Raw genomic sequence first — 72,089 nt, forward strand, 5'->3', positions numbered from 1 at the left:
AAAATCTTAAAAAAAAATACATGTACTTAAGCTAAAATTACTAGATTAATGGCAAGAGCCAGGGTAGAAGTGGATTTTCCACTGTTCAAAGGGGCCAGAGTTCCTGGGGGAAAAATTTCCATAGCTAAAGCTAAATAATAAGGAATTGAAGTATATGTTGAATTTTCAAGCTTAAAAACTTGGATTTTGGAGGCGCCTGGGTGGCTCAGTGGGTTAAGGCTCTGCCTTCAGCTGAGGTCGTGATCCCATGGTCCTGAGATCAAGCTCTGGATTGGGTTCTCTGCTTAGCAGGGAGCCTGCTCCCCCTGCCCCCTGCCTGCCTCCCTGCCTGCTTGTGATATCTCTGTCAAATAAATAAATAAATAAATAAAATTTTAAAAAAAGATTTTATTTATTTATTTGACAGACGGAGATCACAGAGAAGCAGGCAGAGAGAAAGGAGGTTACAGAGAGTTACACAGGTTGGTTAAACTGCTAGTTTCCCTTTCCTACCCCAGTCACCAGTACTACCAGCAGCTCACTCTGCGTGGCAGACTGGAGATTTAATCTTAGGATATATTGAATCAGAGGAGTTCTCCATGTGAAAACACCAGGAGGAAAGAAACCCTGGAGCAGAGAGCAGAGGAATTCAGTAAAAATCAGGTCACTAAACTGTGGAATTCCCAACCCATTCCCCTTTTGTGATGGGGAAAGCTGGCCACCTGGTGATTGCCTCTTCCCCTACCCTTAATAGAAAATGAGAAATTTCTCTGAAGAGACTCTGTGTACCCTGGTTACTGTCACAGGGTCAGTTTCTCTATAGCTGACTTGTCCAGTCACTCCAAATGAAGCCTGCTAGTCAACAACCGCACTGTGTATAGACCCACACCCACAAGCTTCAAACCACCATTCTAGGGCTTTATTCTTTTTTTTTTTTTTTTAAGATTTTATTTATTTATTTGACAGACAGATCACAAGTAGGCAGAGAGGCAGGGAGAGAGAGAGGAGGAAGCAGGCTCCCTGCTGAGCAGAGAGCCCGATGTGGGGCTCAATCCCAGAACCCTGGGATCATTACCTGAGCCAAAGGCAGAGGCTTTAACCTACTGAGCCACTTAGGCGCTCCTCTAGGGCTTTACTCTTAAATACGAACTGGTGATCACGTTTCGTTAGATATTTGATGAAAGTCTCCAACATAAAAGACAGATGGATACCAAACAATGAAAAGAAATAATCAGGAGATAACATGGGGAACTGGAAGAAAATAACAGAAATATTACTTTCAGTCGATTCAAATTAGAGACAAAATTACATTCACAAAACGAGAATGCAATGCTTTTAAAAAGGAATAACCGGGGGTGCCTGGTTGACTTGGTTAAGTGTCCAACTCTCGTTGACTTGGTTAAGCATCCAGCTCTGGGTTTCAGCTTAGGTCATGATCTCATGGGTCATGGGGTTGAGCCCTGTGCTGGGCTCTGCACTCAGTGAGGGAGTCTGCTTGAAGTTTCTTTACTTCTGCCCCTCCCCCTGCTCTCATGCTCACTCACTTGTGCTCTCTCAGATAAATCCTGAAGAGAGACGGGAAGAGGGATGCAGGAGGATAACTAAAGTCTCTGAAAGAGCCCTAGTGGGGACTCAGCTCAAGATTCTGTCTCTCCTCCCTCTGCCCCTCCCTGCTCTTGGGTGCCCTCCCTCCCTCCCTCTCTCCAAAATAAATAAATCTTTAAAAATAAAATAACATAATAAAAGAGTTTAGAACGTGAAGTTGTTATCTGTCAGAAATGGGGAAACAAAAAGTGGAAAACCAGAGAAAAAAGTTAAAATGATTAGAGAAGAAATCAGGATGTGTAAAATACTTGTCGAATTTCAGAAAGTTGGGAGAGATAGGAAACAAAATAGGAACATTTTTCAGACCTAAAGGATGTAATTTTGTATATGGGAGGGGTGAATTAAGTGCCTAGTAAAATAAAAGAAAAAAGTCCCACACAGAGGTAGACCATTACGTAGTATACAGAGTTTCCAGAAATAAGCATCCTCCTACCAAAGTTCTATACAAAGGAAGAAGAAATGACAGCTGACTTCTCAGTAGCAAAACCGGAAGTTAAAAATAGTGGAACAGTATCTTTAAAATTCGAAGGGAGAATCCACTTGAGCTCTGTAATACTCTACCCAGCAAAATATCAATCAAATGTCAAGGTAAAGATAATTTCAGACACATGGGGACTCAGACTTACCTCTTAGGCATCATTTCTTAGGTTGCTCTTGGAAAATGATCTCCAGCAAATAGGATTAAATGAAGAAAGAGGAAGGTGTGGAGTCCAGTTAATGAAAGCTCTAACACAGGGAATCAGAAAGGGACATGCAAGGGTAACAGCATGGCAGGGACAGTCAGGCCAGACTGAGCAAGAGGACAGAGAGTCCTTGGAGGAAGTTCTGGGAGAAAATGGAATGGAAGATTAGCTGACAACTTTGTGCATTTGAAAAATACTGATAGACTTCTGTTAGATGTGATAGAGCATGTGGAAAAATTTAAGGCGGATTCATGGAAAACTAAGCTGGGAGGAGGGGGGATGAGATGATTGTTAATCCCAGGAGAAAGAGAGACTGTATCAAGAAAGGAAACATAATCCTTAGTATATTCCTTGCATTGTATGACGGGTATTTACAGAGTCCTAATAAACACTATCGACTTACTAGGAAATTGCCATTTAATTATATAAGAAGGATTGAAGTAGGGAAAGTGGGGTGGTTTGGAGAGCAGAGCCCTTATGTACTGTAGTAGAAAGCCAGTGGTTGTTTTCCAAAATTGAAAAATCAAGAATATTATTCCAAACTATGGAAATAAGTACAAGAATAACAGCTTAGTTGAAAGTGCTCTTGGGTGTAAGTTCAGGTTTGAGGGATTGTTTTTCATGATAAGCCTTTATCACTGTTTGATAAAATAAAGGTTATTCTCTCTGTACTGTTTTATAAAGGAGAAACTTTTTATCCAGCAGAGCATGTATATCAAGTATCTGCCTCTTTGCATGTTGGTTATTTTTCATTCTTTTTATTGCTTGGTCCTCTACAAATAAGGTTCACATTTTGAGGGGGAGAGTAAGGAGACTTGAATGGTCTGTCTGGAATGATTAATACTGTGAAGCTCATTATTCGTAGGTGGAATGTATTTGTAGATACATTCAGTCACCATGTGTTCTGAGTCAAGAAGTCAGAGCCCCGTAGGAATGATCTATTGTCTCTACTTCGTTTTAGGGTATTTTAAATTGAGGTCAACAGTCTAAATAATTGCCTGTCTCAGTAGTTATCATAGCATTTGTTTCTATGCTTATGACTTTCTATTGCTACAGGACTGACACTTTTAAAAATGAAAACCATAACATTTCCATGCTATGGCATCATGAAATCCATGATAGGGAAGGAAGGGAAGGAAAGGAAGGAAGGAAATCCATGATAGGGAAGGATGCCTTCCCATCTACTATGTGCATAGGACCTACCACTTGATGGTTACTACATGAGTACTTAATGAATAAACAAGATCTCTTAGAAATTTCTGTTCAATTGATAACCAAGACATTGCTCATATAATTAAGTTCCAATCATGTGCACCTGTTTTTAACCTTAGTCTGACAACCATTAACCTACTTAAACTCCAAAGGGAGCATCAGCTTCTGGCCCCATAGCCCCTGTGGGGTGTGCTTTGTAGGTATGCATATCTCCACTTGCTCCACTTACAGTAGGTTCTAGGCAGCCCTTGGGCAATAGAAAACTAGTAGGGTTACACATGCCTTACTGGTGCAAGGACCCTGTTCCATCCGTAAGGAAGTATGTGCTCTCTATTATTTGAAATAAGTGTTCATGGCTTCGTAGACTATACTGGCAAGCATACATAGGTATCCCAGGTTATGTAGTGACCAGATCTAAAGATTATTTGATCTACTGTTTACTTACTTTATTAGTTTGTTTTGTTTATTTGTCAGAATGTTATGGAACAGTTCAATCCTGGGCTATGAAATTTAATAAACCTAGGAAAAAATTATGAAAAAGCTGTTAATGGTAAGTCTCTTTTCTAAATTTATAAATATAGTGCACTAAATATAGTGCTTAATAGTAAATTTTTTAAAGATCTTTAAGTTGGTTGAAATTATTTAATTCTATGGAAGTTTGCAATGATAGGGTATTAGTGTATTTGAAATGAATAAATGGAATCATAGACTGTTATAAGTGATAAATTTAATGATCAGATCATGGTTATTGATGTGACTCAGTATTTTATGTCATTGCTGTCAATATGTTTTCCCACTGTGCAAAACAAATTCCTTGTGAATTAATAACATATGAAATGTGTATTTAAAATATTTGTTAGTTATCTTGTAGCAGAGGAATTGTTCTCTTTATAAAGAAGAATTTCTTGCCTTTGGGTCTATAACTTTTGATAGTGATATGAGCAAGTTTTTAGTCTCAATGGAAAAACATCTAAATTAAAGGTTGAACTTAGATCTCATTTCAAGATGAGTGTTTTCTGTAAAATGAATTCAAGCATTTGCTTTTATCTCTCTGTGTGAACCAGACTTGTTCACTAGTTTCAAGACTTTTTTTTTTCTTTTTTAAAAGCTGACCTGTATCTAGACATGCATTTCCCTACTAGAAGGTGAATGATCACCTTAAAAACTTGGGATGCCAAATCATCAAATTCTAACATGGTCAAAATAATTCTTCTTATGTAATAAGTGTCATCCCCAAAATGTTCAGACCCCAGTTTCACCCTATACCACACTAAGACCACCAAGTAAGTAGAAAATTTAGTTTATAACAGTTTTAGATTTGAAAACTTCAGATCAGGTTATGTGTCTTTTATGTATAGCTTGTTTCTCCCTTTTACCTTGGCCCACCTTTGGCTGCTCCCTCTTGAGATTTTGAGAATAAACCCATGAACTTACACACCCTCAGCATAAGCATGCCCCAGGAAAAGGCGGGTATGGTAGCTAGCCTTTGGATGACAGGTGTCCAGTTGTCATAGTCATGGAAAAGTAAAGTGCTTATTTACTTTCTTCTGCATCTCTGTGCTGTTTGCCAGACATTTGCAGCACTCAGAAATCCTCCCTCATCCCCCAAGCAGTGTCAGTGACTTCTGTAGGTAACCCCTCACCCCTTCAAAGAGCAGGAAGGAGACTTGTTTTAGAATTCTTGCACAGCTGACTCTCCCTTGATGACTGCTTAGTCACAAGGCCACAAAGTCATTGCCTTAGATGCCCATGTGAAGGAAATCACTATGACCCCCAGTGGTTGGTTGGTTGGTTGGTTTCTGGGACTTGTTACCTGTCTGAGGCAGAGTTTTATAAAGTGACTCAGTGACCTGCCAGCAGCTTAGTCTCTTGCTAACAAAGCTTCTCCCTAAAGGGACTATTCTGCACTTTTAAAGTATTTCCAGTTTTTTTGCAGGCCATCTGTTCTTTAACTGAAGCCATTAAGAAATCAAGAAGAATTTGTAAAGTCCTTGGTAAGAATTTGTAGCATAGCTTAGGATGCCAGATGTGCATTTGACACTTGGGTCATAAATCAGGACAACATGTGAAGCTAACAAAGAGCATGGAAAGAGCAGCATCACAGGAATTTGAGTAGTGAAGGCTGGTGGGGAACGGAGCAGGCAGGAGGCGTTGTAGGAGCTGTGCTAACTGACAGATGTTAGGCTTCAGGCAGAAAAGACAGCACCCAAGCCAAGATCTGAGACCCACACTGGCATGGGTGGGAAGCTGTTGGGGAATAGTAAAATACAAGGTGGAGTAGGGTCAGGTTATTAATGCATTTGAATTCAGCATCTGTTACCTATTGTCACCTTATCAAGGGTCCCTAAACTTGGTGGCCTAAGACAATAGTTTATTATTTCTCAAGGTCCTGTAAAGACAGTGCAGTTCTCTAGCCCCCAGGGGCTCAATCCTGCAGCTGCAGTCAGCCAGGGTTCTGGGCTCCTTCCTTCCCTCCCTCCTGGGAACATAGCAGGCTGTTGCAAGAGGGCAGACCTCTGTGGGAATTATGCTTGCTGGCATTCCATTGACCAAGGCAAGTCAGATGACCAAGCCACCCATCGATGTATTGCAACTACAAAGGTTGGGAATTCTGGGAGGTGTGGTTTATTGAAGGCCATTACTGTACAAATCTACCATGAACTCCATGAAGTATGGGCTTACACTTTGGGCAGTAGAGGCCATTACAAGTTTTTGAGCAGAATTGTAGCCTAATGAAATCATATCTTAAGGGAAAATTATCTGGTAGAAGTATATAGATTAGATTGGTAAGTTAGTTGGTCAACCACTAAAATAGAACAAATGTGCTTTGTTTCCTTAAAACAATAAGTGATAGAAACTCTCTTAAACTCTCTTATTCACAAAGCAAATATTGTTTGATTCTTTATTAAGTTCTGGATACATTATATAGTTTTTAAAGTTAGCTCTACTTTATGTAAAAGCAAGTATATTTTGCCATTTTGAAGTTAGGGTTTTTTTTTTTTTTTAAGATTTTATTTATTTAGGGGCACCTGGGTGGCTCAGTGGGTTAAAGCCTCTGCTTTCGGCTGGGGTCATGATCCCAGGGTCCTGGGATCGAGCCCCACATCAGGCTCTCTGCTCAGTGGGATGCCTGCTTCCCCCTCTCTTTCTGCCTGCCTCTCTGCCTGCTTGTGATCTCTGACTGTCAAATAAATAAATAAGATCTTAAAAAAAAAAAAAGACCTTATTTATTTATTTGACAGTCAGCCCGATGCGAGGCTCGATCCTAGGACCCAGGGATCATGACCCCAGCCAAAGCCAGAGGGTTTAACCCACTGAGCCACCCAGGCACCCTCTGCCATTCTGAAGTTAGTTTTAAACATAAGTCATCAGTTAATGAAAAATTTAAAAATAATGTGTGAATGCAAACCAAAAATTTTGTTTCGATATTGTGTAAACCTTCATGCCATTCTTCCACTGCTTTTCAGCTTTATCTGTATCTTAAAATATAAAATCTTCATACTAAAATATTGCATGTATTAGCTTGACAGTTTATTGGATACCAACCTTGTTTTTAGGTGGAGTCCTCTCTTTTTCCATTCTAGCTGAGACCAGAGAAAGCACTATAATTTAGAACTGAGAAGGTTATACCTTAGCTGGAGTTTAATGCACTCACTCTGAGTTGCCACTGACCTTGGGCATGTCCCAGCATATTTCCATTCCACTCTCCTTCATGAAACAGGGTGAAAGACCTCTGACCAACATCTTCATATTCTTGGGTAGATGACCTTAGGTAATGGTGTGGAAAGTCCACATAAATGCTACTTGTCATTCTTTTTTTGCAATTATACTTTAAGGTTATTCTCAAACTTATGAAATAACTGTATAATAGAGCATTACAGATGTTAAACTTGTACACATATAGTAAAAAATACAACTTTTGTAACTTTTTAACTCAAGAAATGCTAAAATGGATGAATTTACCATGAAAATACCACTTTTTTGGCTAGTAATATCTTCAGCTGGACTTGTACATAGTTTGTTCTGTAACTCCCCCTTTTAGACTTGAAATGCCTTTTTAATTCACCATTTTAAAACAATACCCATTATAAAATTGGGGCAAAGCCATTGGAATGGCCTCTGGTTTTCTTCACAGTAAAAGGAAAGGAATCTTAGAGATTCCTAAGTGCTCTTTTAGCTCCAAAATTCTGTATTCTTCAAAGTCAGTCTTTGAAGTAAATTCTCTTCAAAATCACTCTAAATAAGCTAGGTCTTTTTGAAAAGCCTGGTTGTTGTAAAGTGAAAGAGGGAATCTGTATTAATAATTTTCATTTGTTTGTTCAGTGCTCATGCTATTAAGACATTTTCTTGATGACTGTCCTTTGTTTCAGAAAGGATAGCTACCTTTATAAGTAAGGTAGAATTCAAACCCAGGTCTCTCTTGCCCTCAATTCCCCTCCCCAAAGAAAAGAAAGGAAAAGGAAAATGAAAAACAGATTTTTGTACTTTAAAATTTAGTCATCAGGGGGCTCCCGGGTGACTCAGTGGGTTAAAGCCTCTGCCTTCGGCTCGGGTCATGGTCCCAGGGTCCTGGGATGGAGCCCCGCATGGGGCTCTCTGCTTGGTGGGGAGCCTGCTTCCTCCTCTCTCTCTCTGCCTGCCTCTCTGCCTACTTGTGGTCTCTGTCTGTCAAAAAAAAAAAATATTAAAAAAAAATTTAGTCATCAGAATCAATTTGAAAGGAGAGATACTATTTTAAGATGATTAGAATCGGATTTTTATAGCAATGAAAGTTTCCCTTCTCTCTGACAAAAAGGTGGTGGGGGGAGGATAGAACCTTCAGTTACTTTTCAGGTTATTCTGTTGTGTTTCTAGAATGATAATGTATTTCAAATATCATAGATCATCCCTCCCCCCCCCCGACAACAAATGTATTATTGGTTGTGATTCAGAATACCTTTTTCTTTCCTTCTTTCTTTCTTTCTTTTTTTTTTTTTTTGGATATTTTATTTATTTGACACAGAACAAGCAAGAGAGAGGGAGAGAGACACAGAGACAGAGAGCAAGCACAGGTAGGGGGAATGGCAGGCAGGGGAAAAGCAGGCTCCCCAGTGAGCAAGGAGCCTGATATAGGGCTCAATCCCAGGACCCTGGGATCATGATGTGAGCCGAAGGCAGAGGCTTAATGACCGAGCCACCCGGGTAAAAGCCATTGAAAGACCAGGTTCCTGGGGCATCCCATACAAATGTTCTTCTAACTAATAATGTTGCAGACCTGTAGAGCTGTAGAATAACTAGCTGAGGAAAGATTTCTTGCTGGAGTGGATGTGTTTGCAGCCCTAATTTGATGTTGAAAACACATCCACTCTGGAACTGGCATCGTGATGAAGGCAGGATCTTTTCTGGACTTCCAGAGCCTGCTATTAAGGTTCCCCAGGTCTGGTCTAAGGTGAGGATCCTATAGGGTTTTTCACTGAGTGGGGGCCTCTGGAAGTGCAATGGAGGGACCTCTGTCCCTGGCACAGCTATTAAGCACCAGTCCTGCCTTCTGAAAGCCATCCTTGGCACAGCCCAAACCTTCCTGCAGCCTGAAGGAACTGAGATGTATTTGGAAGCAAACCTCCATGGCACTTCCTCTTTCCTTTGTCTAAGTGATGATTTTTTTGTGTTACCTTCCTTGTCTAGCTATGATCCTTGTGGGAATAGCCTACTATGATGGAGTGGCCAAGATTGGTGAGATTGCCACCGGGTCCCCTGTGTCGACAGAGCTGGATGAGCTGACCATCCATTATATACAAACACAAGTTAAGCTGGTTCCAGGGCCTTTCCTCCTGTGAGCCCTTGTAAGAACATAGGAAGTGGCCCAAATCCAGAATAGTAAGAAGAGCTACCCCAGTACTCCAGTGTGTTCACTTCTAGGATGATTGAGTTTGTTGTGGTCTGTTGAAAGTGGAGGCTTAGTTAGAGATGCCACAAGGCCAGTGGCTGGCTTCCCTGTTCCCTAGGAATTGGGCATCTGCCTCTAAACTTAGGGCCCTAGCCCTTCCCCTTGGATCCCTAGAGCATGAAGCCCAGGGAGCTTTGACCTACATACTTAAGGAGATGGGCATGGTAGGCCTCCTGACTGTGGCAGAAGTGTTTCCTGTGACTCACCTAGCACAAAGTCAGACTCCTTTACGTCCTGCTCTTGGCTCTCGCTGCTTCCACAGTTGCTCTCAGTTGTGATTTTGCCGGGTTTGCTGGTGTGAATTGATCTCCAGTGCACACTCAGAAGGCTGTCATACCCTTAGCACTTCCAGCCACCAAGGGAACCTTGGATTCTGTTTACAGAGTCTGTTCACTGTGCCCTCTGCTAAAGGTGGAAAAGTCGCTGTTTTTCCTTTTCTAATAGCCCCACACCTAACCATCATTTTTAAACATTTTAAAATCTTAAATAAAGAATGAATATGTTTTATTTTAAATGAGTATGTTTTATTTTACAAGAGGTAAGATTTCTGGCTTCAAAATGCTTGCCATAATTTGAAATGTTCAGAACCAGAGGAAAATAGTGGAAAAGTGTGTGTATGTAAAGAAAAGTGTTTCTTTAATTAAAAAGCAGAAAGGGAAGCTGGAGGTGGGGGTGGGGGTTATAGGGAACATATACATTTAGGATTCAGATAACTCACATCATTTCTATATAAAGTGCCTTAAGGGTTTTCAAGATTGCTTGGAGAGCTCTTACCTGGCCCATAGAAGTGGAGGAACAGATTGAAGGTGTGATAACAGGGTTGGGGGTGGGGGCTGGGCTGCAGGATGTGAAGTGGAACTGGGGCTCAGGAACATTCTCTGACAACTTCGGTTCTTGAGGAGTTTGTAAAGAGTCTTGAAACCTAAGTCTGAAGTGATGTCATGTGATGAGTACGTCCGCACTTCTCTATTTAATAGACTAGAATAGTTACATGCAGAAATTTTTCAAAGCCCTGACTCGTGTTCTTTTGGTGCCGTCACTTGTGCATGTTTTGGCAAGGTATGGACTCTAGAAACTCTGTCCTCAGAAGAGTCCGTTTAATAAACTACACACTGCTTTGTGTAGACAGAAGCAGGTAGTAAAACTTACTGGGATGATGGAGATGATTAGAGATTTCCAAAAATAGGATTAAATTGAAAAGAAGCATCCTATTTGTGTCAGGTGCCACGGGAAAATGTATGACCCCTACATTAAACCATATGGTGCTCTGATTCACCGTCATTTAGTGTGCCTTTTTAATGTTTTATGGTTCTTGCCACTGTTGAAGATTTCTGTTCCACACCTTTTTTCAGCTTTGAATTCATAATGTTGAATCAGCTATTTCCACAGCAACCATGTTGTTGCAAACACAGGCTGAAAATTTCAGTTTCAACGAGGAAACTATGTTGCAGTGACAAAATTTCTTTCATGTGGATATGCGTTCTGTTTGGAGGGAGTGGAAATAACTTCTGTGTTTTATTTTTGTTTCAAGTTGTCTTTTTGCTTATAGTCACCATGTAGTCTAGTTAGTAATTATCTGCTCACCTGCAGCAATTTTACAATAAAGTGCCGCCCTAGCAAGCTTTGCTTCTGGAGGCCCAGTGTTTTAATTTGTTTTCTCGTGCCTGGTTTTTTGTTTTGTTTAAACTGTAGGCTAAAATACTACCATATGTCTGTTTAAATTCCATGTATGAAAGAATAATCAGATTTCATAGATTCTGTTTCTCTCATTTTTCAAGAAGGTTTTATTGTCTAATTACTGACTTTTGATGATGATATTCATAATATAATGAAACATTGTAAATCCCATCTGATAAGACTGAAGGGGCATTTCATTGTGAAGATCACAAATCAATTCAAAATTTTCATTCCTGAAGAGTATTGTCTCTGAAAAACCTTTGTGGCTGCCCCCCCAACCCCCATCCCCAACAAATCCTAGTTTTAAATTTTTCAGTTAAAAATTTTGCTTAGGAAGGCATTGAAAGGGATGCTGAAGAATTCTTATCCTTTCTAAAACTGAGATTACAGGAGTAGTTTTCATTTTAATATTGAATTCAAATATTTTTTAATGTTGCTATAGGACAACCTTTCTGATTTTATGTACTTTTTTACATGAACTTTTTTAAAAAAAGATTTTATTTATTTATTTGACAGAGAGAAAGATCACAAGCAGGTAGAGCAGCAGGCAGAGAGAGGGGGAGAAGCTGGCTCCCCACTGAGCAGAGAGCCTAATGTGGGACTCGATCCCAGGACCCTGAGATCACCTGAGCCAAAGGCAGAGGCTTAACCCACTGAGCCACCCAGGTGCCCCTACATGGAATTTCTGTTATATTCTGATACTTTTGTACTTTGGGAGGGGTGTGAGGATTCTACTTGGAAAACCTGACCAAGTGTATTAGGAGTGTGAATTAGGAACTGAGCATTTTAGTCTCTCTTCTCACTTTGTCAGGGAGGGTGGGAAAGGAGCTAAAAGCTGGAGGAAAAAGGTAATTCACCTTTTGCTTATTTTATACTTGTCATTTGGATTGGCATCTATTAAGACAGAGCTATAGCCATGCCATTTCTGATTCCTGGCTATGGGTGTTTTTATTTAGATATCCCTCTTAATGCAACAGCTCACCAAATGCTTTGTGAATTACTTTAAGATGCTTTTGCCTAAAAGTAAAAGGACTCAATTATTAGAGGCTTAGGCATAAAAGATGTTCATTAACCCACATGAGAAGGCCAGGGGTAACAAATTCCTAGTTAGGTAATGATTACTAAGAGCTTATGTCCCTTCTCTCTTCCTTCTCATCCTCAAGTCTAACTCTTGGGGCCAAGATGGCTGCCATTGCTAGTCTTAAGCATCACATCCTGTCTCTTCCCATTGTATCCAAAAGCAGGAAGGGGAATTTCTTCTCAGTTGTGTCCTTTACAAAGGAGGAAACCTTTCTCTCGCAGCTACAGCATATACATCCTCTCATGTCTCATGACCCTGCAGCTAGAGAGCATTCTTCAGCATTGTTAGCCAAGGAATACATCTGAGGGGGAGAGGACATAGCGTTTAGGAGGACAGATATCCACCCAGTCGTTCCTAACCCTACTGTCTCGTGTTCCCCCAAACACCTCTCACTTGACAGTACTGGACCTAAAGGACGCCTTTTTCACTGTCCCCTTGTACCCTGATTCCTATTTTCTTTTTGCCTTCACCTGGGAGGATCCAGGCATGTCCAGGCATGCTTCTGGACAACTAACTTGGACTCTCCTACCCTAGGGGTTCAGGGACAGCCCTCACATTTTCAGCCAGGCCTTGACTACAGACTTAACAGCAGTGCGTTCTTAAGGCCAGTACTCTACTACAATATGTGGATGACCTCCTCCTCTGTAGCCCCTCCCTCTCGGTCTCCCAAGACAACACCTCCACCCTACTTAAGTTTCTGGGGGCCAAGGGATATCAAGTTACCCCCTCTAAGGCCCTCAGCATGACCTTAGGGCAGCCCATCACGGTCTACTCTCCCGCAGACTCACAGAGCTCCTTAGCCACCGATCCCTGGCCCATCTGACTCCTCGTCTCCAGCCTCAACATAACCTGGAAACTTCACATCCCATACCACCCACAGTCATCGGGTAAGGTAGAAAAGGCCAACGGGCTGCTCAAATCCCAACTCACCAAACTTACCCTAGAGACCCGTCTTTCCTGGCCCACACTTCTGCCTATGGCTCTCACCAGACTCCTGGCTACGCCCCGTGGGCCTTCGGGCTTAAGCCCATTCGAATTACTATTCGGCCGGCCCTTTCTTATAAATCATAGCCTTCTGGCCATTTCCCCGCCTCTTTTATCCGATCCACCTTACCTCTCTCTACACTGTAGGGATACCCCTCCCTATTGACTGGCCACTCCCCAACTTAAGGACCACAAATAATACGGTCCATATTGGCCCCAGGGGGGGAAACATACCTATTATTAATGTGTCCTCCCCCCTTACCACCGCAGCTGCCATATCACTAAATCCTCCCTCCTGTACTGTACTCCCTCGGGAATATTTCTCTCGTGCCCTCAGCGAAGCTATCGCTGCCTGATCACTAATGACTCCCTGGGATGTATATTCATTCTGCTATCTCCTTCTACCACCATCTACTCTGAATCCCAGCTGCTATCCATCCTATTCCCCCAACACCATGGAGGAAGGGCTGCCTTCTTCCCATTCATAACGGGCAGGAGTAGCCACAGGGGTGGCAACTGGAAGAGTGGGGATAGGAGGGACTTCCATAGATTTTCATGACAGACTCTCCCAAGCCCTGAATGATGACATGGAATGGGTTGCTGACTCCCTCACAGCCCTACAGACGCAAGTCACCAGCCTGGCAGCCTTAGCTCTACAGAACCGACGGGCCTTAGACCTTCTGACCGCCGAAAAAGGGGGGACCTGCCTATTCTTAAATGAAGAATGTTGTTACTTTGTTAACCAATCGTATAGTTACCTCCAGGATCAAAGAGCCCAGGGATCGGATCCAAGCACGGCAGCGAGACACGTCTTAGTGGGGCCTGGACCCCTACAACTGGGTAACCTGACTGCTCCCTCTGGCGGGACCTGTATGCATAATCCTCCTTCTAGTCTCAGTTGCTTCCTGTCTTTTCCGATACTTGCAGGGTCACCTACAAGAACTTGCCTGAGTGTCCATCAATCAACTCCTCCTTCAGCCCTACTCTCGCCTGCCCACTTCCGACTACCCCTATGACGACGCCCCCTGTCAGCAGGAAGTAGCCAGAACTGAGTCGACGCCCCTTACACCATTATATTAAGCAAAAGGTCGGAATGTTGGGCTGGCAGGAAGGGCTACTTAAGATGGCGAAAGTTCCCGCCACAAGACCTGAGCTCCGACAGGAGAACAAAGGCCCAAGCAGGAATCTGAGACCCTCCAGCCCCAGGCTCCCGTGGACCAATGGGACCCTGACAAGCAGGAATCTGAGACCCCTGCCCTGGGCTCCAGTGGACCAATGGGACCCCGACGAGCAGGCGAAATATCCAAATAAGGGAAACTTGCCAAAAGACCCCTGAGCTCTCCCCTCGAGACCCCTTAAAAGCCCCTTCCTCCCTGCCTTGGGCGCGACTTCCGCCACTCTAGGTTCCACTCTAGAGTCGTGGAACCTCCCCCGAGGGTGCCCACCTCCTCCTGGCGCAACTTTCCTGGCTCCCCTTCTCCTGAGCCCTGAAACTTCGCCAGAGAGCATTTTTAATAAATCTTGCCTTGCACCCACTTTGCCTGGTGTTGTGCTTATCTTGCCGGAAAAAACTTTACAAAAACAAAACAAAAAAAACTGGGGGACCAGAGGAAAAAAGTCACCTATAATTTTACCACTTTAACACAAGTACTTTGTCACCACTATATTCTTTTCCGGTCTTTTCTTCCCTTGAGGATGCTCATATACAGCATGTCTCACAGCAGACGTCGGGTGCTCACTGTGCCAGGCATAGGGTGCAGCACCCAGTGGGTGTCATTTCACCTCATCCGCCTAACGGCCCTGACTTGGGTGTAGGCACTTTCACTATCTCTGACTTCGTAGGTGAAACCTGGAAGGGAAGGGTGTGCCTTAGATCACACAGTTGATAATAGGTGGTTCAACCTTAGAATCTGAGTTCTCTCTTTGCACTATACCATACTTCACTGAGGCAAAGGGAAAAAGAGCCAACCAGCCTAGAAGGGGCCATTAAAGAGAAAGAGCATGGGACCCCCATGAACCCCATGATCTCCCTTTTCTAGAGGGAGATGAGCAGGAAGCAGAATGTCAGAGTGTCAGTGGCCAAAGAGAGGCTGGCAGCTGTGGTGATGAGAGCTCACTGGTCCCCTAGGAAAGGGTGGTGATTTCACTAGGGTGCTGACCATAAATGCCAGGTGCTGTGTTACAGGGTTAGGAAGGATGGAAATTACAGAGAAGTTTTATATGTATGTAAAATGTGTGTTAGATAATATAGCATATATGGCTCTTACAGGGACTGCTTTACTTTTGCACTTGTATTGCTGTGCTTCATATAGAAACTCAAATCTCATTAAGTGCGGGCCTGCTGTGTGTCATGTACTTCATTCATTGCCTCCTCTCATCCTCAGGATCCTCATGGATGAATTTTTCCCTTCATGATTTGCAGGATGAGCAATAACCCAGGGTTTCCTTGATGCAGCTAATAAGCCCTAAGGGTAACTTGGTTGTCACCTTCTTCCACTTGGTGGACAACCTATTGGGTCCTTGACTATGTGCCCTTAGGCAAGCGAGACAGAATAAGAGTTATAAGAGTTGGTGACCCCTAGAGAGTATGGTAGGTGGTGTCAGTGTCAGCATGGATCATAGAGCTTCCTCCCTCCCCAACTGAAGCACAGGAAAGATCCTATGACCTAGGACAAGGAGGCCAGGCTAAATTTTATTTTCCCTTGAGACCCTGGCAGATAGCAGGCTGTCCAGCACCTCAGTGTGCTGCTGTCAACTTGTTTGACTTTGGGCGATGTTTATGTCTGTGAGCCAGTTGGCATGCTAAAGGGGATGATGACAACACCTTCTGAACTGTTTTGACAATGCAGTGAGATAATGTGTCTTGTGGACTCTAAAGTTTTGAAGACCAGAAAGATGCCTCTCTGTTGCCGCTTATTATGCTCAAATATTTGAGAACTCAAAAATTTTAAGTACAGTTTTTTCATTGACATTATTCTCCTCTTTAGAGTAGGTGATGTAAGTGTGTAAGCACATACATTTTCCTTGATTATTCCTGATTAGTCATGAACCAGTTTTTCAGTTCTCTCCATTGTATCTTTGTTTTCAATTTCATGAATCTGCACTCTTACCTTTATTTTCTTCTTTCTGCTATCTTTGGGTTTACTCTGTTGTTATTTTCCTGAATTCTGAAATGGTACATTTAATTCATTAATTTTACAAACAGAGCTCATTTTGTTTTTTATTTTTATTTTTTTCTTTTAAGATTTTATTTATTTGAGGCAGATCAGGGAGGGAGAAACTGGCCACTGAGCAGAAAGCCTGATCCTGGGTTCAATCCCGGGACTTTGAGATCATGACTTGAGCTCAAGGCAGACACTTAACTGACTGAGCCACCCAGGCACCCTGCAGACCTCCTTTTAGACCACAGTGCAGGACCATAAAAATGACCATGCAAGTTAAAACCATTGGAGGCCTTCTTAATAATCAATGGGGAAAATTAGGATTTTCCCATAACCTTTATTTTTTTCCCATTTTTATTTTTTAAATTATTTTTATTATATTTTTTAAATTTTATTTTTTCCATGTTCCAAGATTCATTGTTTATGCACCACACCTGGTGCTCCATGCAATTTGTGCCCTCCTCAATACCCACCACCAGGCTCACCCATCCCTCCACCCTCTTCCCTTCCCAAACCCTCAGTTTGTTTCTCAGAGTGTACAGTCTCTCATGCTTCCTCTCCCCTTCCGATTTCTCCCAATTCACTTTCCCTTCCCTTCTCCTAATGCTCAGATATGCTCCATGTTGTTCCTTATGCTCCACAAGTAAGGGAAACCATACCATAATTGACTCTCTCTGCTTGACTTATTTCACTCAGCATAATCCCCTCCAGTCCCGTCCATGTTGATATAAAAGTTGGGTATTCATCCTTTCTGATGGAGGCATAATATTCCATTGCATATATGGACCATATCTTCTTTATCTGTTCATCTGTGAAGGGCATCTCAGCTGGAAAGAGAAAATCTTAAGCAGGGCTTTGATCTCAAAACCCTGAGATCATGACTTAAGCTGAAATCAAGTTGGACACTTCACATGTCCACCTGTTTTGGTATTTTTAAGTACTTTAAAAAATTTCAAATGTGGCATTTTTTAGGCTTGCATGAAAATGTCGATAGTTAATTAGTGATCCTATATGGAATAACTAGTTGTCAGCTTCATTCATTATTGATAATACAACTGCTTTCATTTTTGTTAGCATCAAAATGGTTATATTTTAGCATTAATCTACTAATTGATGAAAAAGGAAGATGAATAGAAAACTTTTAATCTTCTGATGCTGATGCTGTTTTTTACATTCACATGTAAAGAAAAAAATTGCTTATAATCTGTATATGAACGTAAAATTAAATTATTTCTTTGTATTACATAATTGATAAGCTTGAATAAATTAATGTCAACCTTTTAGCTAAAATAAGAGTGGCACATTAAAACCCACCTTGGACACATGAAAAAGTGCTCCATATCACTCGGCGTCAGGGAAATACGAATCAAAATTACAATGAGATACCACCTCACACCTATCGGAATGGCTAAAATTAACAAGTCAGGAAACGACACAGATGCTGGCAAGGATGCGGAGAAAGGGGAACCCTCCTACACTGTTGGTGGGAATGCAAGCTGGTACAGCCATTCTGGAAAACAGCATGGAGGTTCCTCAAAAAGTTGAAAATAGAGCGGCATGCCCTATGACCCAGCAATTGCACTCCTGCATATTTACCCTAAAGATACAAATGTAGTGATCCGAAGGGGCATGTGCACCCAAATATTTATAGCAGCAATGTCCACAGTAGCCAAATTATGAAAAGAACCAAGATGTCCATCAACAGATGAATAGATAAAGAGGATGTGGTGTATATACACAATGGAATACTATGCAGCCATCAAAAGAAATGAAATCTTGCATTTGCAATGATATGGATGGAACTAGAGTGTGTTATGCTGAGCTAAATAAGTCAGAGAAAGACAACTATCATATGATCTCCCTGATATGAGGATTTTGAGAGGCAAAGTGGTGGTTTAGGGGGTAGGGAAGGAAAAAATGAAACAAGATGGGATTGAGAGGGAGACAAATCATAAGAGACTCTTAATCTCACAAAACAAACTGATGGTTGCAGGGGGGAGAGGGGTATGGAGAGGGTGGTTGGGTTATGGACATCAGGAGGGTATGTGCTATGGTGAGTGCTGTGAAGTGTGTAAGCCTGATGATTCACAGACTTGCACCCCTAGGGCAAATAATACATTATATGCTAATTTAAAAATAATTTTTAAAAACCCACCTTGGGAAATATTTTTCCTTCCTTGCAAATCCTGTGCCTTACCTTGACGGCGCTTATGTACAGAAGGTGGGCTAAATTAGTTTAACTGCTAATCAAAAATGAAGTGGGTAAACATTTAATTTGCTCCTTGAATCAGTTTATCAATCCTAATGACAGAATTAGCACCTAAGCTCTGAATCTTCCCAGACCTTTACATAATATTTGGTTATAATTTTCAGAGAGGACATCTCTGCCAGGTCCTACCTTAGGTGTTGACAGACTGGATTGTGATATTATTGTTCTCTGCCTCACTGAAAAGACTTGAGTTTAAAATATCTAGAATGTTTTCTTTTTGAAAATTTTTTTATTTTAAAGATTTTTATTTACTTGAGAGGGACAAAGAGAGCATGAGATGGGGACGGGGTACAGGAAGAGGGGGAAGCAGACTCACTATGGAGCAGGGAGCCTGATGCAGGCTCAATCCCAGGACCCTGGCATCATGACCTGAGCTGAAGGCAGACACTTAACTAACTGAGCCACTCAGGGACCCCTCTAGAATGTTTTCTAATGATAATTCCATTGAGATTTTAAGACCTTGTGCAAGGTAACAGTAATATTTTCTTTTTAAAGCATTTTTGTATATAAATTAAGAATTCATATGTCATACAGGGTTTATTAGTTTCCATTTATCTTCAAATCTTATTATTAGTTATCCCTTTTCTTTTTTTTTTTTTTTAAGATTTTATTTATTTATTTGACAGAGATCACAAGTAGGCAGAGAGGCAGGAGGGGAAGCAGGCTCCCTGCTGAGCAGGGAGCCCCATGTGGGGCTTGATCCCAGGACCCTGGGATCATGACCTGAGCTGAAAGCAGAGGCTTTAACCCACTGAGCCACCTAGGTGCCCCAGTTATCCCCTTCCTTAAAAAAGAAAAAAATTGTTTAGTCTGGCTGTTTCTAACTACCTTCATAGTTCACTTTTCTTTTATTCCAAACTTCCAAAGTAAGTGGTTTGTACCAACTTCTTCTCTTCTGCATTATCTTTCCTTTCTTACTTTTTACCAGAAATCAGGAAGCTGAAAGGAAGCTGACACTGAGTGTTCAGCCTGCGTCTTGCTCTTGGCACTTTTCCCTGGGTAGGACACTTAATCCTCACAACCTGGGTTGCCAGGTGTCCAGCACTGAACCCACATACTCTGGTATTGTAGTTTCTTGTTTGGCAGAATAAAAATTTTATAAACAAAAATGTCCCTTGTTTTGTTTTTTTTTTTTTTGGTGGGGGGTCCCTTAATGGGTTATTTATGACTCAGGATTCTCTGAGACCAGATCTTGGTGTTACTAAACCTTGGTGATAGAAAACAAAAGCTGCCAGGAATTTGCTCCTGGAGACTCTAAGGATGAAACCCGTCTGTGTGGGTGCCAGCCCTGCCAGAGAAAGCTTGTTCTTCCAGGGTTTAGCCTGGACATGAATGCTGGTGCTCACACTCTAGATACAGCCGGGGTCTCTACTGCCACAACAGAAGCCTCTTCATCTAAAACCAGTTATTGAGTGGGGGTGGGGAGAGGTGGAGGGGAAGGAGAGGGCAAGTTGGGAACCAGGCATAAAGGTTCAACAAAAATCATTCTTCCTGAGGGAATTTCTGTAACACCTATGTGTCCAGCAATAAATTCAAATGCTACAGCTACCACCTCATGATGGGTCAAACTTGCCAGAGTTTTTCTTCCCTGCCCACACTGTACTTCTTTATATTCTCTTTCACTGCAATTACCTTTCATTCATTTGTTCAGTGTATTTATTTATTGATCAGACTTTTAAGGACTATTATGTGCCAGGTAGGCACTGGCATCACATAGGTGACTAGGATCAGAAAATGAAGTTCTTGTCCACGAGTAACTTCCAGAAATATTCAGAAAGTGCCTGTGTTTTCCTCCGAACAGGGTACTAGTTCCTAATTACTGCTAGTTCCAGATGTTCTATTGTTTTGTGTTACTTTGTTTTTGATAGATTTCTTTTTTTTTTTTTTTTAAGATTTTATTTATTTATTTGACAGAGAGAGATCACAAGCAGGCAGAGAGGCAGGCAGAGAGAGAGGAGGAAGCAGGCTCCCCGCTGAGCAGACAGCCTGATGCGGGCCTCGATCTCAGGACCCTGAAATCATGACCTGAGCCAAAGGCAGCGGCTTAACCCACTGAGCCACCCAGGCGCCTGATAGATTTCTTTTTTTAGAGAGTTTTAAGTTTATAGAAAATTGAGCAGATCTTACCTGGACTTCCTACAGACTCCTCTTTCCCCCACTCAATGATGAACCAGTATCAATACATTGTTATCAACTAAAGTCCATAGAAGGTTTACTGTTTGTATTTACATGAGTTTTGACAAATGTTTAATGGCATATGTCTACCATTACGGTATCCACCCCACACATACCCTCTTTGGCAACCACTGATTGTCTTACTGTCTGTGTAGTTTTGCCTTTTCCAGAATGTAATTTAGTTGGGATTTAATAGTACAAAGTCTTTTCAGACTGGCTTCTTTCACTAAGCAGTATGCATTTAAGCTTGCTCCATGTCTTTTTGTGGCTTAATAGCTTGTTTCTTTTTTATCACCATATAATACTCAGTTGTACACATGCACTACAGTTTATTCATTCATTTTGGTTGCTTCCAAGTTTCAGCACTGTGAAAAAGCTGCTATTAACATTTGTATACTGGTTTTTTCTGTGGACAAAAGATTTCAATTCATTTGGGTAAATACCTAGAAGCATAATTACTGGATTGAATGGTAAGACTGTATACCTTTGTAAGAAACTGCCACACTGTCTGGCAAAGTGGCTGTGCCATTCTGCTTCCTACCATAATGAATGAAAGTTCCTGTTACTCCACATTCTCAGCATTTGGTGTTGTCAGTTTGCTGGATTTTAGCCATTTTGATAGGTGTGTGGTGGTGTCTCATTTTAATTTGCAATGGTATATGATGTGAAGCATCTTTATTTACCATCTTTTTCTTTTTTGATAAGACCTTTTTTGATAAGGTCTGTTTAGATCTTTGTTCATATTTTAATTGAGTTTGTTTTCTTTTTGTTTTCATAGTTCTTTATGTATATTTTGAATACAAGTTCTTTATTAGATATGTGTGTTGTAGATGTTTTCTCCCAGTCTGGCTTGGCGAAGTTTCTATTTTAAGAGTTTTTATTTTAAGAGTGTCCTTTACAGACCAGTTTATAATTTTAGAGAGGTGGGAGGAGGGACAGAGGAAGATAGACTTTTAAACAGACTCCACGCCCAGCACGGAGTCCCACATGGGGCTCAGTCTCACAACCCTGAGATTATGTCCTGAGCTGGAATCAAGAGTTAGATCCTTAACTAACTGAGCCACCCAGGTGCCCCACAGATTGGTTTTTAATTTTTTTTAACTTTTGTTTTTTTAAGATTTTATTTATTTATTTGACAGACAGAGATCACAAGTAGGCAGAGAGGCAAGCAGAGAGAGGAGGAAGCAGGCTCTTTGCAAAGCAGAGAGCACCATGCGGGGCTTGATCCCAAGATCTTGGGATTGTGACCTGAGCTGAAGGCAGAGGCTTTAACCCACTGAGTCACCCAGGTGCCCTGTGGTTTTTAATTTTTTTTAAAAAGATTTTATTTACTTATTTGACAGAGAGATCACAAATAGGCAGAGAGGCAGGCAGAGAGAGAGGAGGAAGCAGGCCCCCCACCGAGCAGAGAGCCTGACTCGGTGCTCGATCCCAGGACACTGAGATCATGACCTCAGCCAAAGGCAGAGGTTTAACCCACTGAGCCACCCAGGTGCCCCTGGTTTTTAATTTTAATGAAGTCCAACTTACCAGTTTTTTTTTTCTTTCATGGATCATGCTTTTGATGTTGTCTCTAAAAACTTACTGCTAAACTAAGGTCATATAGATTTTCTCTGATGTTTTATGGTTTTTCATTTTGCATTTAAGGCTATGATGGATTTTGAGTGTAATCTTTGGGAAGGTGGAAGGTGAGTGATAGAATCACATGATTTTTCTTCTCTGCTTTAGCCTGTTGATGTGATGAATTGCCTTGATTGACATTTGAATGTTGAACCAGTGTTACACACAAAGGATAAGTTCCATTGGTCACGGTGTATAATTCTTTTCATACATTACTGGAAATGGTTTGCTAATACCTTATTGAGGATTTTTAAAAATTTTTTATTATTTATAAACATATATTTTTATCCCCAGGAGTACAGGTCTGTGAATCACCAGGTTTACACACTTCACAGCACTCACCAAAGCACATACTCTCCCCAATGTCCATAATCCCACCCCCTTCTCCCAAACCACCTCCCCCCAGCAACCCTCAGTTTGTTTTGTGAGATTAAGAGTCACTTATGGTTTGTCTCCCTCCCATTCTCATCTTGTTTCATTTATTCTTCTCCTACTCACTTAAGCCCCCATGTTGCATCACCACTTCCTCATATCAGGGAGATCATATGATAGTTGTCTTTCTCTGCTTGACTTATTTCGCTAAGCATGATACGCTCTAGTTCCATCCATGTTGTCGCAAATGGCAAGATTTCATTTCTTTTGATGGCTGCATAGTATTCCATTGTGTATATCTACCACATCTTCTTGATCCATTCATCTGTTGATGGACATCTAGGTTCTTTCCATAGTTTGGCTATTGTGGACATTACTGCTATAAACATTCGGGTGCACGTGCCCCTTTGGATCACTACGTTTGTATCTTTAGGGTAAATACCCAGTAGTGCAATTGCTGGGTCATAGGGCAGTTCTATTTTCAACATTTTGAGGAACCTCCATGCTGTTTTCCAGAGTGGCTGCACCAGCTTGCATTCCCACCAACAGTGTAGGAGGATTCCCCTTTCTCTGCATCCTCGCCAGCATCTGTCATTTCCTGACTTGTTTATTTTAGCCATTCTGACTGGTGTGAGGCGATATCTCATTGTGGTTTTGATTTGTATTTCCCTGATGCCGAGTGATATGGAGCACTTTTTCATGTGTCTATTGGCCATCTGGATGTCTTCTTTGCAGAAATATCTGTTCATGTCCTCTGCCCATTTCTTGATTGGATTATTTGTTCTTTGGGTGTTGAGTTTGCTAAGTTCTTTATAGATTCTGGACACTAGTCCTTTATCTGATATGTTGTTTGCAAATATCTTCTCCCATTCTGTCAGTTGTCTTTTGATTTTGTTAACTGTTTCCTTTGCTGTGCAAAAGGTTTTGATCTTGATGAAATCCCAATAGTTCATTTTTGCCCTTGCTTCCCTTGCCTTTGGCGTTGTTCCTAGGAAGATGTTGCTGCGGCTGAGGTCGAAGAGGTTGCTGCCTGTGTTCTCCTCAAGGATTTTGATGGATTCCTTTCTCACATTGAGGTCCTTCATCCATTTTGAGTCTATTTTTGTGTGTGGTGTAAGGAAATGGTCCAATTTCATTTTTCTGCATGTGGCTGTCCAGTTTTCCCAGCACCATTTGTTGAAGAGGCTGTCTTTTTTTCCATTGGACATTCTTTCCTGCTTTGTCGAAGATTAGTTGACTGTAGAGTTGAGGGTCAATTTCTGGGCTCTCTATTCTGTTCCATTGATCTATGTGTCTGTTTTTGTGCCAGTACCATGCTGTCTTGATGATGACAGCTTTGTAATAGAGCTTGAAGTCCGGAATTGTGATGCCACCAACGTTGGCTTTCTTTTTCAATATCCCTTTGGCTATTCGAGGTCTTTTCTGGTTCCATATAAATTTTAGAATTATTTGTTCCATTTTTTTGAAAAAGATGGATGGTACTTTGATAGGAATTGCATTAAATGTGTAGATTGCTTTAGGTAGCATAGACATTTTCACAATATTTATTCTTCCAATCCAGGAGCATGGAACATTTTTTCATTTCTTTGTGTCTTCCTCAATTTCTTTCATGAGTACTTTATAGTTTTCTGAGTATAGATTCTGTGCCTCTTTGGTTAGGTTTATTCCTAGGTATCTTATGGTTTTGGGTGCAATTGTAAATGGGATTGACTCCTTAATTTCTCTTTATTCTATCTTGCTGTTGGTGTAGAGAAATGCAACTGACTTCTGTGCATTGATTTTATATCCTGACACTTTACTGAATTCCTGTACAAGTTCTAGCAGTTTTGGAGTGGAGTCCTTTGGGTTTTCCACATATAGTATCATATCATCTGTGAAGAGTGATAATTTGACTTCTTCTTTGCCGATTTGGATGCCTTTAATTTCCTTTTGTTGTTTGATTGCTGAGGCTAGGACCTCTAGTACTATGTTGAATAGCAGTGGTGATAATGGACATCCCTGCCGTGTTCCTGACCTTAGCGGAAAAGCTTTCAGTTTTTCTCCATTGAGAATGATATTTGCGGTGGGTTTTTCATAGATGGCTTTGATGATATTGAGGTATGTGCCCTCTATCCCTACACTTTGAAGAGTTTTGATCAGGAAGGGATTCTGTACTTTGTCAAATGCGTTTTCAGCATCTATTGAGAGTATCATATGGTTCTTGTTCTTTCTTTAATTGATGTGTTGTATCACATTGACTGATTTGCGGATGTTGAACCAACCTTGCAGCCCTGGAATAAATCCCACTTGGTCCTGGTGAATAATCCTTTTAATGTACTGTTGAATCCTATTGGCTAGTATTTTGTTGAGTATTTTCACATCTGTGTTCATCAAGGATATTTTGTTTCTATTTCATTGATTTCTGCTCTGATCTTTATGATTTCTCTGCTCCTGCGGGGTTAGGGTTTCTTTCTTGTTTTTTCTCCAGCTCCTTTAGGTGTAGGGTTAGTTTGTGTACCTGAGACTTTTCTTGTTTCTTGAGAAAGGCTTGTACCGCTATATATTTTCCTCTCAGGACTGCCTTTGTTGTGTCCCACAGATTTTGAACCATTGTATTTTCATTATCATTTGTTTTCATGATTTTTTTCAATTCTTCTTAATGTCCCGGTTGACCCATTCATTCTTTGAAAGAATGCTGTTTATTTTTTTTTTTTTAAAGATTTATTTATTTGTCAGAGAGAGAGCGAGTGAGAGCGAGCACAGGCAGACACAGTGGAAGGCAGAGTCAGAGGGAGAAGCAGGCTCCCTGCAGAGCAAGGAGCCCGATGTGGGACTCGATCCCAGGATGCTGGGATCATGACCTGAGCCGAAGGCAGCTGCTTAACCAACTGAGCCACCCAGGCGTCCCGAAAGAATGCTGTTTAGTCTCCATGTATTTGGGTTCTTTCCAAACTTCCTCTTGTGGTTGAGTTCTAGCTTCAGAGCATTGTGGTCTGAAAATATGCAGGGAATGATCCCAATCTTTTGATACCAGTTGAGTCCTGATTTAGGACCGAGGATGTGATCTATTCTGGAGAATGTTCCATGTGCACTAGAGAAGAATGTGTATTCTGTTGCTTTGGGATGAAATGTTCTGAATATATCTGTGATGGCCATCTGGTCCAGTGTGTCGTTTAAGGCCTTTATTTCCTTGCTGATCTTTTGCTTGGATGATCTGTCCATTTCAGTGAGGGGAGTGTTAAAGTCCCCTACTATTATTGTATTATTCTTTGATTTTGTTATTAATTGGTTAATATAGTTGGCTGCTCCCACATTGGGGGCATAGATATTTAAAATTGCTAGATCTTCTTGTTGGACAGACCCTTTGAGTATGATATACAGTCCTTCCTCATCTCTTATTATAGTCCTTGGCTTAAAATCTAATTGATCTGATATAAGGATTGCCACTCCTGCTTTCTTCTGTTGTCCATTAGCATGGTAAATTCTTTTCCACCCCCTCACTTTAAATCTGGAGGTGTGTTCGAGCTTAAAATGAGTTTCTTGGAGGCAACATATAGATGTTTTTTTTTTTTTCAAGATTTTATTTATTTATTTGACAGAGAGAAATCACAAGCAGGCAGAGAGGCAGGCAGAGAGAGAGAGAGAGGAGGAAGCAGGCTCCCTGCTGAGCAGAGAGCCCGATGCGGGACTCGATCCCAGGACCCTGAGATCATGACCTGAGCCGAAGGCAGCGGCTTAACCACTGAGCCACCCAGGCGCCCGGGTTTTGTTTTTTTATCCATTCTGATACCCTGTGTCTTGATTGGGGCATTTAGCCCATTAACATTCAGGGTAACTATTGAGAGATATGAATTTAGTGCCATTGTATTGCCTGTAAGGTGACTGTTACTGTATATTGTCTCTGTTCCTTACTGACCTACCACTTGTAGGCTCTCTCTTTGCTTAGGGGACCCCTTTCAATATTTCCTGTAGAGCTGGTTTGGTGTTTGCAAATTCTTTCAGTTTTTGTTTGTCCTGGAAGCTTTTAATCTCTCCTTCTATTTTCAATGATAGCCTAGCTGGATATAGTATTCTTGGCTGCATGTTTTTCTCGTTTAGTGCTCTAAAAATATCATGCCAGCTCTTTCTGGCCTGCCAGGTCTCTGTGGATAAGTCAGCTGCCAATCTAATATTTTTACCATTGTATGTTACAGACTTCTTTTCCCGGGCTGCTTTCAGGATTTTCTCTTTGTCACTGAGACTTGTAAATTTTACTATTAGGTAACGGGGTGTGGGCCTATTTTTATTGATTTTGAGGGGCGTTCTCTGAACCTCCTGAATTTTGATGCTCGTTCCCTTTGCCATATTGGGGAAATTCTCCCCAATAATTCTCTCCAGTATACCTTCTGCTCCCCTCTCTCTTTCTTCTTCTTCTGGAATCCCAATTATTCTAATATTGTTTCATCTTATGGTGTCACTTATCTCTCGAATTCTCCCCTCGTGGTCCAGTAGCTGTTTGTCCCTCTTTTGCTCAGCTTCTTTATTCTCTGTCATTTGGTCGTCTATATCACTAATTCTTTCTTCTGCCTCATTTATCCTAGCAGTGAGAGCCTCCATTTTTTATTGCACCTCATTAATAGCTTTTTTAATTTCAACTTGGTTAGATTTTAGTTCTTTTATTTCTCCAGAAAGGGCTTTATATCTCTCGAGAGGGTTTCTCTAATATCTTCCATGCCTTTTTGGAGCCTGGCTAGAACCTTGAGAATTGTCATTCTGAACTCTAGATCTGACATATTACCAATGTCTGTATTGATTACGTCCCTAGCCTTCGGTACTGCCTCTTGTTCTTTTTTTTTGTGTTGAATTTTTCCGTCTTGTCATTTTATCCAGCTAAGAGTATATGAAGGAGCAAGCAAAATACTAAAAGGGTGGCAACAACCCCAGGAAAATATGCTTTAACCAAATAAGAAGAGATCCCAAATTGTGAGGGGGGAGAAAGGGGATAAAAAGAGGTTCAAAAAGGAAGAAAGAAAGAAAAAGAAAAAAGAAAAAAAAAAGAAAAGAAAAGAATTAAAAAAAAGAAAACAAATAACGAAAAATATAAAAAAGAAAAAATATATATATTAGATAAACTAGTTAAAAAACGTTAAAAAAGAAAAAGGTAAAAGTTAAAAAAAAAATTTTACCAGAAGGCGAGAAAAAAAAAAATGAAAAAGAAAAAAATTAAATTAACTGCAAGACTAAAAAAAATCACGGGGAAAAAGCCATGAGTTCCTTGCTTTGCTTTCACCTCCTCTGGAATTTGCTGTTCTCCTTGGTATTGAAACCGCACTCCTTGGTAGGTGAACTTGGTCTCGGCTGGATTTCTTGTTGATCTTCTGGGGGAGGGGCCTGTTGTAGTGATTCTCAAGTGTCTTTGCCCCAGGTGGAATTGCACTGCCCTTACCAGGGGCCGGGCTGAGTAATCCGCTTGGGTTTGCTTTCAGGAGCTTTTGTTCCCTGAGCGCTTTCCGTAGAGTTCCGGAGGACGGGAATACAAATGGCAGCCTCCTGTTCTCCGGCCCAGAGGAGCTGAGAGCCCAGGGCCCCACTCCTCAGTGCGCCCTCAGAGAACAGCGCCCAGTTACTCCCATCTGCCTGACCTCCGGCCGTGCTCCGAGCTCACCGAGCCTGCGACCGGTTCAAGGTAACACCGAGCTGTGAGCTTACTGTCAGCTCTGTCTCTGTAGCCGGCTTTCCCGTTCCAATACCCGCAAGCTCTGCGACACTCAGACACCCCCGATCCTTCTGTGATCCTGCGGGACCTGAGGCCACGCTGACCCCGCGTGGGCTTTGCCTCGGTTTAGCCTCTGAGGCGATGTCCCTCAGCGGAACAGACTTTTAAAAGTCCTGATTTTGTGCGCCGTTGCTCCGGGAGCCGGCCCCTCCCCCCGGGGTCTATCTTCCCGTCGCTTTGGATTCACTTCTCCGCCGGTCCTACCTTTCAGAAAGTGGTTGTTTTTCTGTTTCCAGAATTGCTGTTGTTCTTCTCTTCAATCCGCCGATGGATTTTCAGGTGTTTGCAATCTTTAGATAAGCTATCTAGCTGATCTCCGGCTAGCTGAAGTAGTCTCAGCCTGCTACTTCTCCGCCATCTTGACTCCTCCCTTATTGAGGATTTTTGCATCTCTCTTTATGAGAGATATTGGTTCATAGTTTTTCTTTCTTTATCTTTTTAAAAAGATTTTATTTATTCATTTGAGAGAGAGGGAGCATGAGCTGGGGGACAGGGAGGGAGAGAGACAAGCAGACTCCTCACTGAGTGTGAAGCCTGGCATGGGGCTCAATCCCAGGACCCCAAGATCGTGACTTGAACTAAAGTCTGATGCTTAATCAACTGAGCTACCCAGGCACTCCTTCCTTGCTATACCCTTATCTGGTTTTGGTATTAGGTTAATGGTGGCCTCATAGAATAAATTAGAAAGTGTTCCCTTTGCTTCTGTTTCCTGGAAGAGATTGTAGAGAACTGGTATCATTTCTCCAAATATGTAAATATTTGGTAGAATGCACCAGTGAAACCATCTGGTCCTGTTGCTTTCTGTTTTTGGATGATTGTGTTTGTTTGTTTGTTTGTTTGTTTGTTTTAATTATTTTTTAAAAAAGATTTTATTTGGGCTCCTGGGTGGCTCAGTGGGCTAAAGCCTCTGCCTTTGGCTCAGGTCATGATCTCAGGGTCCTGGGATCGAGCCCTGCACTGGGCTCTCTGCTCAGTGGGGAGCCTTCTTCCCTCTCTCCCTGCCTACTTGTCTCTCTTCCCTGCCTCTCTGCCTACTTGTGAGCTCTCTCTCTGTCAAATAAATAAATTAAAGCTTTTAAAAAAATAATAATAAATAATAATTTTAAAAATATTTTATTTGTTTGTTAGAAAGAGCGAGTGAACACAAGCAGGGAGAGCAGCAGGCAGAGGGAGAAGCAGGCTCCCCGCTGAGCTGGGAGCCCAGTATGGGACTTGATCCCAGGACCCTGGGATCATGAGCTGAGCCAAAGGCAGCTGCTTAACCGACTGAGCCACCCAGGTGTCCCATGGATGATTGTTAATTGTTGATTTGATTCCTTTATTAGACCTAGGTCTATTCAGATTATCTGTTTCTTGTGCGTGTTTTGATAGATTGTGTCTTTCAAGAACTTGGTCTGTTTTATCTAAGTTATCAAATTTGTGGCATAGAGTTTATATTCTTTTAATGTCTAGGAGATCAAAAGTGATGGCTACTCTTTCATTTCTGATATTAGTAGGTTTGGTTCTAAATATTGTCGGTTTGGTTCTAGACTACCACAATGAAGCCAGTCAAATAAATTTTTTGGTATCCCAGTACATATAAAGGTTATGTTTATACTATACTTTGGTCTGTTAAGTGTACAATAACATAATGTCTAGAAAAACAAAATACATACCTTAATTTAAAAGTATTGCTTTAAAAAATGCTAACCATCATGTGAATTTTCAGTGAGTTGTAATCTTTTTGCTGGAGCAGGGTTTTGCCTCAATGTTGATGGCTGCTGACTGATCAGGGGGTTGGCTACTGAAGGTTCAGGTGGTTGTGGTGAGTTCATAAAATAAGGCAACAGTGAAGCTTACCACATCAATTAACTCTTTCACAAATGATTTCTCTGTAGCATGTAGTGCTGTTTGATAGCATTTTGCCCACAGTAGAACTTCTTTCAAAATTGAAGTCAGTCCTTTAATCCCTGCTTCTCCTTTGTCAGCTTAGTTTATGTGATACTCTAAATCCTTTGTTGTCATTTCAACAGTCTTCACAGCATCTTCCCCAGGAGTAAATTCCATCTCAAGAAACTACTCTTTGCTCATTCACAAGAAGTAGATCCTCATCCATTCAAATTTTATCACAAGATTGTAGCAATTCAGTCCCACCATCATATTCCACTCTTGATTCCACTTCTCTTGCTGTCTCCACCACATCTTCCGCGATGTCTTCCAAGGTCCTGTTAATGATATTTTGACCTTTTCCCATGAATCACAAATGTTCTTAATGGTATCTAAGAGGGGAATCCTTTCCAGAAGGCTTTCAATTTACTTTTCCCAGATCCATTAAAGGAATCACTGTTTATGGCAGCAATAACCTTATAAAATATATTTCTTAAATGATAAGACTTGAAAGTTGAAATGACTCCTTGATCCGTGGGCTGCGGAATGGAATTTTGGGCTAGGAGGCAGGAAAACAGCATTAATGTCATGGTACCTCTCTATCAGAACTCCTGGGAAACAAGACGCCTTGTCAATGAAAAGTAATATTTTGAAAGGAACCTTTTTCTCTGAGCAGTAGATCTCAACAGTAGGCTTAAAATATTGAGTAAACAATAGTGTACATAGATGTGGTGTCATCCAGGCTTTGTTGTTGCATTTACAGAACACAAGCAGAGTTGACTTAGCATAATTCTTAAGGGCCTTAGGATTTGGGGAATGGTAAATGAGCATTGGCTTCAACGTGGTTACCAGCTGCATTATCCCTTGACAAGAGAATCAGCCTGTCCCTTTGAAGTTTTGAAGCCAGGGATTGACATCTCTTTAGCTATGAAGATCCTGAAAATCCTAAAAGGCATCTTTCTTCTAATATTGGGCTGTTTCATCTACACTGAAAATCTGTTGTTTAGCATAGACACCTTCATGAATGATCTGCCTGATCTTCTGGATAACTTGCTCAGCTTCTGTATCAGCACTTGTATTTCTACATTGCTGTGTACTTTCATGTTATGGAAAGAGTTTCTTTGCTTAAACTTCATGAACCAGCCCATGCTAGCTTCAAACTTTTCTTCTGCGACTTCCTCATCTCTCAGCCTTCATGGGCTTGGGGAGAGTTAGTGTCTTGCTCTGGATTGGGCTTTTGCTTAGGGGAATGTTGTGACTAGTTTGTTCTTCTGTCCAGACCTCTAAAGCTGTCTCCATATCAGCAGTCAGATTGTTTTGCTTTCTTATCATTTGTTCACTGGAGTGGTACTTTTATTTATTTATTTATTTATTAAAATTTTATTTTTTCAGTGGCACTTTTAATTTTCTTCAAGAACCTTTCCTTTGCATTCACCACTCAGATAACTGTTTTGGTACAAGAGGGCCTCACTTTCAGCCTGTCATGGCTTTTGACATGCTTTCCTCACTAAACTTAATCACATCTAATTTTTTTATTTAAAGTGAGAGATTATTTATTTATTTATTTTATTTTCACTTGAACACTTTAAGGCCATTATAGGGTTATTAATTAGCCTAATTTCAATATCGTGTATCTCAGGGTATAGAGAAGCCTGAGCAGAGGAAGTGAGGCAGGGAAGCTGTTGGTTTGTGGACTAGTGAGAGCACAACATTTATTAAGTTTGCAGTCTTATATGGTGAGGTTCATGGTGCCCCAGAACAATTATAATAGTAACCAAGGGTCATTGGTCACAGATTACCATAACAAATATAATACTAATGAGAAAGTTCACGTAATTTTGAGAGTCACTAAAATGTGAGTCACAAAGTGAGAAGATGTTGGAAAATGGCACTGATAGACTTACTTCACATGAGGTTGTCACAGACCTTCCAATTTATAAAAAATGCAGTATCTGGAAAGTGATAAGGCGGAGCATAATAAAACAAGTTATTCCTATGATTTGTGTCTTCTCTCTTTTTCTCTAGGTTATCCCAGCTGGAGGTTTACCAGGAGCATTTTAAAGAGCTAGCTTTTGATTTCATTGACTTTCTTTATTGTTTTCCTATTTTCATTTGTTTATGCTTTAACTTTTATTAGTTCTTTTCTTCTGCTTGCTTTAGTTTAAATTGTTTTTTCTCTGGTTTCCTAAATTGGAAGTTCAGATGATTGACTTTACATGTTTCTCTTCTAATATACATATTGAATGCTATTAATTTTCCTCTAAGTACTGCTTTTGCTGCATTGCACAAATTTTGATGTGTTATATTTTCATTCAAATATTTTTACATTTCTCTTAATTTCCTCTTTGACCCCAGTGTTATTTAGAAGTTGTTGTTTCATCTCCAAATATTTTGGGATTTTTTTTCCAACCAGCTTCCTATTACTGATTTCTAGTTTAATCCCATTGTGGTCTGGGGGGCATTCTTTGTATGATTCCCATTCTTGTAAATTTGCTGAGGTATGTTTTATGACCCAGAATATGGTATGTCCTAGGGAATGTTTTATGCGCACTTAAAGAGAATGCATGTGTGATGAGCACTGGGTGTGATGTGCAACAATGAACTAAAGAACACTACATCAGAAACTAAGGATGTGGGGCACCTAGGTGGCTCAGTGGGTTAAAGCCTCTGCCTTTGGCTCAGGTCATGATCGTAGGGTCCTGGGATGGAGCCCCGCATCAGGCTCTCTGCTCAGCAGGGAGCCTGCTTCCTCATCTCTCTCTCTGTCTGCCTCTCTGCCTACTTGTGATCTCTATCAAATAAGTAAATAAAATCTTAAAAAAAAAAACCCTAAGTATGTAGTATATGTTGGCTGACTGGCCATTTAATAAAAGGAATGTACATTCTGTTGTTAGATGAAATATTCTGTCGTTTAGAATCAGTTGATTGACGGTGCTGTTCAGTTTTGTTATCCTGCTGTTATTCTGCTGGCTGGATCAGTTACTGAGAGAGAGTACTGAAGTCTCTAGCCAGTATGGTTGGTTCATCTGTTTCCTCAGGCATTTCAGCTCTCTCTCAGGAGCACATACACATGAAGTATTGCTATGGCTTCTGGGAGAATTGACTCCTTTTTTCCAGTGTTACGCTCCTCTTTATCCTGGATAATTTTTGGTCTTGAAGTCTGCTCTTAATGAAATTACTATAGCTATTTTATCTTTCTTTTGGGATTAGTGTTAGCTTGGCATATCTTCTCCATCCCTTTACTGTTGATATTATATGTTTCTTTATATTTAAAAGTGGCTTTTTTGTAAACAGAATATATTTGGGTCTTGTCTCTTTTGCTGGTCTTTTAATTGGTACATTTAAGCCATTTATATTTAAAATGATTAGCGATATGATTAGATTAATATCACCATACTTGTAATTGTTTTGTATTCTTTGCACTTGTTCATTTTCTTTTTAAAAAATCGTCTCCATTTTCTGTCCTTATGGCTTTTTTTTTTTAAGATTTATTTATTTATTTATTTATTTGACAGAGAGAGAGATCACAAGTAGGTAGAGAGGTAGGCAGAGAGAGAGATGAGGAAGCAGGCTCCCCGCTGAGCAGAGAGCCCGATGTGGGGCTCCATCCCAGGACCCTACGATCATGACCTGAGCCAAAGGCAGAGGCTCAACCCACTGAGCCACCCAGGTGCCCCTGTCCTTTATGGTTTTAATTGAGCATTTTATGTTCTATTGTCTTTCCTCTCTTAGCATGTTGATTATACTTAAAAAAAAATAGTTATTCTAGTGGTTGCCCTCAGGTTTGGTAGTATGTATTTACAACCATTTAGGTTCACTTTCAGATTCCACCATATACTTCATGGGGGAGAGGGGGCACAGGTTCCTTGTGGCTAAGTATTACTCTTCTTCCCTCCTGCTCTCTGTAGCACTATTGTCATTTATTGAACTTAATCCACAAGCTTGAACCACTCCATACGTTGTTGTTATTATGACTTTGAATAAAGAGTTATCTGTTATATTAATTAAGAATAAGAAATACAAGATTTAGTTATCTTCATTTATTCTTTAATGCTCTTCATTTCTGTCAACCTTAAAAGTAAAATAGCCAGCTAATGGACCAGCAAAATTAGTTTATTTGGGAATTGCAATTAGGGGTGTACAAACTGTAACAAACTATAGGGAAGTGCAGAAAACAAAGGAGGGGAGCTTGCTTTTATAGAGGAAAGGAGGAAGTTAGGGGCTGTGTGGAATGAAAGCCTACTGGAGGAGGGAGAGAGTTCAGGGTTGTGGGGACTTCTCATGGCTGAGCTCTTGCTGGGCTGGAGGACATTTTTCCCTCCTCCTGGGGTGGTAAGTGTAAGGGCCTATTTAGCCAGAGCGGCCCCACCTTGGTTGAACAGCCCGTTTTGTTGTTTATGCAGTAAAACTTAAATTGATCCTGCCTGCCCCCCACCCCCAGGGGAACTTATTTAAAAGCAAGTCTGGGAAACCAGTCCTGGGTAACAAAGCCCAAATACAAGGGTGGGTCAGGTCAGGTAGAGATAACAGCCCGAATGCAGGGATGAGTCCAGTCGGGTGGAGACATCCAATCAGTAAAACGCACATACTGTCTCCCTAGCTACCAAGGAGTGTGGGCCCTGCCTTTTGGGTGCCAATTCTCACCAAGGTGATAGGCTAGTGCAAATGTCTACTATAGGGTAAATTGTAATTCAATTGGTCACTTATGTATGATCTAGCATGACTGTGCAGCTTTCTCTGTGTGTTACAATCTCATTCGCCACCTGTGTGTGGCCAGGCCCAACCACATGGCCTTTGCTTTATAAAACTTAGTCTGTGAGGCAGGGTGGGATCCCGCTCTCTGTAAGAGGCTTGGCCCTGGCTGGGGTTTGATCTCGATGCTTGGCATGAAATAAAGCTTTGCCTGACCTTCGCTTTGTATCAGCCTTGCTCCCTTAATCACAGACCCATTATTGGGGGACCCAACATTGGGGACCCAACAGTAAGCTGCTTCCTGTTGGGAAATGCAGATATACTGCTTTTTTCCTGCTGAGATCTTTAGGGGTTAAAAGTGTTGGTCTGCAGAACTCCCCCTTCAGGGCTTACTGATTCCCTTTGAAATGAGGCTTCTTTTGTTCTTTTTCATTTTTATATGGTGACCCAAGTTTCTGGCCTATATGATTTTCTCTGGAAGAACCTGACTTCAGTTTTCCTCTGATGCCCTTGTTTTTATTTCCCTCTACCACCTTTTGTCTTTAGGTTTCTTTCAGAAATCCTTCCAAATGAAGTCAGATGTAAACCCTGTTGATGGGTGATATAAATAGTAAAGTAATTGAGGAGGGGGATAATTCTATAATTTTATATTTAAATCTCCATTTTTTGTTCTGTGGGGTGTTCATAGTTTTTAATGAGTCAAAGTGCCTAGGATATGTAGCCTTCATTCCCTCCCCGCCCCCTTACTTACTTGAGACAGGAAGGCTAGAGGCCTGGATTTAGCTAATTGTCCTTCCTCAGGTCAGATAAGGCTTTAGTAAACCAGTTTCTCTTCAGGGCTAGTCTTCCTTGTACAGGACAAAACAAGAACAGAGCAACACTGGGCAGATTTCAAAGTGGTTATTTTCCCCCTCCCCTGCCAGAAGCCCCAGGGGGATTTTCTCCAGTCTAAATAGTAAGAACTCTTGGGGACTTCTAGCAGTAATAATCATGAAAGTGTGAGACTCCCCTGTAAGACTGAGCCCCCTGGAGTTTTTAAAACTCAAGCTGCTCCAGGATGAGCCTCCAGCAACCATCAGTTACCGTTGAAAAGTTTAGCGGTACTGGCCCTGCATTGGTTTCTGTTGCCAGTCAACTATGATTCTCCATATTGCCTAACTCTGGTTTTCGGGGCAGATCTTTACCTGTGAGCTTAATTCTCTAATGAATCTAAGAAGCACTGTTGTTTTTCTATTTGTTTAGCTTGTTTCTTGATGTGAGTAAGAGACTGATGATTTCCAAGCTTTTTACGTTTGGAGCAGAAACCAGAAGTACCCTCAGCAGTTTATTTCTAACCAACTGTGGTCAGTCACATATGTCTGTTCTCTAATGGTCATTCCTGTTACAATTTAGCTATAGATTGTCAATACTTAAAACTGAGGTGGAGGAAAGTAGAGTATACTGTGTGTGTTCTTTTTTGATAATAGCAGATGGACAGTTTCTCTTTTGGGGACCCTAGGAATGGGGGAAGAAACATAAGAGGAGCACTGAGCTCAGTTTAGGAGAGGTAGGTGTCCATTTGTCTTTTTTTGTAAGTTTTAATTTGAGGTCATTTAAGTTTAAGATGTTTAAGTCTGAAACATTTTAAGCATATTAAAGTATTTGAAAGAGTATATAGGGGTGTGTATACACACATAGAAACAAATGCAGTAACTAGTTCTAAGTTGATGCCTTGTATGTGGACTTTATTTCCAGAAAACAAGTACTCACCCAAAAAGAAAGCCATATGGGTCTGTTGTTGGGTATCATGCTTTATTGAACAGATTTGCTACTCATGTCTGGATGCACACACCTTACCAGCCAGTATTTCTCTTCAGAGCACAGGAAGGCATTATACTCACCAACCCTGTGAAGTAGATATTCTAGTTATCACCATACAGCTGAGAGTACAGATGGTCCTTGAGGTTACCTGGAGAAAGGAGGTGAAGAAACTTACCAGAGGCTTGTTTGAAACCATTGCATCTTCTGCAGATGCTCTGACCTTTGCCCAAATCTTTGTTCCCCTTGAGTTGTCTGTGGGTGATTACAGTCCAGAGCACCCCACTATCTGAAAATGCTTCCAGTCTTTTTGCTTTCACAGCACCCCATTCTTTTCCAGCCTCCTTGACCAGCCTTTCATCTTCATGAGTTCTTCTTCCTAAACATCTTGAGTTCTGTTGCTGAGAGATCAGCAGTAGCTCCTGGCCTTTTATTACAAAAGAACAATGTCCTTTGAGCAATCTATTCTAGACCAATATATAAAAGTTCGTTTGTTCTGTGTCTAAAGGGACTCCACTCCTCTCCAAGAGGGAAGAAATGTTTAGGTTTATAGCTACAACTTCTGTTTGGCTCAGAGAATTCAACATACTTCTTCATCAACCAGCACGGGATTGACCACCAAAGGAAGGTGAAATCATTTTATTCTTCGTCAAAAATAAATAAATAAATAAACTTGAATACCGGCTGAAGAATTGGTAGGTAAAGAACCTGTATCAGAAACCCTAAAAGGGGATGAATGATCAGGAACACAAGATCTTACCTCTGAAATGCCATGTCTTTGTGATTAGATCTAGGTGGTACATTCTTGGCTAGAATGCTAAGTCATTTTGTGTCCTGTAGTATCAAATCTGGGCATAAAGTGTTCATCTGCCTCTCATTTGTGACACTAATTTTGATTGCCCAGTGAAGAGTTTATCTCATTTCTCCACTGTAAAGTTAATATTTTTTTTCTACTACTGCTACTAATAAGCTATCTAGGGGGGAACACTTTCAGACTATGTAAATATCTTATTCCTCATTAATATTTGTTCCTTAGATTTAGTATCTATTAATGAATTTTGCCTGGGGCCAGTGCTTGCTTGTTGCTGAGTGATGATTTTCTAACACTTAACGCTCCCTCCATGTTTACCAGTTGGCACTTGGCATTTTACTTTTAGCAGGAACCCTGCTTTCTTGCTTCTTTATCTATTTATTGTTGTGGACCTATGGATTCCAAGATTTTTTCAATGTTTTATAACTTATTACTGTCTTAATTACTTTGGTGCTCAAACTTTCCTTTATTTGGCCAGTAGGAGCTCCTTCAGGCTCATTCTCATCTCTGTTCACTCATTCATTCATTTATTCTTGTATACTGCCTCACTTTCTTGCATAATAGTATGTTCCAGGCTCATCTTGTCTCTTCTCAGTTGTGGAATCAATGGCCATTTTTTTTCTGAGGAGTGATACTTCCTTTTATAGTGGGGAATGATATTAGAAGGTAAAATTTTAATATTAGGTATGCTCATTGCTATTGAGGTATCATCTTGGTCTTTCCAGCAAACAGAGCTAGGAAATATACACACATATATAGTGTATATTATAAATATAGACAAAAACAGACCTATGTATATACATATATATGCATATATACACTTGGACATATAAAAATAAGCATATACACTTACATATTTTGGATATGTGTGTGAACATTGGCTCCCAATAACCTTAACATATTTATATATTTTCTCAATCTATGGTAGATCTAAAATAGTTCTAGAATTATTTAAAATTGTTATCAATTTAATGTTACATTGTATATTAATTATACTTAAATTCAAAAAAATAAAAAGAAAGTCTTGGGTGCCTGGGTGGCTCAGTGGTTTAAGCATCTGCCTTCAGCCCAGGTCAGGATCTCAGGGTCCTGGGATATAGTCCCTCATTGGGCTCCCTGTTCAGTAAGGAGTCTGCTTCTCCCTCTCCCTCTGCCCCTACTCCTTGCTTGTGCTCTTGCTCTCTCTGTCTCTCCCTCTGTGTCAAAAAAGTAAATAAAATCTCTAACAAAATAAAAATAAAATAAAAAAATAAAAAGAAAGTCCTGAAGAGACATCTGCACACCCATGTTTTTATAGAAGCATTACTCACAATAGCCAAGAGGTGGAAAGAACTCAGGTGTCCATGAACATTTTTTCCCAAGTGATGAATGGATAAATAAAATGTGGAATATCCGTACATGGGATATTATTCAGTTTTAAAAAGAAAGGAAATTCTGACACATTCTGTAAAATGGATGAAACTTGAGGACATGGTATTAAGTGAACCAGTTATAAAAGGAAAAAAATTTTATCAATTTATACTACACAATTTAGACTATATTACAAATTATATTAAATAAATTTTTATTAAATTCTTATTTTTATTATAATTATAAAATAATATATTTTGGAATAAAAAAAAACACTAAAAGTTCAGAATTTGTAGGATTGCCATTCACCCTCTCTCCTGATTTTTTTTTCCCTATGCTGAATATTGTGATAAAATGTGTAGAGACACTTGTTATCTTCCTCTTAAGATTGTGATGTTTTATTCTGGCAGGCAGTTAAATTACTAGTGGATAACTCTGATTTGTAGAGGCTTGATTATAGATTTTTTCTGGTGTTTCTATTTTGGTGTTGCCCTTAGTCCTATGATTTAGTCTTATTCCCAATGCATGTCCCTACTGGATGTCAGTGGGAAGCCTATGGTATTTACCAAGGCTTTCTCACTTGGTGGGACTTGAATTCCCAACTCTATATCTCCAGTACTGTACCTATAATTATATAACCTCATGAGGATATTCTCTGTCCCCACAATGCCGTGGTTATTTTAAGCAGCATTGTTCACAGTAGCCTTTATCCTGAAGAGTGGGGTTTATCTTGGACACTCTGGAGGCTGGGGGAATGATCTGGTACAGTTGATTTTCAGGGATCCCTGGCACCTCTGAGGAAGAGGGTTTGGAAGAGTACAAGCTGGGAGTCAAGAGAAATGATAAGAGCTTGAGGGGCAAGACCTAAGAGGTCCAAGTGGTAGGTTGGACTAGGGATACTCTTCCCCCACCCCTCATGGAACAGATGATTGGGCCCACAGAGACATCACAAGTCATTCCCACATACATTCTCTCCCGGGGAGGGAAGGGCTGGCACATTTGTTGCCCAAGGAACCAAGGTGAGTAAAGGGGCATGATTTCACCCTATAGGCTGGCCTAAATGATGACACATATGCACAAGGGAACGAGTCTTTGTCATTGAGTGTGACATATGGGTAAAGTGTCAACTCCATGTGACTGGCTGTGAGCTAGCAGCCAAGACCTGGGATTGGAGACTCTGGGGTGAATTCACTTTTAGACATGTTGAATGTGGGTTAACCTAATGAGACATCCAGTTGGACATGTTCAGGAAGGAGCTGAATTTCTTAGTCTGAAGATGGAGTAGGGGGACTAGAGTGGCCATTTGAGAGTCACATGTCTTTATTATTATTATTATTATTTTAGATTTATATTTATTTGACAGAGAGTAAGAGGAGGAACACAGGCAGGGGGAGTGGGAGAGGAAGTAGGCTTCCTGACAAGCAGGGAGACCGATACAGGGCTCGATCCTAGGACCCTGGGATCATGACCTGAACTGAAGGCAGACGCTTAACAACTGAGCCACCCAGGTGCCCTGAGAATCACGTCTTAATACTTTCTAAAACAGGGCACTGTAGTATCATTTGTGTAAAGGTGATAGCTGAAGTCGTACTCGTTGGTATTCTTTCTCTTTCTCTGTATCTACCACAGTCTTAATTTTAGTTCTCCTTCATCTGCAGCCTTTCAATTTTCCCAAGGAATTCCTACCAACTGTGGGAAGATCTACCCAACATATTTTGTTATTGTTTATTATGGTCTGGTGGTTGTTCAAAATGATTCTGTTTTTTTTCAGTTCTTAGATATCAGACCTTTTTGGTTCCTATAGGTAAGTGAACAGGGAGAGGCTCTTGTTCATTTTATCAGAGTTTAGTAGCAGAGATGCATCACACTGCCTCAAACTGCAAGAGGGGTACTTTGCAAATCAAGTGGTTGTCTTGCTACTTTTGGAGTAATGCTCAGTTCTGGAACATTTTCCATGTGGCTGTACTTGTTTTGAAGAATGGATGTAGTCCCTAGAGATGTGAGGCAGAGCACTGTCCTTCCTGCATTTTCCATTGGTATTAATATTTTCCAAAATGATACAAGAACTAATATGAGAAAAAGTAACCTTTATCTTTTATGCTTGACAGATAATCAGATTATTCTGGGGATTAGATAAAAATAAGTCATTTGTTCTTATAGTTAATTGTAATGGCCATGATAATCTTGCATAATTTAAAAGTTAAATCAGATAAATAAGATTCGGCTTAGGGAATGAGAAAATATAGAAAGCATGATGTGAATTTGAAGACAAATTTAGCATTCTTTGGATGAAGGGTGTTGTAGAGTAACTTTCCTAGGGCCTGTCTCCCTCTGGCACCAACCCTGCCACAGGCACAGTCTGTGTTTCCGACATGCCACAGGGCCTGATGCTTCCAGGCACCAGAGGGCAGTGGTAGATTGTGCTTCATTCCATTATTTTACTTTATTTAATATCTTTACAAAATCCACAGAGTGACTTTTCCCCCCTTAACATCTGGTTTTATTCACAGGCCATGTTCTCATAGAGATTTTAAGTACCCACAAGAAACTCAATGAGAGTCTTGATGAAAATGTATGTAAACTATTCATGTACTTATAAAAATAAAATGTATTTTATTTCTAAACTTCATGTTGCTTAATGTCTCAAATCTGGTATGAGTTTTTAATCCCCTTTGTTAACAGTTTAAAAAATTCCCTAAAGAGATTACACATGAGCTGGAGAAGAAGATGGAACTTGATGGAAAATACATGAATGTGAGTACACGTTTTTCTCTACCTCCATGGTTGGAGGTGGGTATGGGCATAGGGGCCTGGTGTTCTGGGAGGCTGCACTTGCCTGATCTCTGAGCCAGAGGAGAACTTTCTCTCACTGTTTATCCAGCAGCAGAGAACATGGACAGAGCTTAGTGTTGAGTATATACACAGGTGCATGAAACTGAAAAGGTCTCTTGGAGCTGGGTGCCCTGTTTGCTTTAACACCTGAGATGTTTATTTAAAAGCAGAGAGGAAAATATTGCAAGGAATCCTCCTGCTTCTCCAAAGCATTGTTTTCAAAGAACATGTATATGGGAACAACATCTACATTTGTATGAGTGCAGCTGTTGCTTTTAAACCAGCACTTTAGGATGTGAGACGTGGGTGGGAGAACTCACCTAGGTCTCCCTGGGAACCCCAGGTCCGTTTGTCAGAGAGTGCTCCTGTATGGTGTCCCTTGCCTGTCACCTGGTATTGATGACTCCAGCAGTTTTCTCCTGCCTGACCCTCCAGCCCTGTCACATGGCTCTTGCCATCTCCCTTATATGCTATGAAATAGCTGTTTTCCTTGGCATTCAAAGTCCCCTTCTCACCAAGACCCTACATGGTAGTAAGCAGTGTAGTTACCCTGAAATCACCTCACTGCTTCTATGTGCGTGTGCTCTGTGCACTGTGGAGGAAGGCGGCCGGACCATGGACAATAGCTGAGGGGGATGTAATGGCAGGCATTTTGCATACATTATGAGATCTTTATCCCTACAGAAACTCCATAATGTAGCTACTCTTACCCTCACTGTACAGATTAAAGGGAAACCATGAATTTTAGAGAAATTAAGTAGTTGCTGAGATCACACAGGAAGTGAAGGATTTCATCAGAATTCTAACCCAGGACTGTGAAGCTCCCAAAACACTGCGACACAGCACCCAAAATAATCTGAAGTGCTTGTACTTGTTCATTCTTTTTTAAAAAATTATAAGTCATAAAATAGGAGCATGTGAGTTAATATTATTTATTTATTCACCAAAGCACTTAACACTCAGTGTCCTAAAAAATTTGAGAAAACAAGGAACAAAAGACAAGACATTGTTGTCTTTTAAGAGCTTCCCTTGGGGTCAGTAGCCCCTTGTATGAACAGGGAAGTTTAGGTCAGACAAAGCTACATGTTGAAGGGAGGGAGCAGTGTAAGGTGAGGGTGTGCAGGGCGGCGCCCAGTGGAAATGTTCGCAGGTGTAACTGCCCAACAGCTGGGATGGTGCTGCACTCAAATCAGCACAACATTTAACTTACACGCAACTCTCAAAAGATGCCAAACAGAAATCTCAAGCTGAGTTGAAGATGAGAAGGAAAAGTCAAGGAGGATGAAATGTACTCAGATACAAACACAGAGACATGGAGATGAACTGTTCAGCACTATTTTATTTTGTTGTTGACAATTTGTACAATTTACAGGGCTGCTTACTTAGCTCAGTCAGCCTACACTATACTATACATCCACTCACTGCTGTGCTGCTGTTGAGGTTAAAAAGGAGCATTTTTGACTTGGTGTGAGCTGAAGGCTACAGAGTTTTCCAGAGTTAAAAATAATTAGTAGCCTCCTAAAAACACTGGCATTTTCTCCTGATTTGGGGGTGGCAGCGGGTGTTGTTAAGAGATGTTCCATGATTAGCATTACTCTCCCATGTTACAGATGAAGAAAATGGGGCTTAGGCCAAGTCACATAGTTGTTAATTAGAACTAGGGTTTAAATTTGAACTTTCTGGTTTCAAAGCCCTTGATTTTCCAGTAGAACACAATCTTATCCCTGCAGTATGAAGTAATATTTTGTGCAGATCGCCCTGCACAGAATATAAGGCCCTTGGGCAACGTCCTTCTACACATGAGTCAGGGATCTTAAAGAGAATGATGATACCTGCTCAGGTCAGTTTACAACTTTGTTAAGTGTAAAGACGGCACAAAATAAATGTTTGGCTGTTCAGCTTTCATTCCTCATGACATACTTGTATAATTATTTATTTTCCTAGTATATAGAAACCATTACATCTCGCCAGAGCGAAATCCAGAAATTTATTGCAGATGATTGCAAAGAAGCTCTCCTTGAAGAGAAAAGGCACTTCTGCTTTCTGGTTGACAAACACTGTAGCTTTGCAAATAACTTACATTATTATCATTTACAGGTGGGTTTGTGATACTGTTTTGTTATTATTAACAATTCAATTTCATATTCAAATGCTCTTGGAATGCCTCACCTTCTACATGTGCCTCAATGTAAAGCGGTGGGCCTAGTTTACGGATGAGAAGAGATGCCAGAGAAACACCGCTTGGTCCACTTGTTTATGTAAACTTTCAGAAATGTGGATGAAATGGTTAAATATTGCTTATAAGATTAATTTAGTAGTATGTCCATATTTAAAATCTTTCATTAAATAATGCTTAATGATCAAGAATTAGTACTTTTTTTCTTTTCTCGCCTCTGAGTCAACTTTTCTCAGACTATTTCTGATGCATCCTCAGCTCAGTGCCTTTACCAGAGCCATGGGATGAGTCCCAGTGGGTCCCAGGGCCACCCCACCTGGGTAGTTTGAGTGTTCACCTTGTGAGTCCATGCAGAGAGGTGTCCTGGAAGTTCTGTCCCAGCCACAGACCCATTCACAATATCAGGGCAGTTGTGGTTCCTTTTTCATTCCTCTTCAAGGTGTTTCCTCATGATCTCATCACCTATGGAGCTGGCTTTACTGACCTCCTTCCAGCACACATAGTTGTGAGGTTTTACCTCTAGAAATCATTACAAAATATATGTTACTTTCCTTTCCTTTTTTTTAATATAAATTTTATTGGGCCTGTATAAGCATCTAAAACTAGCATTGAATGAAGTCAAATATTCATTGTTATATATAATAATTTAGAGAGTGCTCCATGGTAGAAGCTTTGTAAGAGCTTGAAAATAAGGCAACTTCTTCTTTTTCAGGGGGAACAACTTGGCCTTTTGTGTATGCATAGGTCATATGTTACACATTCCATAGTTTTTGCAACTTGAAGGACCATTCATCTACTAAATCTAAAGCCCTAAGATCTAACATTGTTACAGGAAAGGAAAGAATTGCAGTATTAGATGATCACTTTGTACTTAGTTCAGCAGTGTCTGTTTCCATGGTGTAGGTGTCCTGCTGGGGCAGGGTCATAAGCCAAGTGACCCTGAAGCTCTGCCTGTGGCCTAGCTCTGCCAGTGATGGGGTACTCACTATGTCACAAGGCAATCTGGCCTATCTGCAGAGAGCTCTAGTTGGTGGCAGACTCTTATGCTTAACCTTGGATCCCAGCTATGCTTTTTAGCATGAAGGAAGCCCACTTCTTTTCTCCACTGGAAGTCTCTTCACCTCTCTGAAAACCACTTCTGTGCCTTCCCTTTTTCTGACTCCAGCATCCCAGTCCTTTCAGTAGCTTCTTGGACAAAGTAGGCCCAAGTAGTCAGCATGTCAGGGCTATAGTCTGAGGCCATAGGTTGTTTGAGGTGAGGGTTTTGCCCTCTGTTAGGAGTGGGAGGAAGAAAGCACTGATTGGTATTTCTGGGACCACTTGGGAAAACAGGGCTTAATGAGATTGCTCAACCATTCCCTTTTCATGTTTGAGCATGTTTTGCATCAGTCTTCAACTCTGCCTTCACACTGAGGGAGAGGGCAAACTCATGTAGAACAGGGGCCCACAGCGCTTGCAGCAAATAAACAGCTGAACACAACACAAATAACATAGCTCATAGATGGTTAAGTGCTCATTGAATTTGGCACAGAGCTCTCACACTTCTGGTGGTAAGTCAGTAAAACATTATCACTAATATTTGATTTGACTTTTCTCAGCTCTTTGAATAGTACACGTTTTTGTTTTGTTGTGTTGTGTTTCTCTCTGATTCACCGTCTGCAGAATTACTCAATTCCAAGCTTCCCTGGTGGCAGGAAACCTGTTGTGATGCTACCAAAGTGCCCAAGAAGATCATGAATATGATGGAGGAAATAAGGACCCCAAGTTCTGACCCCGTGTCCAGGATGCCTCAGCCCTCACTGATGATTGAGAGAAGCAGCGTGGTAGGGATGGGTTCTCTGCAAGATTTCAGTTGTGTATTTACTGATAGGACTTGGGCCAAATTTGCATGAAGGAAGAAAGCCTTTGGTGGTGGCAGTCACAGGTACTCCCCTCTTCTAGGTCCTCCCTTGTCTCACTCTGACCCTCTTACCTTCAGACTTGACATTAGCTGTGCAGTGCTCAGCACTGTGTAGTGCTGTATTCAGTCCATTATCTTTGCTTTAAAAGTGTTTTTGTTACTGTTTTTAATTGTAATGATTCAACTTTGTAAGTTTATTCCCAGTGAAGGAGGCGTAGGTGCCTTAGGGAATAATTAGCAAAGCTCTGGTGGCATTCATCACAACATAAGGTATTTCAGAAAAAAAATAGCTACTGAAGTATTCAAGGTAATGAAATCAGGCATTGCAGTTTGCCATCCCTTGAGCCTCAGCTTTATTACTTTTCACAAACATAGAAATTTGGATTCTGTGGATAGTTTATACACATGGGTCCACCCTAACCTCTGAAATGAAAGCAAAGATGCTAAAGGCCAGTTGATGACCTACAGAATAGATCCAAAACTGCATAGGGAATAAGAGAAGGTGCTGTCAGTGGGCCAGAAACACTAAAGGAGTCTCAAAGAGAGAAAGGCAAGATCTGTGTGTGGAGAATCAAGAGAAGAAAATCTTGGCCTTGAGCACATGCAGGGCAAGACTGCAGTAGACGGCAGAGCAGTGAGCTCAAAGCCAGCGGGTATAAGAGGAGGTGGAGAATGGCATGTGGTGTTCCTGTATGTGGTCAGTTCTAGACGATTTGCATCCTCTAAGCTGGTTGGTTTCTAACCTGTGTCCCACTTGTACTAACCAGTAGGCAACAGGGGCTTTTGTCCACTGGCTGAAAATGTGTGTTTCCACAGAAGAGGCCAGACACCCTCCCTGCTGTGTCTTCCCTGTCCCCACCTCACTGTGGGTAGTCTGTGGCGACGAGGATGGGCAAAATACAGACTAGGATAAATAGGCAGAAGAATAGGGAATGCTGTACAATACAGAGATGGACAGAAAACCAGGAATTCCTGAACAAGTGAGGAAAACCAGTATCATGAAAAGACACACTGAAAGAAAAAACAAGAGTAACCAATATTGGAGGCAACAGAGACATAGGGCAGAGGAGAAATCTTTAGAAAGAAATGAAAAGATACTACATCCCCAGGGGAACTCAATTAAGATTTTAGAAACTAAAAATGGATTATTATTCATAAATGAAATGTCTGGGATTTGCTTCAGCGTATTCCAGGCACAGGGGAAGATAGGTGTAGCATATATGAAACAATACTGGCCTTGAATTCTTAATTGTTGAAGCTGGGTGTTGGATACAGGGAGATTTATCGTGCTGTTCTTTCTCCTATATATGCTTGAAATTTTTCTAAAATAGCTTTTTAAATTTTTCCCTCCCCTTCCCCTCTTCCACAAAGAACATAAACAAGAAAACCCCCACACCAGTGGATGGGCTCATTAATAGAATGGAACTGCTTGGGAAATTAATCCAAAGAGCTCTCCCAAAACACAGAACGAAAACGGAGAGAGGATGTAAACATAATGTTAGGTTGGAGATACCCAATTGCCTTCTCAAAATCATCACCAGATATCTAATGGGGATCTCAAATTCAACTTGTCTAATACCAGATGACTGATTTTCTCACTCTAAATGGTCTTCTCTAGTCTTCCCCATCCAGAAGATGGCAGCTCCATCCTTTCAGTAGCTTGGGCACAAGTGTGAACTTCTCTCCCTCTCTCTCCCCACTCCTTCCCTCCTCCCCGCCCTTCCCAGCCAACCCCTGGGCATGCCCTATTGTTTCCACCTTGAAAGCATATCCAAGTCCAGCCACTTCTCAACCCTCCAGTGCCCTGACTATAGTCTGCAGAGATTACTGTAGTTGGCTCTGCCTAGTCTTTAACAAGGCAGCCACAGTGAGCCTGGACAAATGGAAAAAAAAGAAATCCTTGATAGACTGTGGTCAAGCTGGAGAAGGGGATAGAGAGAAAATTCTAAATACCTACAGAGAGAGGGGGAAATAGATAGAAAAGAGAACTCCACTGGTACCAGACTTCTTATTATTAAAACAAGATGTTAGAAATCGATGGTGCAATGCACGTAAAATGTTTGAAATTTATTTTATTTTATTTTATTTTATTTATTTATTTTTTTAAGATTTTATTTGTTTATTTGACAGAGAGAGACAGAGAGGTCACAAGTAGGCAGATAGAGAGAGGGAGAAGCAGGCTCCCCGCCAAGGAGAGAGCCCGATGTGGGGCTCGATCCCAGGACCCTGGGATCATGACCTGGGCCGAAGGCAGAGGCTTAACCCACTGAGCCACCCAGGCGCCCCTGAAATTTATTTTAAACATAGAATCCTAGGGCACCTGGATGGCTCATTTGGTTAAGTACTGGCCATCAGCTCAGGTCATGATCCCAGGGTCCAGGGTCCTGTTTTGCAGGGAGTCTGCTTCTCACTCTGCCCCTCCTTTCACTCGTTCTCTCAATCTCTCAAATAAATAAAATCTTCTTTAAAAATAAATAAATATAGAATCCTATAGCTAAGTAGCATCTAGGAGGGACCCTAAAATCCATAGAGACAGAAAGTAAATCAGTGGTTGCCAGGAGGTGGTAGGAAATGGGGAAGTAAATGCCTTAAAAAAATGACAAAAATAAGAAAAAGAATGTTACATTCATGAAATAATTCAGAATGGGGCATTGCTATCCAACCAAGAGAACTTTGGGAAGAAAGTAGAATTTAAAGCATGGTAAAATAACCCTGGGAATCTGTAATTCCATCACTTGTGCTACACTAATACTAAACTAATGAGGAATTTTTCACAGATTGGGAAAGATTATGACACTCCTAAATATTCACCAAAGGGGCCCCAGTTCCTTCAGCCAGAGTGTATCCTAGTCCTTTGATTGATAGATATGTTTAATAAACCAGCAACACATGGACAGAATTCAGAAAGGATAAGGAATTCAACAGGTAGGATATTTATTTTGATTTCTTTAAAAATACTGTTTTAGGGGTGCCTGGGTGATGCAGGCAGTTGGGTATCTGACTCTTGGTTTTAGGTCGTGATCTTTGGCTTGGATAGTGACCTCAGCGTCCTGGGAACAAGACTTCACTCATTCTCTGGACTCAGCAGGAAGTTGGCTTGAGATTCTCTTTCCCTCTGCCTCTCCCTGTTTGCATCCCCCCCACAATAAAGAAAGTCTATAAAATTAGCTTGGTTAAAAAATTGAAAAAGCTTTTTAAATTTTTAAAATATTTTGCATAACTGTTACCCTGAGGTAAAGATAAACAAACATATGTGGTAGCACACATTTAACATTGCCTTGTTGAAAAAACATTTTTTTCCAAGATTTTATTTATTTATTTGGGAGAGCACGAACAGGGAGGAGGGGCAGAGGGAGAGGGAGCCTGATGTGGGGCTCAATCCCAGGACCCCAGGATCATGACCTGAGCTGAAGGCAGAAGCTTAACTGACTGAGCCACCCAGACATCCCTGCCTTATTGGAGCTTATACTTCAAAATCAGTAAAGGTCTGGGTGTATTATAAAACCGTAAGACATTTTATAAGTGACCCATTTCTTTGACAAATTCTAATTCCATGTACCAATTGATGTTTATAAGAAGGAAACTTACTATGGAAAGGCACCAGAAAATCAGACCTGCCATGCCCCTAGGCCCTAACCCCAGCCTTAGGTTGGACTTTGAGGCTTCTGTCCCCAGAGGCCTGGTAGCTGACCTCTACACATTGGGGATACTGAAAAATACCAGAGGACTCGCCTGGCATCCAGAAAGAAATCTTGGCATTTGGAACTGTGGAAAGGATTCAGAGCAGGAGAAATCTGCATGCCCACATGAGGCCACCCCCAAGTTTATTGGCCCCCTGCACTTGATCTAGAAGCCAGCCACTCACCCTGACCCAAGCCCTCAACTCAGCCTCCAGGAAGTTGTTTGCCTCAACTCTGGCTGATTTGGTCTGCCATGTCCCTAGGCTCTCACCCTAACCCTCAGTTGGATTTGAGGCTTCTGTCCCCAGAGGCCTGGTAGCCAAGTGCTACACATTGGGGATACCTAAAAAAATGCCATAGGACTCTGTCACCCAGAAGGAAACCCTGCCATTTGGATCTCCGGAAAGGATTCAGAACAGGACCAATGTGCATTCCCACTTGAATCCGTCCCACATTCAGGGGTCCCTGGACACAACAGGGGAGACTGACACTCCCCTGACCTATGCCCTGATTCAGCCCCCTGGAAAGTTTGCTTCAAGGTGTGCTTTTATATATCTCTGCTGTGCCTCTAGGCCCTAAACCTAAAAATAGTTTTAGCCTGGAGTCTTCTGTCCCAAGAGGCCTGGCTTTCAAGCCTTAGGGATTGTGGACACCTGAGCAATACAAGAGGACTCCTTCTGCCACTCAGAAGTAACCACCATTTGGAACACCAGAAAGGATTCAGAGCAAGAGAAATCTGCATGCCTACCTCAGGCCATGCCCATATTTAGTGGACCTCTGGACACAAACCCAGAGCCAGCAGTCACCCTGACCCATGCCCTTAACTCATCCCTCAGAACACTCCCCAAAGCACCTTTAGATCAGCCCCTCCATACCTCTAAGCCCTAATCCTCCTAACCCTTGGTTGGGTTCTGAGTAGTCCATCCCCAGTAGTCCATCCCCAGTAGTCCATCCCCAGTGGCCGTGCCCCAAAGAGCAGGAGTTCAAGACACCTGGGCAATAGCCTCTTTGAAGGAAATTTTGGCTGTTGGAACTCTGGAAAAGATTCAGTGCTGGAGAAATCTGCATGGCCATCTGAGGCCACCACCCCACGTTCAGCAGCCCTCTGGACACAAAGCTGGAGTCTGACACCCTGACATTCTGTGTCAGCTCACCCCCAAAGCAGAGAGAGAAACTGGAAAGTTCATGCCCAACATGCCCCTAGGCCCTAATCTTAACCATAGGCTGGGTTTTCAGGGTTCTGTCCCCAGAGTCCTGGGATGTATGCCCCACATGTTGGGGAGACATGAACAATACCAGAGAACTGTGCCTGTCACCCAGAAAGAACCCGTGCCAATTGGAAATCTGATAAGGATTCAGAGTAGGAGAAATCTGCATGTCCACCTGAGGCCACGCCCACATTTAGTTCATGCCTGGACACAGATCCAGATCCTGACACTCATCCTGACCCACGCCCTCATCTCAGCCCCTAGAAGCTCGCTGATGCACCTTCAGTTCGGTCCTGCCGTGCTCTAGGCCCTAACACTTACACTAGGTTGTGTTCTGAGAGGTCCGTCTCCAAATGTCTGCCTCTAATGCCCCAGGGAGTGCAGACAGCTAAGCAACAGCTAAGGCTCCAACACAGAAGAAAATGCTGCCATTTGGAACACTGGAAAGGTTTCAGGGCAGGAGAAATCTGAAGGCAAAGCTGGGCCCATCCCAGAAATCCCTCACTTTCATCAATCCCCTGAACACAAACTCTGAACCTGACCCTCACCTTATCCCTAAACTAACCCCAATCCTAAATCCTAAACAATAACTGTAACTCCTAATCTCTAATGCCTAACCCTCACCCTAACCAGAAGCAGCAGTCTGGAAAATGGTAAAAGACATTTCAGACAGTCAGACAGGTGGACACAGTTGAAATGGGCCTGTGGTCTTTTTCAGAAGGCGGAACCTGTAACGATCTCCTCCTTTCAGGTTACGTGGTGGTTCCTCGGGACAGTGTTCCTCTGTGGGGTGAAATGCACTGAATTAGTCCATATGAAGTGGCAAACATGGTAAGAAACGACAGCTGGGGAGTCTGAGTGTGGAGAGGAAGTGTGTTTGTGTTGCTGTGATAAGTTAATGCAAATTTGAAATCACCGGAGAGTAAATGACTCTTCCAAACATCCACATTAGCACAATGTCACAGAAGCAGAGAGGACGTCAGACTTTGGAATGGAGGCCAAGCCCTCCCAGATCCAGTTCACCCACCATATGTGAACTGCTTGCCCTTATAGGAGGCCACATGTTAGCAGGAGACTCATGGGAGGTTTAAATCGGGGCCCCCCATGTCTCTGGTGCAGTAGAAGCAGTGGGATTTGGAATTCCAATTCTCCACAACGCTTTACCACAAGCTGCTTAGAACTATGAAAAAGCAGGAAGGGAAGCCTCACTAAAGTGGACTTGGGACCCCAGATGGGGAGGCTGGAAGGGGGCCCCAGGCACTCAGTGCCCATTGCAGACCCCACATTACAATCCCCCACAGGAGAAACTAATCCATTCCAGGCCCTGCAGGGGAAGCGGGAGGGTCCATCTCCTACAAGAAATCACCATCCCTACAGCTCAACCTGTGAGAATCCTCCATCACCTTTCTCCAGGGGACTTTCCTTCCAAGCAACCCTCCCAACTTCTTCCTCCTCCTCCACGAAATAGTGGTCCCCTCCTTTGTTTCTTGCACTTGCCTGTGATGAGACCGTAGCTTGCTCAGCCCAGATTGCCATTCTCTGCTCTTCCCCAATAAACCCATTTTACTGGTCAAATAACTGGGCATTTGAGTTTAAGGTGAACAGAACTAATAAACTCAAGAAACTTGCAAGGAACAAAATCAATACACACAAATCAATTGCATTTCTACATGCTGGGAAGGAACCATCAGAGCGAGGCTATGGAGAACAATCTCATTTACAATTGCATCCAAAGGAACAAGACAGCTAGGAGTTCTCTGAACCAAGGAGGGGACCGATCTGTCCACTGACAGCCATGACACACTGATGACAGACATGGAGGGAGACCCATGGAAACAGGAAGACACTGTGCTCAGGGAAGAACCAACACTGGGAAAATACCTACTCTCCCCAAAGCTGTCTACAGAGTCTGTGTTGTTGCTCTCGAACTTCCAGACACCAGAACGACCTTGAAACAGGTGTGGATGTGGGAAGGACACTGCAGGGCCGAGGTTGGGGGAGGATGAGCACTGAGCCAGGCAGCCACTCCCTGATTGCAGACTGAGGAGCCCCAGGAACAAAATTCATGTGCACACACAAGATGTGGGACCCAGAGCATGCATCCAAGCCCAGAAAGAGGAAACCCCACAGCCCCATGCACAGCACCATGGGTGGCCACGTCACCACACACAAAATGATGGAAACTCCAGTGTATACACAGCACGCCATTCCTCCATGGGATTCTGAGAACACACACCCCCTCGCCAGTTCCCACTCAGGCAACTTCCTCTCACCTCCAGAGGCCGGTCCTAAGGGGGCTGGATGGCTGTCAGTGTGGATGCAGCCCCACGTCCTCCACAACGGGTCCTGTCAGTGTGGATGTGGACACACCTCTTCCCCGCTTGACCTGTCAGGGTGGGAGTGGCCCCACATCCTCCAGAAGTCTCCACCGCAGATCCTGAGGAAGCTGGGCTCCTGTCCCAGCTGCAGCTGCACAGCCCCCCCCCCCCCCCCCCCCCCCCCCCCCCGCTCAGGGCGGGAGCTGGGTGTGGGTGTGTCCTGCGCTCTCTTCAGGCAGGGGAAGCAAGTGCAGGACAAGGGCAGCTCACCCTTCAGTGGAAGCACCTGCTCTCTCCCAGGTTTCAGCTGAAGCCATTTCATTCTGGAAATTCAAGCAGCATGGAGCCCAGTATTCCCCAACTTCTCCAAAATTACCTAAGGAACAGTGAATTGGAAACAAAGTGGAATGACAACAGTCCCTGCACCAAACAGTGGCAACAAACATGACCCTGGTCCTGACACAGACTCACACGGACCTCAAGTTGCTTTCAAGCTTGGCCCTGACCTCAATCCAAGAACCTAACCCTAGTGCCCAACCCAAACAGTGTTCACAAGAATCAAACCACTGGTATCCATCAGTGGTGAATGCATAAGCAAAGTGTGGTAAAGGGTTTGAATTTGGGTTCAGTTTTAGGTTTCATCAGAGTTCTGGATTAGGCTTTGGGTTTAGGGTAAGGGTAAGGATTTGCAGTGGAGGGGTAAGGGAACAGAGTTAAGAGCTTTAGGTTTATTATTTAGGGTTTAAGACTCGGGACTTCTGCGATAAAGTTCAAGGTCAAATTTGGGGTTTGGGTTCATGCTGGATTTGGATTCAGGGTTCATGACTCAGAGTTCTGGTTTAGGGTTTGGGTTCAGGGTATGGATCCAGGGCTTATGTTCAGAGTCCAAATTTCAGGTTCAATTTCAGGTTTGGGATTCAGGGTTCCAGTTTGGGCTTTAAGGTCGGTAGTTAGGTTGGAGCATTCAAGTTAGGGATTAAGGTTAGGTTTAGGGATGACACATTTTCTTCCGTTGTTGTCATGGACACAAAGTTTCACCTGAACTTTCTAAATCTGAAATGTATTTCATCTGGGCATCAGGAGCTTGTTTAGAATTTAAGATCTCGGGCGCCTGGGTGGCTCAGTGGGTTAAATCCTCTGCCTTCGGCTCAGATCATGATCTCAGGGTCCTGGGATCAAGTCCCACATTGGGCTCTCCACTCAGCGGGGAGCCTGCTTCCCTTCCTCTCTCTCTGCCTGCCTCTCTGCCTACTTGTGATCTCTGTCTGTTAAATAAATAAAAATATTTTTAAAAATGTAAGATCTCAGTAATTCCCTATTGATTCTGCCCTCAGATACCCACAATTCACTTTGTCTTGGCTCAAACAAACCCTTGGCATAGAAGGGAAAGCTGCTGTCGAAGTTGGGGTGACTTCACAGTGTTAGAGGTGTGAAACCAAATATTGTGGAACTGTTCATGGAAAATGAAACAGGAGACAAATAACTGGTTGACTCCTGATTCTTCCACAATAACAAAGACCAAATTTCCAATAGAATCTGATAATGTCCCCGAGGAAGGCCTATGGTACTCTTTACCAGTACCAAAAGGGGGCCCCCTCCCCTGGCTTAAACTACGAATCGCAGCAGGATACTTCTTACTTTGTATCAAAAATAAAATTTTATTATTTGGCTGTTCTAGTGTACAATTTGTAGAAGCATTGACAACATTTTCTTTTCTCAAATCCTCATCAACACAGGGGTAAAATGCAAGCAATGTTGTAATGCACTGCTCACTGGAATACCAAGTACAAGGAGCACTATTAGAGGTAACAAAAAAAACATTTAATATGAAACTCAGAAAAAGCACCCTTTGTGGGCACATAATGAGGATCCCTAACCATAAAATCTAACCTCTCATCCTATGGAATTCATCCATAAAAATTATCAATAGCGGGCGCCTGGGTGGCTCAATGGGTTAAGCCGCTGCCTTCAGCTCAGGTCATGATCTCAGGGTCCTGGGATTGAGTCCCGCATCGGGCTCTCTGCTCAGCAGGGAGCCTGCTTCCCTCTCTCTCTCTGCCTGCCTCTCCATCTACCTGTGATTTCTCTCTGTCAAATAAATAAATAAAATCTTTAAAAAAAATTATCAATAGCAATAACCTGCTGACCACTGGAACCACCTCACCATTGATCTCTAGGCTTATAATTCACACTCCAAGCGCTAGAGACACACTTGTCAGCAGCAGAACACGACTTGCCCACTCCTGGTGGACCAACTTTTACAGTGAAGCCAAAAATCCCCCTCCTTGGAAATCCCAGCCACTAGGACACAGTCACAGAAACCACACCCAGAACAATAAAGGACAGCCATCTCTTGAAGCGGTTGCTGCAGATCGCCCCCACTCCCACAAAGTAGCTGTACAGCGGCCTCCGCAGCTGTCCTCTTCCCGGGATTGCACAGGGCACCGCATTCTCCCAATGTTCCACCCTCAGAAGAAAACCGTGACTGTCCTCGTCAGTCTTGTGTGCAGGCTCACCATGAGCCCTGCGAAAGCCAGACACCTTCTTGAGGGCACTCAGCCTCTCATGCCTATCCTAGCAGATGGAGGGTGCTGTTCTCCCCAACTTCCGTATCAACTAGAGTACACTTGAAATGAGTCTCGCCATACTCCATGCAAAAGGCATATTCTTTATCTGCAAAATGATGGATGGTGTAATACCATGGATTCCCCATACCTTCTTGAAGCTAGGTAAGTTGGAGCTACAGCTGGCCAGAGCCATTATCCCCAATTCCCTACACACACACACCCTTCCCTTGTGCACTCCAGACCAGTTTCCATCTGCCTTGCTCATTCTCAGCCATTGTCTCTGCAGAGCAGTACAGTAGTACCGAGGTGGTAGGTGAGGTGCACTTAGCACCTTCAATCCACTTACTATCAGAAATTAATATTTATTTTATTAACAGATGCATCCCAGATCTTGCCACCACGGAATTAGAAAAGTCATTACTACAGAGGTCCTAACAACCTGTGTCAGTCTCCATGGCTTCACTTCCTAGCTCCAGGGAGTGGCTCATCCATGGGTCCCAGCCAATGTGGTGGCAGGAACCTTGGGTCCCAACCTGCAGAGCCAAGCATGGGGTGAACCACCCAGGCCAGGGGCTTTTCCATCATGACTGCAGGAGTGGCTCGGCCAGGACTGTGCCACTGCCACAGAGGGCCCATGAAGCCAGGTGCTCCATAACATTGCTGATGGCTGAATTGGACTCATCCTAAAGCCCACACTTGCTAGATCCTCTGCGTACTCATGAGAACCCTACATGTGCTCATGGTCTTGTCCTGAACAAGATACACCCACCAGGCAATGGGGACATACTCAGCCAAACAATACCTACATGGAATTCAACCACAGACAACCTGTTGTGGGAAGCTCAAGGCCTGCAGAGAAAGGGGAATTCCTGAGGCCTTAGTTATTGGCCAATCATCTTTTTTTTTTTTTTCCCCTCTCAGGTGAAGGGGCCAGGGTCAGGCCGGATAGATCCCAGTGTGCTCCCACTCTGCCACTGGAAAAGAAGAGCCCTCTCCCCCTCATCCCTCATGTTGCACATTTGGGGTGTGGGAAACTAGCACACATGGGCCAAATGGGACTGCCCCTTGTCTTCTGTCAATCACGTGTGGCTGGGACTTTAGTTATGCACGGTCTGTGGCTGCTTTCAAGCCACAGTGCAAGAGTGCAGTCCTGGTCAGAGAGACCACATGGACTGCAACACCTAACAGAAAATCTTTACAGAAAAGTGTGCTGATCCCTGGTCTCAAAGATCCTAGGATCTTGTCACTTCTTTGAGTAGAACATAGTGCCTTCTGGATCAAATCTAATTTCCTCACCCCCAGAGGCAAGGACTTCCAAAGCCAGAACTCCATCTCCATCCTCTTCTACTGACACCTTGAATGGCACGTCCACGTGTCTGCAGCCCAACGGGAATTCTCTGTCATTTACAGGGTAGTGAAGCTCAGAGATGGAGGTGTAAGTATGAACTTGTGAGTGTGAGCGTGTGCTTCCTCTTTGTTAGCCGCAGTGTGCAAGGAGAATACAGTACAGTAGTATGCTTTCTGTCCCACAGCAACATCCACACAGTGGTTCCATAATGATCTCAGAAGGAAGCCCCCTTCATAGAACAAACTTCATCAGGGAGGACTCCCAAACCACTTGTCCTGGGTACTAGGTTCCAGGGAGGCTAGGAGCACATGGAGGGACAGAGACTCCTCTGCCCATCAGAGTTTTGAAGGATGCCTGTTTGTCCAGGACAAAAGATCCCCAAACCATTCATCCACCTGTCATCCAGCCAGGTGTCTGTGAGAGAGATCTACTCCAAGCAGAAAGGAGGATTGAGAGGCAACAAATGAAAGCCTTGTGTGGCAAGTGCCATGACAGAGGACACTCAGGAGGACTGGGGATATGTAGAGTTGGCCAGACCGGGAGGCAGGAGGACCAGGGGTGCTCCAGGAGGGTGTCACACATGTGTGTGGCTACATGTGTAAGGGTGGCCAGTGTCAGCTCAGAGAAATGCCAGGGCAGGCAAGGGGCAGTGTCCCTAAACTCTCTTAAAAGGCAGAAGTTCAGTAACGGAATTTCTTTCAGTACAATTTCATTTCACACGTATCTATGAGTCCCTAAAGCTGATGGTTTAGAACACGAAGTACGTAGTTTGCCATTGCTTTCAAGCCTGAGGTGCTGGGGGCAGAGCACACTGGATATTTCTTTTTGTTGCTTTCAAAGTATAAGGACTTTTCCCACCTTCATCTCTGACCCAACGACTGGGAACAAAGGCAACACAGATCTATGCTTTGAAATGTCAACATATATCTGCAAACCCAAGTTCTCACAGGAGCTAAAGGTTCAGGACCAGGGTGACAGAAAGGGGAGGCAGATAGCAAGGAACCAAAAGAACACACCAGGTGCATGGGAGCTGGCCCACTTCTCTACCTGTTGGAAGTAGCCATGCCTGACGGGAGGGAGTCCCACCTGCACTGGTCCATCTGTTTGCTGCCCTTGAGCAGAGCAGAGGATGTGCAGAGCTGGGTATGGGTGTCATGGGGGAGATGGGCAGCTGGCCACAGATGCTACCTGCCAAGTACCTGTAGGGCCAGCTCCTGGTCCTCAGCTATGATGAAACAATAATTATGTTTAGTTACCCATTTCCCAGGATATGTAATGTGCTCAATGATTTCGTGACTATATCCTCTCCCATATTATTTTTTAAAAACACTTTAGGCAGGTAAGATATACATTAAAAAGCTCTTCATAGTTAATGTATGCAACTTGACCCTGACCCCAACCCCAAGATCTAATTAAGATATACTCGATTTAGAATATTGCTCATAAAGTAGAGGATGGTTTTTAGGAGCTAAGGAATTCAGGGACCAACCTTTTGTCTTATTTTCCCTTGAATCTAAATTTAAACACATTCGGCAATGTGCTGTCTGGAGAGTGGCCACACAGGGGAACAGTGAGTAAACTGGTGCAAACCCCACTTAAAAGCCAATTCTTCCATCATCCTGTCAAATCTTGTTCATTCACTGTTTGCAGATTATTTTACAGATTATGAAAATTGTGAATTTGATGAAATTTTTATTTTTTAAAAATTTTTTTAATTTATTTGGCACACAGAGATCACAAGCAGGCAGAGGCAGGCAGACACAGAGGGGGAAGCAAGCTCCCTGCTGAGCAGAGAGCCCAACCTGGGGCTCTATCCCAGGACCCCAGGATCATGACCTGAGCCAAAGGCAGAGTCTTTAACCCAATGAGCCACCCAGGCGCCCCTTGTTGAACTTCTTAAGAGCCGAAGTCATTCTTTCAACCTGTTAAAATAGATGTTCTCAAAAATCTTGCAGTGGTGAGCAGAGGAAGGCCCAGGGGGCTGGGAAAAGGCTATTACTATTGACTCTATTCAGGTCTACTTAGGAAACAAGGGTGACTTCTATTCCACTTCTTTTCAGGAAGAATTTGTGTCAACTAACAGCCCTAGATCCAGACAAAATAGTGTAGCTCAGAGGAAACAAAAGGTGAATCAACAGTTCCCAGAAGGAGGGAAGGAGTCGCACCCAGGAACCAAGAAGACAGACCATGGAGGCTCTGCTCAGGCCCATTCGCAGTCTGTAAATCCTCTGGGTCTAGAATGCCCCAGTGCCCCCGGGGTTCGTGGGTCAGGCAGAGAGCACACCCTGATGCTGCCCTGCTGGAACCCATGACAAGCCTCCTGGTCTCTTCCTCCATGAGACACCCGCATCCCCTGATGACTCCAACCTGCTTCTCGGAATTCCCATTCCCTTTTCTGACCCCATCGTTCTCGTTTCCTGTCACTGCCATAGTACAGAGTACGTTTAACTATATGCTATTCTGTCATTTAAATGGTTTTTGGTCATGTTTACTGTGAAACTACCTTGCACCATCTAGTGTGATGTAGAGTCACTTGAACCCACATGGCAACTTTCTGTTAGAGAAGGCCACCCCTGCACCTCCTACAAAATGTTTCTAACAAAGTACAAGTCCATCAGGAGTAGTGTGAATTGTGGTACACAGCCTGCATGGTAGGAGTCAGTAATTTTAACAAGGGTTGATCACCACCCCAGTCTCATGAAACCTTCCTCTGTCCCCATGGAAGTCATGATTTCCCCTCAGAAAATACCCCAAGAAACTAAACTTTAAACTGAATGCTCCCTTCATGCTCTGGTTCAAATTTTGTTCAGCCACAATCGTATGAAAGTAGAAATCAGTCACAAGAAGAATATGGGACAGTCAAAAATATGTAGAAATTTAACAACATGCTAGTTAAGAACCAATGGTCAAAGAAGAAATCAAAAGAAAATTCAAAAGTACCTGGAGAGAAATGAAAAAGAGAACCTATTCAAAGTTATGCAGCAAAAGTAGCTCTAAGGAGGAAGTTCATCAGTATTTGAAAAAACTGACAAACTTTTAGCTAGACTCACCAAGAAAGAGAGAGGGCTCAAATACAATCAGGAAGGAAGGATAATTGATTCCTGTCTCACATCAGATTCCTAGAGGAAAACACAGGCAAAAACCTCTTCATCCTTGGGCACTGCAACTTCTTGCAAGAAATGTCTCTAAAGTCCAGGGAAACAAAAGCAGAAATGAACTGTTGGGACTCCATCAAAGTAAAAATCTTCTGTGCAGCAAAGGAATCAATTAACAAAACTAAAAGGCAACCTACAGAATGGGAGAAGATATTTGCCAATGACATTACAGATAAAGGTCTGGTATCCAAGATCTACAAAGAGCTTCTCAAACTCAACACCCAGGAAACAAAGAATCCACTCAGGAAATGGGCAGAAGACAGGAAGAGACAATTCTCCAAAGAAAACACACAAATGGCCAACAGACCATAAAAATATGCTCCACATCACTTGTCATCAGTGAATTCAAAACTATAATTTGATACCACCTTCCAGCTGGTAGAATGGCTAAAATTAACAAGACAGGGGGAGGAGTCAAAATGGCAGAGAGGAATAGCAGGCTCACATGACATCAGGTCATGGGAGTTCAATTAGATAGTTACCAAACCATTCTAAACACTTACAAATCCAACAGGATATTGAAGAGAAGAGCAGCAATTCTAGAAACAAAATCAACTGCTTTCCGAAAGATAGTATGTTTGGAGAAGTGAATCCGAAGTGACGGGAAGATAGACCATGGGGGGAGGGCCTGGTTCCTGGCAAGCAGCAGAGCAACGGAGCACAAAATCAGAACTTTTAAAAGTCTGCTCCACTGAGGGACATCACTCCAGAGGCTAAGTGGGGGTGGAGTTTGCACAGGGACAGCATGGTCTCAGGTCCCGCGAGGTCACAGAGGGATCAGTGGTGTCTAAATATAGCAGAGCTCACAGGTATTAGAGCAGTGAAGCCGGCTACAGAGACAGAGCGGAGGAGTGAGCTCTCAACTCGGGGTTACCTTAAATTGTGATCCGTGACATAGACCACTGCTTTTTGAGCAGGGACCCCCCTGGAAGGGCAGAACAGCAGGAATCTGCTGAGTTTGGATACTCCAAATGGGCCTGTGTGCCAGAGATAGAAATGCTTGGTCACAGGCTGGGTGAGCTTGGAGCACGGCCAGAGACCAGGGAGACGGGAGTGATTGTTTTTCTCTGAGGGTGCACTGAAGAGTGGGGCCCCAAACTCTTGATTCCTCTGGGCCAGAGATTGGAAGGCCACCATTTTCATTCCCGTCCTCCAGAGCTCTATGGAAAGTGTTCAGGGAGCAAAAGCTCCTGAGAGCAAACCCAAGCATTTTACTTAGCCCAGCCCCTGGTAAGGGCAGTGCAATTCCGCCTCAGGCAAGACACTTGGGAATCACTAAAACAGGCCCCTCCCCCAGAAGATCAGGAAGAACATTCAGCCAAGACCAAGCTCATTGGTCAAGGAGAACAGTGGAATTCCAGAGGAGGGGAAAGAAAAGCATGGAATTCATGGCTTTCTCCCCATGGTTCTTTAATCTTGCTAAATTAATTACATTTTTTAATTTTATTTTTTTTCTTATTCTAATATTTAAAACTTTTGCTATTTCCTCTTTTAAGGTATTTTAACTAGTTTATCTTAACAATACCTTTCCTGCCCCAAAAATCTTTAATATAGTCATATTTTATCCTTCATTGTACCTAACTTTATTTTTTTATACATGTAGGGTTTTTTCTTCTAAAAATTTTGGGATACAACTTCTTCTAATAGATCAAAATATACCCTAAGTCTAGCACAGGGCTTTTTTCTAGTCTCCCTCCTGAACAAATTTTCTCCACTTTCTTTTTATTTCTTTTCCCAACCAACTTATCTTATCAACTCCTTTTTTAGATTTTTTAAAAAATTTTCATATTTCAGTCATATTCCATTCCTTCATTGTGTTTACCCTTATTTTTGTATTTTTGTTTACCCTTATTTTGTATTTTAAAATTTTGGAAGGTAGTTTCTTTTAAGAGATCAAAACACACCCCAAATCAAGTTGGTGGCTCTGTTCTATTCACCAGTCTAATATATATATATATATATATATATATATATATATATATATATATATATATATATATTTTTAAACTCTCTTAACTGCAGGAGTCATTCTTTTTTTTTTAAATATTTTATTTATTTATTTGACAGACAGAGATCACAAGTAGGCAGAGAGGCAGGCAGAGAGAGAAGAGGAAGCAGGCTCCCCGCTGAGCAGAGAGCCCAATGTGGGGCTCGATCCCAGGACCCTGGGATCATGACCTGAGCTGAAAGCAGAGGCTTTAACCCACTGAGCCACCCAGGCGCCCCATATATTTTTTTTAATTAAAAAAAAATTTTAACTTCTTTTTACCCTCTTTCTTCTCTCCACAATTTGGGGTCTCTTCTGATTAGGTTAATACATGTTTTTCTGGTGTCTTTACCACCCTTTTAGTATTTTATTCTCTCCTTCATATATTCTTATCTGGATAAAATGATAAGGCAGAGAAACTCACCACAAAAAGAACAAGAGGCAGTACCAAAGGCTAGGGACTAATCAATACAGACATGGGTAATATGTCCGATCTGGGGTTCAGAATGACGATGCTCAAGGTGCTAGCTGGGCTTGAAAAAGGCATGGAAAATATTAGAGAAACCCTTTCTGGAGAAGTAAATTCCTCTCTGGAGAAATAAAAGAACTAAAATCTAACAAAGCTGAAATCAAAAAAGCTATTAATGAGGTGCAATAAAAAATGGAGGCTCTCACCACTAGGATAAATGAAGCAGAAGAGAAAATTAGTGATATAGAGGACCAAATGACAGAGAATAAAGAAGCTGAGCAAAAGAGAGACAAACAACTACTGGACCATGAGGGGGAGAATTCGAGAGATAAGTGATACCATAAGATGAAACAATATTAGAATAATTGGGATTCCAGAAGAAGAAGAGAGAGGGGACAGAAGGTATATTGGAGTGAATTATTGTAGAGAATTTCCCTAATATGGCAAAGGGAACAAGCATCAAAACCCAGGAGATGCAGAGAACCACCCTCAAAATCAATAAGAATAGGTCCACAACCTGTCATCTAATAGTAAAACTTAAAAGTCTTAGCGACAAAGAGAAAATCCTGAAAGCAGCCCAGGACAAAAAGTCTATAACATACAGTGGTAAAAATATTAGATAGGCAGGATACTTATCCACATAGACCTCGCAGGCCAGAAAGAACTGGCATGATATAGTCAGAGCACTAAATGAGAAAGACATGCAGCCAAGAATGCTATATCCAGCTAGGCTATCCTTGAAAATAGGAGAGATAAAAAGCTTCCAGGACAAACAAAAACTAAAAGAATTTGTAAACACCAAACCAGCTCTACAGGAAATATTGAAAGGGGTCCTCTAAGCAAAGAGAGAGCCTAAAAGTAGTAGACCAGAAAGGAACAGAGACAATATACAGTAACAGTCACCTTACAGGCAATACAATGGCACTAAATTCCTATCTCTCAATAGTTACCCTGAATGTAAATGGGCTAAATGCCCCAATCAAAAGACACAGGTTATTAGAATGGATTTTTAAAAAAGCAAAACCCATCAAAATGCTATCTATAAGAAACTCATTTTAGACCCAAAGACACCTCCAGATTTAAAGTGAGGTGGTGGAAAACAATTTACCATGCTAATCAACATCTAAACAATGCTGGCATGGCAATCCTTATATCAGATCAATTAGATTTTAAGCCAAAGCCTATAATAAGAGATGGGGAAGGACACTGTATCATATTCAAATGGTCTTGTTAGGGCTGATTCCATGTTAAAACCTGCTAAACCACGATGGCCTGCCTGGGCCTGCTTAGCCAGAGTGACTCCATGTTGCCTAGGTAGCCATTTTGTTGTTTAATAAACACCTCAGCAGTTAGTGATATCAGTTCCAGGTAACCGTTGCTAAAACACACTTCTAAAATAAGACCAGACAGGTAAAATACATCTAACAGCCAAAGCCACATATGTAGAGGTCTGCAGTTATGTCCTATAAAAACTAGCCTGTAAGACCAAGGGGGGTCGCTCTCTTCGGAGGCGGCCCTGGCCAGTCAGTCTAACTTCTAATGCTTGGCCTAGAATAAAGCTTTACATAACTTTCACTTTGTCTCACTCTCGTTCCCCTGGCCAGTCAGTCTAACTTCTAATGCTTGGCATAAAATAAGGCTTTGCATAATTTTCACTTTGTCTTGGCCTCGTTCCTTTAATAACAGACCCAACAGTCTGTGCAACAAAAGATCTAACAATTTTATTTTTTTTTTAAGATTTTATTCATTTATTTGGCAGATGGAGATCACAGGTAGGCAGAGAGGCAGGCAGAGAGAGAGGAGAAAGCAGGCTCCCTTGCTTCCTGAGCATAGAGCCCAGTGTGGGACTTGATCCCAGGACCTTGGGATCATGACCAGAGCCGAAGGCAGAGGCTTTAACCCACTGAGCCACCCAGGAACCCCCTAATAATTTTAAGTATCTATGCCCCTAACATGGGAGCAGCCAACTATATAAACCAATTAATAACAAAATCAAAGAAACACATTGACAATAATACAATAAGAGTAGGGGACTTTAACAACCCCCCCTCACTGAAATGGACAGATCATCCAAGCAAAAGATCAACAAGGAATAAAGGCCTTAAATCACACACTGGACCAGACGGCCATCACAGATATATTCAGAACATTCCATCCCAAAGCAACAGAATACACATTCTTCTCTAGTGCACATGGAACATTCTCCAGAATAGATCACATCCTGGGTCACAAGTCAGGTCTCAATCGGTATCAAAAGATTGGGATCATTCCCTGCATATTTTCAGACCACAATGCTCTAAAGCTAGAACTAAATCACAAGAGTAAAGTTTGGAAAGAGCCCAAATACATGGAGGCTAAAGAGCATCCTACTAAAGAATGAATGGGTCAACCAAATAATTAAAGAAGAATTGAAAAAAAATCATGGAAACAAATGATAAAACACAGTGGTTCACAATGGATCACAACCAACACCAAAGAAATACAATTATAAGAACATATTATGAGCAACTGTACACCAGCAAATTTGACAATCTGGAAGAATTGGATGCATTCCTAGAGACATATAAACTACCAAAAGTGAACCAGGAAGAAATAGAAAACCTGTGGGACACACCAAAGGCAGTCCTGAGAGGAAAATATACAGTGATACAAGTCTTTCTCAAGAAACAAGGAAAGTCTCAAATACACAGCCATAAGGTCTCAAAATACACAGCCCTACACCTAAAGGAGCTGGAGAAAGAATAGCAAAGAAAGCTTAAACCCATCAGGAGAAGAGAAATAATAAAGATCAGAGCAGACATCAATGAAATAGAAACAACAACAAAAACAACAAAAACCAATAGAACAAATCAACGAAACTAGGAGCTGGTTCTTTGAAAGAATTGATAAGGTAGATAAACCCTTGGCCAGAGTTATCCAAAAGAAAAGAGAAAGGACCCAAATAAATAAAATCATGAATGAAAGAGGAGAGATCACAACCAACACCAAAGAAATACAATTATAAGAACATATTATGAGCAACTGTACACCAGCAAATTTGACAATCTGGAAGAATTGGATGCATTCCTAGAGACATATAAACTACCAAAAGTGAACCAGGAAGAAATAGAAAACCTGAACAGACCCATAACCTGTAAGGAGATTGAAGCAGTCAGCAAAAATCTCCAAACAGGAGCCCAGGGGCAGATGGCTTCCCAGGGGAATTCTACTAAACATTTAAAGAAGAATTAATTCCTATTCTTCTGAAAGTGCTCCAAAAAATAGAAATGGAAGGGAAACTTCCAAACTCATTTTATGAGGCCAGCATGACCTTGGTCCCCAAACCAGACAAAGACCTCATCAAAAGGAGAATTACAGACCAATATCCTTAATGAACAGAGATGTAAAACTTCTCACCAAAATACTAGCCAATAGGATCCAACAGTACATTAAAAGGATTATTCACCACAACCACATGGGATTTATTCCTGGGCTGCAAGTTTGGTTCAACATCCGCAAATCAATCAATGTGATACAATACATTAATGAAAGAAAGAACAAGAACCATATGATACTCCCAGTAGATGATGAAAAAGCATTTGATAAAGTACAGCATCCTTTCTTGACCAAAATTCTTCACGGTGTAGGGATAGAGGGTACATACCTCAATATCATAAAATTCATCTATGAAAAACCCACAGTGAATATCATTCTCAATGGGGAAATGGATAAAGAAGATGTGGTATGTACATACCATAGAATATTACTAAGCCATCAGAAGGGATGAATGCCCACCATTTGCATCAACATGAATGGAACAGTTTGTCTCATGGGAGACAAACTGGAGTAGAGGTACTTTGAGGTGTGTGGGATAATTGGGTGATGGGTATTAAGGAGGGGACAAGTGATGATGAGCCGGGGGTTATATGCAATGAATGAATCATTGACCATTACATCAAAAACTATACCTTGGCTAACTGAATTTAAATAAAAATTGTGAAAAACTTAAAAGAAAGAAAGAAACATGAGCTATTACAATGAATACCACAGAAATACAAAAACATTTAGAATACAAATGTAAACTAAGAAAAGGTAAATAAATAAATCTCATTGATAGAAAGGAAAAAAAAGAGAGAGAGAGAGAAAGAAGAAAGAAAGGCGACTAAGTAACCTGGAATCACCACACTAAAATTTCAAGCTAGATTTCAAAGCCATTGTCATCAAAACAGTATGGTACTGACCTAAGAACAGACACACAGGTCAATAGAACACAATAGAAAGCTCAGAAACTTATAATCATAGCACTTTTGCAAAGTTTACTCATTAGTATATTAAAGGTATATTTAAACTTAGCGCTGACAGAATTATTACCTCTAAATGGGAATTAATAATATTTATGTCCTGTTCCAACTATTCTTCCAATAAATGCATTTCTTTAAACATGCTGTGTTATATAAATATATATTATAGAATAAGGACGACTTAGAATTCACACTTTTAAGAGAAATTCAATTCACTTTAATAAACCTACCACAGAAAAGGAAATATAGATATCCAACACCACAACTGAGAACATCACAAAAGAAGACAATCAGACACAATCTGGTATCTGATGGAAGATATAATACTACTTAAGTAGTTCTGCCCAAATGTTTAACCTGTTGAAAGCTATAGAGTCAGTGACTCATTTATAAAAACACAGATGGCAGAAAAGAGTCCTAACAAAGAATATGAAGATGTCATCAATGAAGTCCACACTGCATATATTTTGCCAGGAAAAATATTTTCCTAACAAATCAAGTGTAAGATCAGAAAAAGAGAGAGAGAGAAAGACATCTGAGAAACTCAGAAACTAACTGACACATGTATGGTCATAACTTATAATACAGCAGCAGAAAAGATACAATGGAGAAAGGACTGTCTGCTCAGTGAATGGTACTAGGAAAACTGGACACTAAATGCAGAAGAATGTGACTAGATCACTTTCTTACACTGCACATACAAATTATGAATGGATGAATGACTTTAACTTAAGAGCCGAATCCATAAACCTCCAAGAAGAAAACACACATAGTAAGTTTCTCAATACTGGTTTTGGGGAAGAGTCTTTTACATCAGACACTAAAAGCGAAGACAACAAAAGCAAAAATAAACATGTGGAAGGACATCAAACTGAAATTTCTGCATGACAAAAGAAAGCAACAAACCCTTAAAGGCACCCTACCCAATGAGAAAAAACAACGGCAAATCCTATGTGTGAGAAGAGACTAATAGCCAAAATACACAAAATACTCCTTCAAATCCAAATAAAAACTGGGGAAAATGTGTGACTGTTTTCCAAAGATGGCATCCAGGTGGCCAACAGGCATGGTAAAAGTTGTTCAACATCACTAATTGTCATCACGTAAACATTAGTCAAAACCACAATCCGCTATCACCTCACGACTGTTGGAACAGCAATCATCCCAGAGACAGACAGCAGGCGTGGTAAAGGGTGTGTATACAAAAGAACCCTGTGCACTGCTGACGGGAATGGAAATTGGTGCAGCTACTGACAAACGCTATGGAGGTTCCAGAAAAAATGAATACAAGTACCACACGACCCAGTCAGTGCTCTACTGAGTATTTCTTCGGAGAACACTAAAACACTCCCTCCAAAAGAGAGATGCACTCCCATGTTCACTGCAGCATAATTCACAATAAGCAGACATGGAAACATCAACCTTGGGAGCCTTATGCTAAGTCACTCAAAGACAAAAACAAACACCAGAGATGCTCATGGACATTCCACGTGGAATCCAAAGAGTACTGAATGCATACATACTGAGAACAGATTCATGGTTGCCAGATTCAGGAAAGGAGGGAAAGGGGTGAAGGTGGTCCAAGGTGCCATGTTTGCGTGATAAAATCCATAAGTCACAGAATGTTCTGTGCAGCATGGAGACTAAGGCTAACCCTGCAGGATGCGGTACAGCCTCCCCTGCTATTTGAAAGTACAGTGGTCCTAGGAAACCTTTCACAGCAGAAATGGTGTAAACTGAAAAGGGAATGACCATTAATTTCTACAGAAAAATGAGTAAGCATGCTCAGACACCAAACATTCCTTCTTTTTGGCCCTTCTTAGGACTCAGGACACAACATCCTAAGGGATGCCCAAAGTAAATGGAGATGAAGCACAGCAGATGCTCACAGACACAATTCAAAGTACTGGTGGCTGGACATGGAGAGCAGTGCCCAGGAAGGAGCTGGTTGAGGTGCACGCCACCTCTGTTGTGGTTCCCCACAAAACAGATGCTGAATGTGATGCACAGTTTTTTACTTTTTTCACGAGAGGGAAATCCTCTTTAGGTTTTTTCCTGCTACTAGAGCCAGGTAATGTAAATCTTTCCAAAAACCAAGTGTCTTACCATTGAACTTTGAGAAAAGTGGGGAGACTTGTGCTTGAAAGTTGCTGAGGGGATAGAATTTCAACGTTCTCCTGGACACAAACATCAGCAGATCCAGTGTGATAGGCACCTTCCTCAGCAGGTGGAACATGCACTACCTCCTACCCCCAGAAACCTTCTACTTCTCCTTGTTCAGGACAGCCAACCAGAGCTGGAAGTTACTTCAGTTTCCTCCTTTCTCCTATTCCCAATATGAAACCCATTGGCAAATCCTGTGAGCTCCATCTTCAGTAGGTACCCAGACTCACCCCTTCTTGCAGCACCACCTGTCTGGTCCACAATGGAGGCCATCTCTTGCCCGAGTTCCTGGAAAAGTTTTATCATTGAACTCCCTTGCCATCCTCAACCCTGTGTCATCTGTTCTCAACACTGTAGCCAGGATGGCCCAGTGAAACAGGGTCCCATGGGGTTACAGCTCTGCAATGGCTTTCTGTCATCCTACTGTCACCCTACTGTCCCCTAAGGTCATCTCCTAAGCTGTCTCCTGTGGTCACTGGGTCTTCTTGCTGCTCCTGGACATACCTGGTATGCTTCTGTCCCAGGGCCTTTGCATATGCTTTCCCTTCCATTTAAAAGACTCTCGATGTGATATCACTCACCTTCTTTAGAACTGACTCAAAGGGAGGGGCAAGATGGAGCAAAAGTAGGAGACCCTGTTTCAACCAATTCCCTTAAGTGAGCTAAATATCTACCAGAACACTCTGAACACCCATGAAATCAGCCTGAGATGTAAGATTACACACTTCTGGATCTCTCTGGGGACAGAAGACATCAGTGGAGAGGTAAAGCGGAATGGGAACACTTGGACTGGTATCGGAGGATAAACAGAAGGGTGGGGGGAGCCACCAGAAGTGACCCATTGCAAAGTAATACTCCAATATGAAAGTGCCCTGTGATTGGGGACCAGCATTAGCTTAGAGTCTGGTTGAAAGCACTCAAAAAGAGCAAAAGAGGCTGCCTGGGTGGCTCAGTGGGTTAAAGCCTCTGCCTTTAGCTCAGGTCATGATCCCAGGGTCCTGGGATTGAGCCCCACATCAGGCTCTCTGCTCAGCAGGGAGCCTGCTTCCTTTTCTCTCTCTGCCTGCCTCTCTGTCTACTTGTAATCTCTGTCAAATAAATAAATAAAATCTTAAAAAAAAAAGAGCAAAAGATCTTAAGGGGGGAACTTGTGGAATTGGGAGGTCATGGGCACAGGCCTAAGCCCATGTTCCCAAGATGGTCACCGCCAGCCACCACCCATTCCAGAGAGTCCAGTGGGGTCTCCAGTCCATGATTCCTGTGCCTACAGCTTTCCACTACTTGCTCCACCACTCAGGTGTGGCACACTCCCACTCATGCCTGAGAGAACCGAAGTAATCTCTGGTGCGGGATCCCTCAGTGGCAGCCATCCAAGACCTGCACGACCACAGTGTCTGAGCATACATGGTGTGGGTCTGGACTCCAGATAGGAGTCCTGGCAATGGCAGCCACCAGAAGTAGGCTCCCTGGACAAATATAGCTCGTGGTTTTAGTGGCACAGGGGTGCAGAAAGAAGCAGGGGCCTCAGGTGACTACTGGGATGGTGGCTGGGGGTTTGCACCATCTGTGGGAGGTTGCACTGTTCAGCGGAGTTTGCAGAGGGGAAGTCTGTGTGTTCTGGACCACCTCGAGGGAAACAGTCTGAGGCTTCTCTCTGAGGTGGAGATCTGGGTGAGACAGATTTTCTTTGCTCTGACCCTCTGGAAAGCCACAAAAAACCACCACAGAACAAAAGCCTCCAAAGAACAAAAGCCTGAAAAACCAGTTTCCACAGAGCCCAGCCTCTTAACAGTGGGCAGGGTGACTCAACCCAAGTAAGACTGATGGGAAAACAATACATCAGGCCCCTCCCCCAGAAGACAAGCCAAAAGAACAAGAGGGCAACCACCACAGGGTTCCCATAAAATTATAAAACCCCCAACATCAGGGAAAAACAATTTATTAAGCTCCCGGGTACACCTTTCCTGGATCGTGGTTCATATATTCAGTTATACATCCCGTCAACCACCTCTCACCAAAATGACTAGGAGAAGGAACACCCAACAGAGGAAAAATTCAGAGACTGAGCCCCCTGCCACAGAACTATTGTATATGGACATAAATAGTATGTTGGAAAGGGAATTCAGGGTAACAATTATCCAGGCATTGGCTAGGTTGGAGAAAACCATTAGTGACAACATAGAATCTCTAAGGGTGGAAGTGACAGCCGATCTGGCAGAAGTTTAAAATTCTATTAATGAGGTCCAATCTAATCTAAATACTCTAATAGCTAGGTTAACTGAGGCAGAAGATAGAATTAGTGATCTAGAAGACAAACTGCTAGAAAGGAAGCATCAGGAGGAGGCCTGAAGCAAACAGCTTAGAAGCCATGAAAACAGAATTAGGGAAATAAATGATACCATGAAATGTTCCAAAGTCAGAATTATTGGGATTCCTGAGGGAGTGGAAAAAGAGAAGACTAGAAGATATAGTTGAACAAATTCTGGATGAAAATTTCCCCAAACTGGGGAATGGAACAAATGTTCATGTCCTAGAGGCAGAAGGTCACCCCCCAAGATCAACAATTCTAGAAAGACCTCCACTGAATTGTGAAATTTACAAATCATAGTTTTAGACAAGAGGTCCTAAGGGCAACTAGGGGGAAGAGAGAAGAGATTCCTTACCTACAGAGGAAGGTCCATCAGAATAATAGACCTGTCCACAGAAACCTGGAAAGCCAGAAGGGCTGGCAAGATGTATTTAGGGCACTAAATGAGAAGAACATGCAGCCAAGAATACTTTATCCAGCAAGGCTGACATTCAAAATGAATGGAGAGATAAAAAGCTTCCAAGACCATCAAGGTTTAAAAGAGTATGTGACTACCAGGCCAGCATTACGAAAAATATTAAGGGGTGTTCTATAAAAGAAGAAAGAACCCAAGAGTAACATAGAACAGAAATTTACAGAGACAATCTATAGAAACAAGAACTTCACAGGCAACATGATGTCAATAAAAACTTACCTTTCAATAA

General features: G+C 42.1%; 1 pseudogene across 1 annotated transcript; it reads left to right on the forward strand.

Annotated features, from left to right (window-relative positions):
• The first annotated feature begins 3,757 nt into the window (after positions 1 to 3,757).
• LOC309849952 (BAR/IMD domain-containing adapter protein 2-like 1) lies at positions 3,758 to 52,192 on the forward strand (annotated as a pseudogene). The gene is made up of 9 exons (XR_014316586.1): positions 3,758 to 3,790; positions 3,954 to 4,029; positions 9,144 to 9,230; positions 41,505 to 41,566; positions 41,677 to 41,748; positions 43,771 to 43,923; positions 45,613 to 45,825; positions 51,542 to 51,621; positions 51,743 to 52,192. The product of XR_014316586.1 is annotated as a BAR/IMD domain-containing adapter protein 2-like 1 (transcript).
• The last annotated feature ends 19,897 nt before the right edge of the window (positions 52,193 to 72,089 follow it).

This window comes from Mustela nivalis (genome assembly GCF_964662115.1).
Source record: "Mustela nivalis genome assembly, chromosome: 16".
NCBI lineage: Eukaryota > Metazoa > Chordata > Mammalia > Carnivora > Mustelidae > Mustela > Mustela nivalis.